The 65,345-nt window shown below is 36.7% G+C and overlaps 1 protein-coding gene and 2 long non-coding RNA genes across 3 annotated transcripts; all 3 read right to left on the bottom strand.

Moving 5' to 3' along the window:
- Nucleotides 1–5,121: 5,121 nt before the first annotated feature.
- On the bottom strand, nt 5,122–35,884 carry LOC139970431 (uncharacterized). The gene is made up of 11 exons (XM_071976090.1): nt 35,769–35,884; nt 34,762–34,812; nt 34,159–34,236; nt 33,786–33,821; nt 8,737–8,805; nt 8,556–8,606; nt 6,264–6,332; nt 5,980–6,027; nt 5,737–5,781; nt 5,515–5,553; nt 5,122–5,399 (listed from the first exon to the last, which is right to left on the bottom strand). Exons 1-11 carry the CDS (start codon nt 35,851–35,853, stop codon nt 5,329–5,331), a joined length of 642 nt encoding a protein of 213 aa, XP_071832191.1. The 5' UTR covers nt 35,854–35,884; the 3' UTR covers nt 5,122–5,328.
- Nucleotides 22,401–23,428, bottom strand: LOC139970946 (uncharacterized). The gene is made up of 5 exons (XR_011794260.1): nt 23,313–23,428; nt 23,074–23,112; nt 22,926–22,973; nt 22,584–22,637; nt 22,401–22,422 (listed from the first exon to the last, which is right to left on the bottom strand). It is a non-coding gene; the product is annotated as an uncharacterized lncRNA (long non-coding RNA).
- LOC139970432 (uncharacterized) lies at nt 23,563–24,517 on the bottom strand. The gene is made up of 3 exons (XR_011794148.1): nt 24,454–24,517; nt 23,827–23,895; nt 23,563–23,602 (listed from the first exon to the last, which is right to left on the bottom strand). It is a non-coding gene; the product is annotated as an uncharacterized lncRNA (long non-coding RNA).
- Nucleotides 35,885–65,345: the final 29,461 nt, after the last annotated feature.

Genomic DNA, 65,345 nt, shown 5'->3' with positions numbered 1-65,345 from the left:
ATCTCGCGGCTAATGCGAACCCTGGGCCTGCATAATAGATAGTAGTAGTAACAACTGAGTTAAAGGGATATTTTATGGTCTGATCCAATAGACGTGGAGAGCAAGCATAAGCAGCGGCGGCAGTGCGATGTTAACAACATTACTACTTATTTGTAGCATGGAGGTAAAACAGAGTAATGTTAATTATATTAAGTAATTAACAAGTTTATGACAGAAAAAAGCAAATAGAAATTATTGAGGAAGGTTTTATACCTTACCTTACACATACGTTTTTGAACATGAAAACATTGTCAGTAGAGAATATAATTCATTTATTATAGCATCCAATATGTAATTTCTTGAAAATCGTGATACACGAGGGTAAACAATTTTTTCCGGGTACCCGGATACCTGACGGGTAACGGCTCTCGGGTACCCGGTTCCCGATTTTTGGACCCGTGTAAACACTACATAACACGTTGTAGTGGAACTTATAAATGCATTTTCTCTCTGAAAATGACAGAAACATACAGCATTACAGGGTGAAGAACTTCGAAAGAAAGTGAAATAGGCACATGCACAACCAAAAACCAAAAAAGAAAATTAACTGCTATATGAATTCACAAACAAAAGAATACTGCCAAAATGCGTTGCAAACAGTGTTCGAAAATTCAGTGCAAGATTATCCATTGGGCAAAGTAGAGAACCAATGTTAACTTGTCACTGACTCGACCAACCTGTAATGTAGCCTACAGTGACTGTATCCAGAATAAGCAGGTGGGCCTATGTATATGGGTACACCGGATAAAATCACACAAGGGTAAAACTATACTTAGTACTAACCAGAGCCGACCAAGGGAGTACTTTTTTTTAATATAAGCTTATTTAGTTTTCAAGTATTATTATATGTACTGGGCATGAAGGTATTGCCAGTGCTGAAAACCACCAGTGACAGTTCTAGTCAGTAGTAAACTAATACTACCAGCATAGGCTTAGTATTGTGTAGTTGTACTATCACGACCCTACTACTAAGTGCTAAGTCCTCCAAAATTCAAGGCAACGACATTGTATTCGTAAACAATGTCTTGATGGCAAACATCATATTCATAAACACACCGTCCAGTAATATGAATACACTGCACTATAGAATACTTAAAACTACAACCCTAGGCTACACACTATGGTAACGTGCATATACATGTACATATGTAATTAACCACGATAGGATACGTTGATGCCCGTTCACAAGTGCAACCTTAAAAATGTCACTATAATTCAACCTAGAATGCTGGAAAAACTCCGAATTTAGCCTCAAATCATTGTTTAACTTGTTTTAAACAATCGACCGGACGATGGAGGTGGTACTTTCTTGAAAACGGAAAATGTGCATTTCGAAAGATGAAAGGATTTTACTTACGTTTCGTTTTTATTTTTCATGCCGAGGCAAAAAAAATTCCATTTCATCCACATTGTGAGTCCGACATCGTCGCAAAGAGATATTTAATGAATATTCAACTTCTTTTGTTCAAAGTTTTGCTAAAAGCAATTCGATTGCTGCTTTATGAATATGTATTAAAACGGATTTTCAGACGATATCCAAGCCGCAGTGTACTAAAATATAGTGATGGGCTTACCTCCCACAATGCATTTCACCGCTTTTGCGAAGTGTTTAACGGATATAAATCGGTGAAAATGTCATAGAATGAGATAAAATTCTCGAATAAAAAATAGTAACTTTTGTTGGCCTATATGATATATGCTTGCTCTGGGAATTCCAGAGAAAAAGAACTTTGTATGAAGACGCTGAAAATTTTTTAAGAGAAGAGAGAGTCCCACTCACTGTTACAATATCTCATTACATGTAATGTATTGAGATAAAAACATCAACCCTTAAAATTAATTTACAATATAATCTATAATTAATATAAAATAAAAATAAAAAACATCAACCGTTAAAATTAATTAACAATATTATCTATAATTAATTACACTATAATTAAAATTACTAAATAATTTACACTATAATCCATAATTATTACATTCTAATCATTTACAATATAATTATTTACACTATAATTAAAATTAATTTACAATTTAATCTACGACAAAACAGAATAAAACAGTTTCAATTGAGCACACACAAAACTTATGATGATGATGACTTCCCTCTCAAATGCAGGTATTGCTAAGAACTAAAAGAGCTCTATTGTTTTGAATTTCTGGTGGTGCCAGCTTTGAAGATTTTGGGGGACGGGGAAAATTGATTAGATGAAAATGGTCATCACTTATTCGTCTGACCTACCATGCTGGAGGTGGCCAGGTCATAAAAATGACAAACTTGTATATTACTTTGATAAGTTTGAATTGGTCATGTGTGATTTCAACAAACAAGAAAACCATGAGGTTTTGAGATTCCTTGACATCTAAAAATTAAGTTCATTATGTACAATTTTAAAGAATTTGCTTTAAACCCTACCACCCTTAATGTTCATCATGACATAGACACTAAAATGACATGCCAAGCATGACCTCAGCCCACCTTGACACTAATGAGAAAATGTGATTTTGAGCCATTAAGCGCAAAATTATAGGAAGAAGAAAATCTTTGGGAATCTCCTTGTGACCTAGCTATGCCACCCTCACATAGCACTGCCACTGCTGAATTGGTAATGTAGGCTAGCCTTGTCAGTTACTGTACATCAATAAAAATCAAAATATGAGCCCTGTTGAGGGCCTTGGGTCTGGTGGACCCACGAACAAATTTAATTCAAACACTGAACTCTGTGAAGTATATAGTTTTCTAGTCAGCAGGCAGCTGACCTAGTGTTACCAGTCAGCTATTGCTCCATGCACTAGTATAGTAGATGGAGCTTTCAGTGACCGCGCAATACTACGTCAAGGCACCTCACAGTTTCCTAAACAAGGACAACCACAAATAGTATTCTGCAGAGGCCAGAAAAGTACAGTTTTTCATGGTGTCCCAAAATAGGGGGAGGTGCACACCATGACACCGGCCCATATCCCTCAAGGGACTATTAGTTTGACAACAGCTGTAATATTTTTAATATACACAAAAATGAACTGGAGCACCAAATGGTGCATAAGATACCACACCCCACCAAAATAATTGCTTTAATTTGCATGTAATATGTACACAATCAATGACCTACATACTCAGCTCTGCTTGAATTGAAACAGCTCCAAGAACAAACATTGAATAACAAACTGTGAAGTTGAAAATCTTCATACACACACAATTGCAAATGTGCTGCATGTAGCAGCCATGACAACAGTACAGTATTCTTCTCGGCAGTATTTTCTACTATCGGTTGCTCTTTTCGTGCTCAACTCCCAGAGTGTTAGTGTGTAAAGTTTGTGATAATATGTAACTATGTCTTTCGACATAAAATTATGTCTGGAACTAGAAGTGTGGTTGGAGAAGAAGGTCTGGGGTAACTAAACATGTAAGCTAAATATCCTTATGATTTCCTGCATTGGTGGTTGGTCAAAGAAGCTATTTGAAACCAGATATGAATAAAAAGCTTAAAGGCCTAACCTCTTGTTACTGGTCCAACAATAATGTTACACATATGCCTACTACTAGAGTACTGGCCTTGGGCTATGATACAGTTCAGAGAACATAAACTAGTATAGCTGTCCTTTCACTGAACCAGCTATAATATAGATGATAAGCTGGTGTAACTTATCAGTCTTAAATTACTTTTTTGACCAATCAGAATGCAGGAATCAATTAATTATAGTTAATTATTTTAATTAATTATTTTGCAAGTAATAACAATAATTACTTGCTTTACTATTAGGCCTACACTAAGTAGAACTAGTTGAACTCAACAGTGTGCTGCAGTATTGTACATATTTCCACAGTCCACACAATATTAATGCCATGCCTATTGAAAAAAATGTTCAGTTTGACGAAGCACTTTGCTGCATCATTCAACTCCATATTTAGATGTTCAGAATAGTTCTCCCCCTGAAGAACAATAACCCTATCCATAGGCCCCCAGTGATCTTCAGTGTTTCTATTTTCTATTCTTACCAACATTTATTTGAAAGGGTGGCAGAAAAATGAAATCCCAGGGAAGATTTCAGCCTTTCCAACTCCAAGTATGAACCCTTAAAGTAGGCTATGGTACGGTACATATTATAACATATAGGCCTGGGCTCGGCCTAATGCATGATTTTTTTAAATACATTGGGCAGCGACTGCAGGGTGTGTGGGACCAGAGACCTGAACAAAGCAGTAAAGCCTACAGTAGTCACAAATCACTGACATTTAGTGCCTGCTCTGGTCTCTTGACCTGAAAACCACACAGTCACTACCTTGTGTAATAGGTAAAATCATGTACAGTATTACTATTTAGGCCTATGTACAGTACTGTAGCCCTTCGCAGGGTTTGTTGACAAGAAGAGCTGAAATCTTCCTTCAAATTGATTTTTCGGCCACCCTTTGAAATAAATCTTGTTTTTATTGTAAAAAAAAACATTGATGATCTCAAACTTGATGGGAGACTATTTTGAACACTAAAAAAGTTTGTCGAATGACGCAGCAAAGTGTTGCGCTAAACTGAAAAATTTTCTCAATTAGGCCGAGCATCGACTGTGTGTGCTCATTGACTAGCCTAGCCTAACGAAAAACCTGTTGATTGTCCCAACTTCCTCAAACAAGGGAGTGGGCAAACATTTTTTTAAAGCCTAGGTCTGTAGGCTAATTCAAAGTGACCAACAACATTCCTTAAGCCTAGGGCCCTAGTGCTAACGGTGTAGGTCCTAGGGTAAAACAATGACAGTTTCGGAATCCCACTTACTCTGTTATCATGCTTACATTGACTCATTATTTTTATCTATTTCAACGAAAAAAAGAAAATTCTGAAGAAAAATTGACAGAATAAGGCTTTATTTGAATAAAAAGGACGAAAATAACCTTCGATCTGAGGGGAGAAATGGAAGATAGACTAACACAGTAACATAGCGTCAAACGTAAACTTAGACCTAGCCTTAACTTATACTCGTAATTCGAACAGAAAAAAATTACCTTCGAATGTTTTGTGAAGTACATCCAAACCCCAATCTCCGAGTTTCTTTTTGACAAACGTTTCCATTTATTACTTACACAAATACGAGATAATTAGGCTTGAAGTTAAAAGATATCATATAGTAAAGTTATTATTCTTGTAGCCCAAACTTTGAGCGCTCGTAGTCGTGCGATCCGTCGGTACCGGTAAAAGTGATATATTGCATTCTGGGAAGTTTTCAAATGACCATATCTTCAGTCAAATCCCCACATATTGACCACACTGTGGTCCAAATCATAGTGACTATGAACTATGGTCAACTTTTTGACCATTGTGAATTTAGAGTGTAGTACATGAATTTGGTAGCTGTCTTGGTACCGGTTGGATCTGAAAGAAATATAAAGAAGCATTTTGAAGTTAGAACTTAAAAATTATGGGTTTGAATTTAAAATATAAATCAATCAAAACTCCTGTATGTAAACAAACAATTTATTGTTCTCACCTGTTAGAATTTCCTCGGTGTTTTGGATCTGATCAGGGCCTGAAAAGAGTGTCAAATTATGTTTTATTTGAAAGACTTTTATTACTTAAATCTCAGGTTGATTACCTTGAGTAGAAATTATAGAAAGAAATGAAGGATTAATAAATATTTGAATTTTTCAAATCAATTGAGTATTAACTTTTCTTGGGCACACAACGTAATTAAATTGCACTCAATACTCACCAGTTGAGCTTTTGAAGGTATACTGGTAGTTAATCAGGGTGTAACCTGAAAAGCGAACAAATATGACTTTTCTCATCAAAATGTGATAATAACAAGTAACTATTTGACACAGGAATGCAGAGACTTCCCCAAGTGACCGACCCTCACCCCCTCCCATGTGTGAGAAAAGTAGATACACCTAAATGCTTTAATATAATGTAACCTAATACTATAGCCTGCCGACTACAGAGAGTGTTACTTTACCTTCACATCTCGTTGTTGTGGTCTGTTGAGTGTGTTGGCCCTGAATATCTGCAGCGTGAATAAAATTGGCTAAAGTTTTTATAAACTTAAAAAAACATTTTTTGACAATGATAGTTGTATTTCTTCCCTTTTTCTTCGGTTTTACTCATTAACTATGTACTGTGAACCAAGAAGTTTCTCTCACAAGTTCCCTGCAATGCAGTACTGACTAAAAGCATACCGTTTATAATATACAAAAGTCGCGAAAATTAGGAAATACTGAGTGGGAATAAAATGTATCTTACCAGACCAAGTAGAGGTAGTATCATCATGTTGATGCACCTCGAAGGCAGCAGGGGTCGTGTACTGCTCGACTACAAAAAAATCAAACATTCAAGAAAATGTTTTGAAGCTTGTTTTAGAACTTAATCAGATAAGAAAGTGCCGCTAATATCTGTAAGGGGTACGGAAGGGGGGTTATGTCGCTACTCCTCTTATACCAGAAGGAACTTTGTCTACTCGATATGTCACTAAATAATTAGGCTCGTTTTTGAGGGTTATATTTTTAATACCATTAAATGGAAGAATTTGTGATATGAAAAGTTGAGACACTTTAAGGCCACTTAATGCTTTTGTAGAATCTGATGTAATACGTGGAAACTGTACACTGGTAACCATACGGAAAACTGAAGCTGCCATAAATAGTCAGCGTGTCAGTCACCCAGTAAAGACTAACATTTGTTCACCTTCTACACATCTCTGGAAATGATGATTTTAGTTTGTTATATCTACTAAGACCACTTCACACTTAATACATGCAAGTAATTTTAGTCACAGTGAAAGTGCTTCAACATTCTGTCGGAAGGGAAGTGGAGAGGGGAAAGGGAGTAACGGAAAGAGAAGAGCATGTCAGTGAAATGTGTGGAGAGGAGGTTAGGAAAGGTAAGAAAGAGCGTTGGATGAGGGGCTTGGGAGTATATAGAGAGGGTATGCGGATAATACCAAGACCCAGTAGTCAATTAGAATTCTATCAAATTTAGTAAAAAAAAAAACATATTAAATGAGATCTTGCTTTCAAACAATCAAACTCACTTCGAGGTAATGAAATGATTCCAAAGTCACAGGAATTTCAGGGGCGTATCCAGGATTTTCCACTAGGGGGGGGGGGCGTCAGGCATGAATGATCGCCGTCCTGGGGGATGGGTCTAAGGGGAGGGGTGTACAATTTTTGCTTTCGAAGAAGGGCTGAAATGCAAAATGGTGCCATATGCATGGGCGGCGTTCCGTACTTCCGAGTGGGGGATGTGACCTTGCTGACTATCTAAGCGTAGCGCCACCATGAGTTGGCGCGAAGCGTACAAGAAAATTTTGGGATTAACAAACCCTCTAGATGGCCGGAAACGGCACTTCCCGAGGTTTCAAAGCGGCATATACCCAACTTTAAAATAGGGATGTCATGTCCGAAATATCTCATAAGCAGGATCCAAAATACTTTTTTTTTAATTTCGGGTGTTATTTTGGGAAAATTGCCCCTGTCAATCTTGTTTCAGGCGCAACGTTAGAATGTTCGAGAGCTCTTTTATATTATTTGATGAAGAAAATGGGCTCATGCAGGCTATTATAGGCCTATACACACGCAATACACAATTACACATAGTTACATTCCTAGGTACCGATTGCTAGGGCATCCAGGTGAAACGTGTATTAAGCATTACCCTGGTAACATGAGATTCTCAGCTGTTCTAGGGAACATGTACGTGTGTAGGCCTACTATAGGGCCTATATGAATACTATGAGGGTGCATATATGTACTATATCAATACCGTGGGCCCAACAATACATTTTGTTGTTATAGGGCCAATGAAGCCTACAGTCAACTATTCTTGCTTTATAAAGACGCTTTATTTGAAAAGATCGCACTGCGTTTATGGTAGGCGAGAAATGAAGCTAAAAAAGAGCCGTACATTAACGATGATGCATAAATGTAGGCATGAAAATATTCTTATCCCTGGCATTTGGTGGGGGGGGGGGGGATATGGTGTATTACATCCCCTCCACCCATTTTCATGGGGGGATTTACCCCCCCCCCCAGGATCGCCCCCCATGGCCATATGTGATCCATTTTTCGACCTTAATAATAAGCAACATTTCCAGTAAATATGGACACAAAATGCACAATATGGCTGGCATGTCATTTAGTGTTTATAGTGATAATACAAACACAATTACCATCTATGTTTCTAAAACTATTATGCCGCCAAACTTCGCCAGAACCTTTCTTTGGCAAACAAAAAATAAAGCATACGGGAGGGGGGGGGGGGGGTTGAGCGATCACCGACATCTCACATAAAGGTCGTCATCAATTTTTTTTTTTTTGCTAAACTTTTTTTTTTTCTTTGGTGACGTCCAATAGGGGGGCGCGCGCCTGTTGCGCCCCCCTGGATACGCCCCTGAATTTGGAATTAAATAGATTCTTTCAGGATCTGAAAGTATAAATATTAAAATCAGTTTAACTGGTCGAACACGGATAGCATGTTTCATGAATAGTCTGGGCTGTCTTACATTCGATAATACTGATATATGTAAGCGTAACTTACCGTTCTTGTGATCGAGAGGAATACTTGAAGAAAGTCCGTGAAGGAGGCACTCTGGAGACCAAGAAATAATAATAATAACTCAACTAACTAACTAAAACTATCATACATTCTTTGAAATAGTCTATTATATATTATTATATGTGTATTTATTTCAATACCAGAAATCAAGTTTTTAACTCACCTTTAAGGTTTGCCAGTCCAAAGTCAGGGTAGAGTTTTAGCTGGTCTTGAAGCGTGAGATTAAGATAGCCTAAGTGTAGGAAAAGAGAATGTTAATAATAACATGGTTTATACTTAAGTTTGACTTTAATGTCTTTTTTGTTTTTTAATGAACGTATAAATTTTGGATATTCAGTATCCATCATGTGACCTCTTATTAGAAACATAGAAGGTAATTAATAGTAGTATTGTTTATATTAATGTTTGACTTATATAAGTATGCCGTCTTTCCATTTAATGAACAATTCAATGAGAAACGGTCTGTTATATTTTGATTTGTTCAAGCTATCACCTTTGTCTGTCAAAGAACTGTTACGTTGCTATTTCCCTGCAGGGTGGAATAAACATGTTCTCACTTTTTGGGGGTATGTCGTACATCTCTATCACATAGACACCTGATAATGGTTGGGTGTGCTTTTGCTACCTTAACTAAGACTCTTATAAGAAGGGTATGTACATATATTATTAGAGAATTATATTGTATACAAGCATTAACAGATGCCTGTAGCAGTGGCGAATTAGGTATAGGAGGCTGAAATTTTATGGAAAGAGCCAGATGCGAATGAAGGATCTTGTGAAGCAGGGGACATTCCCGCCCTCCCCTCCTTGCGCACGCCATTGGTTTTTAGTGCGGCTGCCTGATGATGGTACCGCTTGGAACCACACCGTTACAGGGTTTGCGTTACTTTACCAAACAAACGTCATACAAAAACATAACATGGATCTATCCACTAACATGAAACGAATTGTCAACGGATTTAATATATAGTCTCCTATTTTTCTCATTTGGAACCCATAAAAGGGGTTTTCTTATATAATCGTATATATTTTACAGCAAATGATAATAATGGATGCAAATGAGCCTCACATACGTACCTCAAGTAGGAGGATATTAATGTCATGTGCTTAATGTCTTTTGGTCGTTATATAGTCATTAATTGAATGCTTGATACGTGTTACCGGAACCTGGTTAAAACGCTAAACGTTCACTGTTAATTATGGACTGCTCACATAGCGTAAACATCTTGTCGTACAGAAGTTCAGTGATATATCTAGTGAGAGCAAACTGCACAACTTGAATGGCATTAATCTCTCTCTATTGTTATAAACTTGTTTTGAATAAGGAAGATGTGGTTCGTCAATGAGTATCGATAAAGTTCATTAGTGTGTTACGTGTTGGACATAACGGGGACTACTTGGTATTCCATTAATGGCAGTTTTCTTCATCTGTTCATTGTTCATCAGAATGTAGTCCATTGACTTGTAAAACAATTAGAACAAAGAACAGGGAATCGGGTAACATTATTCCGAGATCAAACTAGTTTTATCCAGAGACGTGTACAACGAACAGATAGACCGAAGAGTTGAAGACATCCCCGAAGATCACGTGGGTATCTGTTCCCTTTCGAGGGGAATGGTTATACACAGTCACAGTATCGATGCAAGGGGACTGGGGTTGAGGGCAGATCAGACGTTCGGTAGTTTGGTTTTCTTGCCCAGGTTCTTTCCTGGGTGACTTTTCTTAAAAAGCATCCCAGGTAATCAATCACGGGAGAATGATCGGCAACTACATTTTGCTGTAACTCGATAACTCACTTAAATAATTAAATAATAAATAAGGCAGAATTTGAGTCTTGATATGTTATAATAAAAAGAAAACAGACAACTTTGAGTCCAATAATGTTTCTGTAGCTATTCCATTATTTTTCAAGATATGTATCGTTAAATATACTTAATTTCTGGAATATTCGTTTAGGCTAAATACTTGATGGTGACGTCGGCTCCTCACTGCAGTTGTTATAGTTAATGTTAATCCGTTGTTTTTAGGTCAACCAGAATATGTTCGTTAAACTACATATACGCAACAGAGCACTCTTGGATGGCATTCAACATCATTTGTCCTTAACAAATTTGTAATAAATTATAAACATGTCATTTGAGACCATATCATCTTAATTTCTCCCATTGAGTTGTGTAGTGCAACCGACAGAGGAACTAGTCTGATTGGCTGTGTAATTAACTAACTAAATGGTGCAGTCACTTTAACTAGTGAACCTCAACTGTTTAAAGGGTCATTCAAAAGAACAAACAAACAAAATATAAGTAAACGTGCTATACAACCCTAGCTAGACCGAGAGCAGTGGTTTTTAACGGTCCACGGCATATCAAACTTAATATTGTTGCTAAAGTTATCAAAATACAAGCGGGGTATTTTTTTCTGTGTGAATCTCAAACAAAGTTCTTAAGAATCACTCAGTTTCCGAAACTACCTACTATCCGGTATGATAATTTGCTACATTAATAAATGAATGAAAAATAATGATAAATGAATATAATGCTTGTTTTGGTGTATGTTGTGTATATCTTTACCAACACGTTTATATCAAAAAATGAGCCTAATTAAGTTCCTGCAAACCCCTGTGAACCACAAGACTGTTTGAATGTTTTGCTTACCCTACCACAAATAACCCATGACAATAAAATTCATTCCACCTTCAGAGTGACAAGAAAAAAAAAACGGCTTTTAAGGAATTCGATGGCGCTAGTTTGAAACAGTTTTTTTTTTAAAATATAAAATAATTATATGGCGCTTAAAGGCATCCGTAGACTCTCTTTTAGGAGAATAGCGCCTCATCAGGCCACATATTCAGTGGACGGTGGCTGCAAGCATTCCGGTCGCAGAGATGTCACCACCTCTGGCCAAAGGCAAGGATTCACGCACGCCACCTAGTACGCTTCTGGTCGATTTGACCGACCTTCTGCGCATCCTCCCGGGTTCTTTTGCGACAACAAGGGAGACATGGTATGGGATCCTAGGCCACAAAAAAGCACCATGCCACACCCTGAGGTATTATCGCCAGAGGCCTGTCTTGAACCCTAGCCACGATTTACACGACCGACGAGGAATGATTCTTTCGTCACCCTCTACAGCATCGGCCACCACATCAGCTAGTAATTTATATGGTTGAATTAATATATCAAGACCCCAGCGTCGACTACTGAAATAAAAAAAGAAATATTAAACGTGTATAACCAACCATCGATGGAGTCGAACTCAGTTGATCAGGTTACCAGTCAACTGCGCTACCCACTGAACCATTTGATGAGTTAACTTTCTGCGAGCTTAAATTGATATTGTTGGTTGGATACAATCTATTGGTAACAGTGAACGACACTGCATTCAACGAAATCTCTATTCATCCTGTTTTACTCTCATTAGAACAACGGATCTGAAAACCTTTATTAACAAGAAGCTCACGCTCCAATTTTCGTGTTTACATTGCAATCAGCAAGAATATCGCTTCCTTTCAAGTCCTAAATGTACAAGGCTTATGCCCCGATATATCGATGACTTCGAAGCAAGCAGTAAAAGAAAAACTGATTCCGTGAAATCTTCTTATTCACAAAAGCTTTCTTAAGATTACGCTCGCAAGAGAGTTCTTGCTGTAAGTTGTCTCCCTTTACAACTATATTTTATGCAGACGATCATGAACTGGGATTAAGCCTGAAATTTCAACAAACTATACCTATTCACATTTCAAGACCTTTTTGAATGAGGAAGGGACAATACTTATTAAGTCAAACACGTTAACTACATGTGACTAATCTTATTTAGGTATCTGAATGGCTGGAAATAGTACATTAATTCGAAAACGGAGACAGAATTCAAAGGGTTTTGAGTTTATGCAAGTAGATTTGGGAAATACGGGGATCGGGAATTCGTCTAGTATACAAGTCTTTGTTTAGTCCGCAAGTGACTAGATGTGTTTATTGATCCTCTGAAACTGCGGTAGTTGAGTGTAAAGCCCCCCCCCCAACGTGTATTTATAGTTTAATACAAAATATTAGAATCATCTTTATAAGTATCAAATTTTGATCTATTATCAGCCAACGTTGTTTACAATTGTTGCATTTTGAAAGACTGAATGGTAATGAGGAAGGTACGGTGACGAGCACGGGGTTTGGGTGTTTTTATGGCTTTTATATGTGCAATACAAGTCAACACTCTGACATGCGGTCGACTCTATCAGCAGCTAAAATCTCTATAAAGCATAAGTTATAGGAGGCATTAGCAACCTTTTCAAGGTCGTAGTTACTCTCCCCTCACCGCCGCCTCTCCTTCTCATTTCATTTGCCGATAAGTTACGGAACCCTGAAAAATTGTACCTCAGATCAGATCTCTATAACAAAGAAATAAACAAGCGGAATAAAATTAAGTTTCCCCCTTCTATTGATTTGAAAAGAGGTATTTGCGTCACCTCTCATAGAGTGTTGGTTTGAAATAATTGACATAATTCATCCAGAACTCTATTAATAAGAATTTATTATTTAATAAGAATTAAATAAGAAATTAATAAGAATTTATTATTTGTCTTTCATCCAGAACTCTGTTTAACAAAATATGTTGTATCATTGAAATAGGCGTGACATGACAAAAATCAGGTTAAGCATGAAAGGTATAAACGAAGCTAGTTAAATTGGGTAACCTTAGTACGTACCCATGGTATCGTCTTGTATTAGGATCTGATATCGCCATTGGGTAACAAGCAGTTTTGTCACGCTCAATTCATACGGTTTGAGGCAAATATATCTTATCATCAAAAACATGCAAAATTGGATGGGACCATCATATTTAATTAGAATATGGGCCAACGGAGACCCCTCCCCCCTAACTAACTTGAAATTCATCACCTGACCCAAATTTATTCATGCAACAAATTTAATCTTTAAAAGAAAAGAACATCATGTTAGAAAGAATTGTAAGTGTTGTAAGTGTCAAAAGGAAGGAAGAACCAATGAGAATATGTGAACTATAGAAAAATTCTTTGTATTCCGTTTCAAGTCATGGAGGATTAGAGATTACATTGATCCCAAGAACTAACCGCCATGAAATGGAAGGAAAGCTAAAAGAGAAAGCATTCTTATAAGAAATTCCCTCTGAAAAAATACACTTTATACAATCATAACAGAGCTATATGCTGCTATATCCTTTCTATGGATTTAAAACTAACGACATTAGACATTAGAAAAGGGAATGATACAACCTTGGCACACCTGTTTTCAATCTTTCAATCACATGAACTACGATTGGTAGAGGTCAGGCGAAGTTTCCCTCCTCACTAGCAGGGGATTCTCCCTAGCAGGGGATTCTCCCTGCTTGCCTGCTGGATGTCCCTGCTCCCATTTTGCGTATGAGTGAGAGTATATAATTCTGTCTACAAGATCGATGAGTGGCTATGCCCAGGTTCTTTCCTGGGTGACTTTTCTTTAAAAAGTATCCCCGGTAATCAATCACGGGAGAATGATCGGCAGGTACATTTTGCTGTTACTTGATAACTCACTTAAATAATTAAATAATAAATAAGGCAGAATTTGAGTCTTGGTATGTTATAATACAAAGAAAACAGACAACTTTGAGTCCAATAATGTTTCTGTAGCTATTCCAGTATTTTTCAAGATATGTATCGTTAAATTTACTTAATTTCTGGAACATTCGTTTAGGCTAACAAGAAAAAAAAACTGCTTTTAAGGAAATCGATGGCGCTAGTTTGAAACAGGGTGTTTTTTAATATGAAATAATAATATGGCGCTTAAAGGCATCCGTAGATTCACTTTTAGGAGAATAGCGCCTCATCGGGCCACATATTCAGTGGACGGTGGCTGCAAGCATGCCGGTCGCAGAGAATGTCACCACCTCTGGCCAAAGGCAAGGATTCACGCACGCCACCTAGTACGCTTCTGGTCGATTTGACCGACCCTCTGCGCATCCCCCCGGGTTTTTTTGCGACAACAAGGGAGACATGGTACGGGATCCTAGGCCACAAAAAAGCACCATGCCACAGCCAGAGGTATTATCGCCAGAGGCCTGTCTTGAACCCTAGCCACGATTTACACGACCGACGAGGAATGTGTCTTTCGTCACCCTCTATAGCATCGGCCATCACATCAGCTAGTAAATTATAGGGTTGAATTAATATATCAAGACTTCAGCGTGGACTGCTGAAAGAGAAAAAGAATATTTAAACGTGTATAATCATTGATGGAGTCGAACTCAGTTCATCAGGTTACCAGTCCACTGCTCTACCCACTGAACCATTTGACGAGTTAACTTTCTACGATCTTAAATTGATATTGTTGGTTGGATACAATATATTGGTAACAGTGAACGACACTGCCTTCAACGAAATCTCTATTCATCCTGTTTTACTGTCATTAGAACAACGGATCTGAACATCTTTATTAACAAGAAGCCAAGGCTTGTCTCTGTTCACATTACAACAAGCAGCAAGAATGTCGCTTCCTTTCAAGACGTAAATGTACAATAGGCTTATGCCCCGATATATTGATGATTTCGAAGCAAGCAGTAAAAAGAAAAACTGATTCCGTGAAATCTTCCTATTCATATGCTGAGCTTGCTTAAGATTATGCTCGCAAGAGAGTTCTTGCTGTAAGTTGTCTCCCTTTACAACTATATTCTATGCAGACGATCAAGAACTGGGATTAAGCCTGAAATTTCAACAAACAATACCTATTCACATTTCAAGACCATTTTGAATGAGGGAGGGACAATACTTATTAAGTCAAACACGTTAACTACATGTGACTTTATGCAAGTAGATTTAACACGGGGATCGGGAATTCGTCTAGAATACAAGACTTTGTTTAGTCCGCAAGTGACTCGATGTGTTTATCGATCCTCTGAAACTGTGGTATTTGCGTGTATAGCCCCCCCCCCCCCCACTTACGAAGTCAGTATTAAGTTCAGTACGTCGTGTGCAGGGGCGGCGATTTGTTTCAAATATTGGGGGGGGGCATTTGCTTGGGTGCAGGCGCGTAGCAACCTTCATCTTCAAAATTGTTCGCGCGCTTCGTGATATTTAGTATATTACTATCTAAGCGGAGCGCCACAATCGGTTGGCGCGCAGCGTACAAGAAAATTTCTGGTTTGGGTAGCCCTCCAGATCACCGGAAATGGTACTTCTCGGGCTCGAAAATGACCAACCAGATCTACACTTTTGCCTGAAAACCAAGTTATTCCCAATAGTTTTTTTTCCATCCATAACCTTCTTCAAGATTGTCACCAGTCACACATCATGTTCGACCTCATCGCATCTCCTGTGGATCATTGCTTTTGTATGTAATACTACGTAATGGTCCACAATACCCGTCAGCCCCACTTTTCATGGTATTAAGTCCATTATTTGTTCAGAATTTGAATAATAAATTCCCTTCAAAACATGCCCATAATGTTGCACAAAATATCATCTATGGACAATCAATATAGAAAAAAAACCTTCAACCCCTAACAGACCGGTCAAAATTGCACGAGTAGAGGGAAGTATGGGAATGTTTATTCGTTAATTGTAGGCAATTAAGTAGTGACGTATTCTTTCATTTCAAAGGAGGGCAGAGCAGGCAAATCTTAATTTTCCCCTGCCCCGTTTGATTCAGGTAGAAACACCTTTACGGAAGGGTGTCATTTACTTGGAAAGTGGCATAAGTTTACTGGGACTTTCCGGCGATTGTACGTTTTAGAAAGAAAAGATGCAGCCAGAGTAAGACAATTTGACAACTTTATTGACCTCTCAAACCCAGTGTCCTTACATGGAGACTGGAACCACGTGATTATGGCGTCAAGTTCATTAATACCATTCTAATTCGAGAGAGGATTGATAGTCCAAAAGGTCTAGATATTAGGTTTAGACATTTAACGTGTTGATCTTAATCAATAGTCTGAGAAACTGGTAACTGTAAAATGACATTTTACCAACATTCCACCATCTGGTTAAATAAAGACTTAATTTAAATGATGTACTTTGAAGCTTCCTCCTTTCTTACAAACTGCTTAATCCGACATATATGAGTGGGTACGTTTCTGTTCTGTCTACAGTTGAAAAGTTCAATGATTTTAATGGAATTCCATCCATGCATATTTTGAGAGCGTAAGAGAAAGAGCATTTGTGATCTAAGTCTATAGCCTTGTGGTTTTAAACACTTTTGAGTCAAAATTGAACACTTTTAAAATCTCTCTAATAATACAACTTTGTGTTACAGCGATGTTTAACATACATCCCTGATAAAGTTCTTGCCATATTTTAGGTCCCTATTTTAAGGGGAGGAAGTGTCCCCCTCTCCTTTGGAAATATTTTGCATTTCCAGGTGGCCTCAGATGCAATTTGGTGCAATTTAGCATACTTCAACACCCACTCAATTTTGTAAATAATTTTTCATTTTCACCTGGCCTTTTATGCAATTTGGTGCTCCAAATGATTTTTTTTCATTTAGGAATGAAAAAGGGGTTTTCTGACTTGCGAAGCGAGGATGGGGGGTGGGCGGAATGATACTTCAGCCCCCATTAGTTCACTGGGGGCTGGCGCCCCCAGCCCACCTGGTTCCTACGCCCTTGATTATGCTGAATGACTTTCCGGGGAAGTCTTGCGTTTGCTATTATTGTTTTTTTATTTATGTAATAGTTCTGGCGTTTTCGCTACATTAGGCAGACTATAGAACGATTTTGTGTTAATATGTCATGCTTATTTGTGAAAAGGAGCAACCGAGTCCAACGCCAGTACTTGATTTTAAGCAGTATATATATATATATATATATATACATCATATATAAACTGTGAGCATAGATAAAGAAATGTACATTATGCGGTTGTGGTTTGATGTCCGAACGGAGAAGGATATAGTGCTTGCCTTCCCACCCTTGAGAAAACGTGTAACACAGTGTGATACGTATAGGGAAAAGGGACGATAGATAACTAAGTTTAGTTTTCTGTGCGTGATTCAGATTTAAGTCATTCAAATGAAATCCAGTAACATTTTCACGAGAGCACCACTGCGCAAAATCAGGATTCACTCTACAATTTCATAAACTATCCACGTTAGAGAGGTGAACGTCTTAATGTCATTTGTAATATTGACAGCCTGGTCTCAGTGTCACGGGTCGTTACCACGACAGACAGTCTAAACGCGGATCCTTGTTTCCCTCCGAGTAACTGAATGATAACGCTACTGAGTGACCACAATGACGTGTTTCTTACGTATCAACTACCATAAGAAATTTAGATTTATAAATGCAAGGTATCCTTTGTGAAACTGGACTGCCAAGGTTATCGGCTTTTTTATATTATAATCAAAACTATTAAATATGTATAAGTGAATTGTCAATGCTAATTGGGCTCTCGAATAAATGGACGCGGAGAACGACAATATACTGTATATGCCAGTCTGCACTTCGCTAGCGTAAACTTGTAACATAAGTAATAACAGTAAGGCTGTGACCCGAAATGTGATATGTTTATTATCCATTGCCATAGTTTACCTACGAGTCTAATGGAAGCCACTGCCCCGCCCCGTTTTACCTTATCCCTTGGTTATCTAACGTGTAAATAAACAGAAAATAACCGATGCTTTAATGTTACGGATACAAACGATATATTTGACGATTACAACGAAACAAACACATTGCGAAACAAAGCATAGCTGAATATATCAATATGAGTGATAGGAAGTTGATGACGTCATGGTTACCAAGGAATCACATCCGGCCAGTGATCTGATGTAGTATGGATGGACAGAGATCAAGCTTCTTCGACATCCAACCAGTGGATATGGGACTTTGTTACTCAACAGCACCCGACCCTTCACGTACCGCACTGGCTCACCCCACCCCTACCCCAAGGGGTAAAAGTCATCAGCACTGCAGGTAAAGGTGACGATCATCTGTAACGAAATAAAAACAAGAAGGATGACACCCAAAAAATAAATTGGGCAGAAGAAGTTCTTGTAACTATACGGTCCATGAATAATCAAATTATTACTTATATTAGTCTGGAATTTGAAACGAAGAAGTATTTACAGTTTAGGTCCGCATTAGGGACTCGTCCCTTATAACATAGCTGCCTTTGAAACTGAAGAAAAGTGATACAGTATATATAAGTGTTCTATAAAATGCTATGTTACGTATACCGCACAGTATTGTAAACGCGTGACGTATTCCATTCAGTGATAAAAATGTCACTAAATTGATATTTACTCATTTTAATTATCTAATAATGTATATTGATAATGTAAACATGTATCATACCATTAGTGAACACGTCGTCTCCTTTCCCTGCTGGGTAGGTTTGTTTGATGAAGAACAAACCGTCTGTTGGTAAATAAGAGGATGGTCATGTCAAGGTCAAAGGTCAATATGACTAGTTAAAATCTGTATTCGATAAAGAAACCTTGTTCAGACGTTATTGCTTTCATTAACTATAAGATATTTTAATGATGAAGGAAATATAATATAACTCAGTGGCTTGCCCGGAGTAGGGGGGGGTGGGGATGGCCCCTTCCTCCATAGTCAGTGGGAGGAAGCCTCAGTAAGGGGATATTCGGTCGGAAAAGAATAACACCACTCTTGTTGGCCCACTGACGTTCCGAGGTGTAGAACCAGGGGATATGGGGTGAACTTTTCAGACTCACTCAAAAATTCAAAAGTATTTATAAGCACAAAACTTGCGTTCGATCGAATTATAGACATAATATTTAGTCTAAATATACCACAGAAAGCATCATTTATTTTGTTGTCTGCAAATTTAATAGTTATTCGGGAGTCGGCTTCAAACACGTACCACATGGCAACACCCCTTCCTTTAAGAACACTTGATCTGCCTCTGTCCATTCTACGGTCATGTCCCTACGTAAATCAGTCTGGGCAAATATAGCAATGAACCCCCCCCCCCCCCCCCATATTTGAAATCATGTGCACGTCTGCTGATGTAGCTCAAGAAATAGCCATGGTAAACGTGTGTAAAATAATCATATATATGTAAAAGTCCAATCAATAGTTAAACTTTTGGTACAGAATAACGTACTTAATTTAAATAAATGAAATCTTTTGAAGTAAATATACAAACCTGATTGTCGTAGGTCTATCTCCTCAGCCTGGTATTCGTAACTTCCATCTGTAAAATAAATAAACAATTTAATAATTATTGCAAAGGACAGACTGTTACACCGAGTTGCTCCATAAACATTCATCAAACGGCTAAAATAAAGACGCATGCGTATACTTCTCATCGATAAATGTAAGAAAAATACTTCTAAGTATGATTGTATATAATTTTCATGTAATTCCTATATCTCGATAACCGATAGCATACTTCGCAGGGAATTTTAATATTTCGATCGAACGACTTAAGAAAATTCAATCTTCGTGATGTGTCTGTCAATATTTGTTACAATTGTTGTTTTGTGTAATATTGATAATATAAATGCTATGAATGGCTATACATGGCGTTACATATATCGCCCAATTAAAATGAGTAAATTATTACCATTCGTAGTCGTCTCCAACAAACTGTGGCTGTAGTAAGTATCATCTATGAACAAGAAAATACAAAATAAATTTATTTGTTTTCAATCGGCCTATAATTGAGAACAAAGGAAGGAAACATCGTGAGATATAAACACGATATTTAAATTGTCAGGACTTGGCCTTTAGAAAGGTTCTGCCTGCCCCTCTCCAAGAAATCCCCCCCTCCCCGAAATTTATACAATGAATGACTACAGGATTGCATTAGAATGTTTTTCTCGCTTTTTAGATGAACCCTTAACTTTAATAGAGATACAAACTCCTACAGAAGAGTACCGTTTACGTATATTTGCATAATCGATTCATAATTACCTGTGCGGGTCGATTGGTTTGATGACGTCACTACAGTGGATGAAACTCCATCTATATATAAGACAAGGATATGGTATTAGAAGGGCACTACTAAAAAGAAAATGAACAAAGCAACACCAACAACGTATAATATAGCCTACTGTGATATCCCCTTGACCATGATGGGATATATATCGGTACAAGCGCGAGGGTATCATAAATTTATTGATCTATGTTTATAAATATTGAGAGATTCACGATCCTCAGAGTAACTGAATATTTCGATATTAATTTATTATGATATGAATATTAACTGTAATATATCACTAAATGACTGAATCAATATTATTTCTGATAAACGTCACTCACCAGTTGAGATTCGCTGATCCTGATATACTGTAGTTGTGACGTCATCATCTGGAAGCAAATACAAAAGGTTTAGAAGTAATTATTATATTTTGATACCTGCAAGCCTCGGGACACAATCTTTAATACAAAATGTTTCTCACTTCAAGTGATTTACAATTTTTTTTTTTCATTTACCGTACCTGATACAGCAGGTACATAGCATTATGAAACAATAGAAACAAGAGTGTGAAAGGTTAAACTGTTTTTCTTGACATTTACTGCAAAATAAGACTATATTTTCGTCAATATTAGTTTACATAAAGATAGCTTAGACATGAAGGTTAACGGTTTTTACTAAATCATACCTGATACAGTTTCCTCCGAGCCACTCTGAGTTTGAGTCTGACATGATGTCCCGTCTGAGGATACAAGATTTAAAGCAATTTCATTACAAAGATTGCAATTTGTAAAACCTCTTTACTGCAATCCGGTTCATGTGTTCGTATATTTATCCTTTACAGAAAAACTGTTCATAGTACATATAGTGCATATATTTTCGGTCAGTGTAGCAAATTTAATACCAAACTATGGTAATTAAAGAACATTACAATAAATAAAGATAAAATAACTTTAAAATACGAGTTTTGAAGTAAAACTTGATTATTTATCTTTTGAAGTGCTTTTACTTTAAGAAGAGCAGATCGATAAATCAAGTTAATTACAAAACAACAATTTGTAAAACCTCTTTATTGTCATCCGGATCTTGTGTTCTTAGTTTGATCCTTTACATGCAAACTGTTTGTAGTACATATAGTGCATATATTTTCGGTCCGCAGCGATTTAATCCGAAACTATTGTAATATAACAACATAAAGAACAAAGAAAGATGAAGTAACTTCAATATACGAGAGAAGTCTTTTAGCTTTAAGAAAAGGAGATCGCGTTAGATTATGATTCATTTCATTCATATTTTATATAAATAAATCCAACTCACCACTACTACTGGTCTGTAAACTGAATTGTTTGTTTATTGTTGTTTGCTTTCCAGCTAAAATAAGAAGGGAACAAAATAATAAATTTGTGAATTATACTGGGTGGGTGGCGTTCCATAAACTATAACAGCCAACAATGATAAATTGACAAGAGGAAGGTTATATAAGTATTCACGACATTATCAAAGGAACGTATTTCTTTCTATCGCTGTGCGATCGTATAACAATGCATGTATATCAATGACGGAGATATATAGCTACTTACCTACTAGAGTGTTATCAGTGATGTGGCTTAGATCTTCCTTACCAATCCCAAAAACTGTGAACGAGGAGAGTAATTTACAACAAATTATGGATTATTTTATATTTACAAATGTAACCGTATCGATATTATACTGAAGCAGTGTGCGTTACAACTTCCACGATTATGTTTTGTACAGTGATGAAGAGTAGGGTGGTGGGCTGGTGGAAAGGTGAGGAAATTTGCTTAACACAATCTTTTGTCTAATTATATTTTATGATCGTTTCAAATAATAAATAAATTAGTAATTGCTAAAATAATAAATAATGATAAAATAATGGACAGTAGGTTACTCACCAGAGTAATCACACTGTTGAATGTCCTGTGTATGGGTGATAGTTTGTCCGTCTGTAAACACAGAATATATTACTTAACATCATAATATGACAGACTAATAGGCAATAAAAAGAATTATTAATGTATAAGAATACTTAATATATAAGATAAATTGTAATTTGATATTCATGGCTCCTTATTATTATTATTATTATATATTTGAAATAACAAACCTTCGGTTTGAGTTGTTATCTTATTCGCCTTCAGTTGGTATGAAGACACCCCATCTGTCAGAGAAAAGAAAGAGGAATCCATTAATATCGCTGAAACAATAAACTCACAGAAAAAGTCACAGTGTCGATGACGTTAAGGATATATGCTTACTTCTTGTAAGTCAATAATGTAATATAATATAAGTAATCCTTCCCACACCACTGTTTATCCCATTCTTTACCCCCAGATGATACAGTCTAAACTGAGCATAAGGTACCCCCACCTCCCCCCCCCCTCGCCAAATGAACATTCAAAGAGAAACACCCCAGCAAGAACATGTGATACAATATGACAACACTTACCAGTCCAATAGTACATGTATTTGGTAGCTGTCTTGTTACCGGTTGGATCTGAAAGGAATATGAAAAAAGCAGTTCGAAGTAATAATTTTTTTTTTCTCAAATCAATCAAAACTCTGTGATGTGTTAACAAACAATTTATATTTCTCACCTGTTAGAGTTTCCTCGGTGTTTTGCATCTGATCAGGGCCTGAAAGAGATTCAAATAATGTTATATTTTTAAACAGCCAAGAAGACTTTCAATGCATAAATCTCAGGTTTATTATCCCTTGAGTCGAAATTATTGACGAAGTGAAAGATTAATATTAATATTTTTTTATTCAAATCAGTTTAGTATTAACTTGTCTTTTCTTGCGCACAATACTTAATCCAATTTCACTCAATACTCACCAGTTGAACTTTTGAAGGTGTACTGGTAGTAAGTCAGGGTGTAACCTGAAAAGCGAAAATGTGACTTTTCTCGTCAAACTGTTTTATTTACTGATAAATATTTAATACGGTACTGCAGAGACTTCCACAAGTGACCGCCCCCCCCCCTTACATACAGTCTTGAAAAAGAAGATATACCTAAATGCTTCAATATAGTATAACCATATATTATAGCCTACCGACTACAGTGAGTGTTACTTTACCTTCATATCTCGTTGTTGTGGTCTGTTGAGTGTGTTGGCCCTGAATATCTGCAGCGTGAATAAAATTGGCTAAACTTTTAAATATAAAGATATAACCACTTTTTTGACAACGAGAGTTTGATTTCCTTCCCTTTTTGATTACTTATTGGCGATAAACTATAAACCAAATTATTTTACTGAAGTGCCATGCATCTCACTAAAAACATATCGTTTATAATATAACAAAGTCACGAAAATTATGAAGTACTGAATGGAACCAAAATATATCTTACCAGACCAGGTAGAGGTAGTATCATCTTGTTGATGCTTCTCGAAGGCAGCAGGGGTCGTGTACTGCTCGACTATTAAAAGTTTAAACATGCAAGAAAAATGTTGATGCTTATTTTGGAGCTTAATGAAGATACAACATTGCCGGTAATAATATGTAATGGGGTAAGGGGTGAGGGAGGGGGGATAAGGCCGCTACTCCTCTTACATCAGTAGGAACTTGTTCTTCTGGATATGTCACTAAATAAGACTCGTTTTCAGGGTCATAGGTTTAATTCTATTAAATGCAAGTTTATGTGAAATCACATTAAGAGTTTAATTGTTGCACCTACTAAGACCACTTCACACTTAATACATGCAAGTAATTTTAGTCACAGTGAAAGTGCTTCAACATTCAGTCAGAAGGGAAGTGTAGAGGGGAAAGGGAGTGACTGAAAGAGAAGAGCATGTCAGTGAAATGTGTGGAGAGGAGGTAAGGAAAGGTAAGAAAGAGCGTTGGATGAGGGGCTTGTGAGTATATAGAGAGGGTATGCGGATAATACAAAGACCCAGTAGTTAATTAGAATTCTATCAAATTTAGTAAAAAAAATGAACACATTCAATGAGATCTTGCTTAAAACAATCAAACTCACTTCGAGGTAAAGAAATGATCCCAAAGTCACAGGAATTTGCAATAAAATAGATTCTCGCAGGATCTGAAAGTATAAATATTAAATTCAGTTTAACTAGTTGAACACGGATAACATGTTTCATGAATAGTCTGATCTTTCTTACACTTGATAAAACTGATTTATGTAAGCGTAAATTACCGTTCTTGTGATCGAGAGGAATACTTGAAGAAAGTCTGTGAAGGAGGCACTCTGTGGACCAAGAAATAATAATAACTAAACTTAAGATAAATGAAAAGAAAACTAAAACTATCATACTGTCTTTGAAATAGTCTAACCACCTGTTCGTGTTCTAATAGTTAAATAATAATCATATGTGTATTTATTTCAATATAAGATCTCAAGTTCATAACTCACCTTCAAGGTTTGCCAGCCCAAAGTCAGGGTAGAGTTTTAGCTGGTCTTGAAGCGTGAGATCAAGTGTAATATTGTGACGAGCCCGGCTCCTCCGATAGTGATATTATATCGGGACTCGCGATAGAAAGGTACTGGGGTATCTTGATGCCGTATTTATGCTTCTTCAGGAGATGTCTCGAACGGAAGAAAACAATGAGTTCACAGAAAAACAATTTGACAAGATCGGATTTGAGTAATGATTCGGTATAATTTCTTCTCTGTCGATTCTCTTTACAAATAAAACTAAATTACAATGATTTGACTTGACTTGACTCCGTCAATTAAACAATTAGAAAGAGTGATGAAATGGTGACGAAGCAACGAACTGATCACGGAGCGCTGACGGAGTGATAAATTTCTGACCTCCTTTTTCTTTTATACCTTACTTCTATAAAAATCCCTCTGCGCATAATCAGTAGGCAGCCAATGACCTGACCATCCTGTATTAACTTAACGATATAAAAATAAGTGCACTGGCACTGATCTGCCCTGATTGGTTGGGAGTTTGGAAGTCCATCCCCTTTCTATGGAAACTTCCATACCACGTGAGAGAACCTTCTCGAATGTTCCACAGACATAATGGAATCTATTTTGGGAAAAGGCCCTGTACCAAGATTCAATAAGATAGTTAAAAAACTTCTCGTGGGAAAACTGAATCCATGACCTAGATAAATACATAAGAGGCCTGTAAGGTATCTCGATGGAGTTTTTCGGTAACATCAAAGAGATGGTATTACTATTTCATAACATCCCCCTCAATCTTTTAAAATTTTTGGATACTCCAAAATTTTAACATCATACCGCTTTAACTTATCATTATCTCAAGAAGGTAGAGTACTGTAAGCACATTCACTAATATTCATTGACTTCAATAAATGGTCTTCATATATCTCAAAGGTTAACATCTTGGTTACGAATTATTAAAATGATCATATGTTCTATACATTGACACTATCTCCATGAAATTTTTGTGTACCTCTTCAATATTGATGACATCATATGATGTAATCTAAAAAAAAATATATATATATATCATTAAGATATCTTAAAGTTACATGACACAGCAAAATATGCAGTATCTCTTTTAACAAAATACATTTATGCATTTCATACATCAATAATACATTTATATCAAAAGTGAAATCATGCCGTGATTTGGGGAGAGATCAGAGAAAACTTGACTTAGTTATCTTTTAACTGAACAGAACACCTCAGCGTTCCATGAAAAATTCGTACACAAAAAAAGAACCTTAAAATATTACAAACTCATTTACAAAACCTCCTCTTTAATGAAGGCATAGTTTCAAAACCGCTTTGAAACCTTGTGAATCATATACATCCACTTCAAGAAAATCAACAAAATGTGACTCGATAGCATGGTGACCCTAGGTATGCACTCCGAATGATAGTCTAGTAAAGTACCAAAGTACTAGATATTCGATACCATAAAAGAGACTCCATAGACTATGACATCAACAAATCTTTCTTCAAATTTACATAATACTTAACATCTTGACTTTTAAACTTCATGATGAAATTAAACTTTCGCATGAATATTTGAGGAAAAGAAAATATATACATAACTTCCTCAAAAGATCTATACTTTCATTTGCTTCGATAACTGTTGCTGTGAGCAAAAGTTGCATATCTTCAATGCTGTCTCTGAATAGCTTTCAATATAACATAAATAATGCAATGTAAATATCCTTAAAATATTTCTCAATATATGAAAACCCATGTTGCTAATATTCCGGATATGTTCTAATTGCCGGGTAAACGTTTGAACGAATTCATAAGGAGAAATAAGGTATACTCATTACACATTTGTTATAAAAGATGAAACTAGGTCACTTAGTGGCGTTTTTAAACAATAAAGCTTATACTGTTACACCATATAGTACAATGACTTCCACTTAATAGGTATGCAGGTAAATGCCATGATGCATTCCATTCATACAATCGTGGGTAAAACACCTGTTCATCTGAACTTAAAGCAATATGCAGTTATACTGTACTAACCATATAATGTTTGCAACATCCTGCTTGGACTGCCTGTAATGTTCAATCCCTTTTCATGGAGAAAATTTATTATTTCCCCTGTGTTGGAATATTTTCCTACATTCCACCAAAAATCATGACTCTTAAAGCCTGTTGGAAAACATGGTGTCTGATAGGTGACCAGAACCTGTAATTCACCCAATTTGTATCTAGCACGTTGGACCTTCATGTCTCCTTGTGGAGCATTTGCAAAAACTTTCTTTTGCCTTAATATGCTATCTCTGATGGAAGGATATGGAAGTGCTAATCCTTCATTATGTGCTCTATTCTCTAAAAAGGATGCAACATTCATTGGCTTAGTGGTCACAAGACACATGATGTGATCTGAAGTTACCCCTGGCAAAATGTTACCAAACTCATCATGAAACTCAATATGTGCATCTTGCATGACATTAACATTTTCTGCATTAGAAGTGTTACTACTCAAAACATTTCGCATTCGTGCAACCTTTTCACTTGATGAACCCTTTGTTTTCAAGACATTTCGCAATTTCTGAATGTTGGTGATATTCTTAGTTTCAGAAGATGCTCTTACAAAACATGGTTTAAGCCTGTTATAATTGAATACATCACTAAGAATTTCTCCTTTGAGAGTGGCCAACAAATAATGAGTCCTATCCAAAACTTGATGTATCACTAGTGGTCCACACCATTCTGCAGCAATTTTGCGAGAGTTTGCAGTCAAGGAGGAAGACGTTGGCTTATACAGATAAACTAATTGACCCGTTGAATAAATTGCACCTTTGTCCAGTTTTGCACTTATCTTAACATTCTGAGCATCTTGTTGCTTCTTTTGTAAGACCAACATTACCCTTGACAAATGATCAAATCGTTTCTTTAACAATGCAGCATATTCTCCATGAGATTGTGATAATCCTGCCATTGGATTGAATGATAAATTTGTAAGATTTGGCGGCTTACGTCCAAATGCAAGTTCAAATGGGCTATAGCTACCTAACTGAGGAGAGGAAAATGTGTTATATGCATAGGCTGATGTTGGGACAAATCGTACCCAATCCGTACCAAACTGATTTAAGTTCACTTTGAGGAAATTTGAAAGAGTCTGAATGTGTCTTTCAACCTGTAAGCTTCCATGATTGCTTACACTGATGAACTTTTGTTCAATGCCTAAAGCTTTACTTAAGAGCTCCACTAATTTTCCTGTAAGAGAAGCTGCCGCATCACTTATGATACAAGACGGTGGACCAAAGGTTGTAACTACCCTCTGCAATAATGCTTCACATATTGTCTCAGCATCAAGCGTCTTAAGAGAAACACATACAACAAATCTAGTGATCTCATCACAAACAACCATCAAATGTTTAAATCCTGTAGCCGTTGTGGGCATAGTCTTGAAATCCAAACTAAGTCTGTCAAAAGGACGATAAGAATCAGGAATGCGAGCATGATATTGTCTCAATTTGTCCGGTTTCTTACGGAATTCTTGACAACGGAGACATGCCTGAATATAATTACTGATGCGTTGAAACATATTGCGCAGATAGAAATGCTGTCTAATGGTCAAATATGTACGCATTACACCCTGATGATTACTTAACAAGTCATCATGATATCGAGATATTATTGGTTCTACCATAGTCTCAGGTACGACTAACTGAAGAGTCATCTTAGCATCATTAGTCTCATGCAAAAATATCCTGAATAACAAACTATTACATAACAAATAATCCTCTGCTTGAGAACGAACAGTTCTAGCATGCTTAACATTACTTGGAATAATGTCGTGTGCAAGAAAATCATAAATTGGTTTGTAGTAAGGACAAGTTTGTTGTTGAATTTGCAACTCCTTTACATCAAATGGCAGATCATAGTTTTTGATCAGCTTTCCTTGAATTGCCTTCATGACTTTATTCAATTCCTTTTGTTTTGGGATGTGCCCTGTAACCAAATGATCAATGTTTGTTATGACTGGCTTTGGCTGAACAAATAATTCTGGTGGTGGTTCTCTGATTACCTCTTGCACTCTATGTCTATTCTGATCCACTAATCTTGGCTCTGAAGGTTGAGAAACACTTGTAAAATTTGGCACAACTAATACATCAGGACTAAATGTATGTCTATTTTCAATCGGCATAGTAATAGTAGGCCTTTGAATATTTGTTTCTCTCTTGTCAGTAGAAATTACTGGTGTAGTCATCTTTTGTGACTCAGGTTGTGGTCTCTGTGTAACATGATCACTAGAATGTGTTGCCTTAGGAACGGATGTCCTTTCAACTCTATTTGTTGATTCTTTGGCTGGGGAATCCTGCTTAGACTCCTTAGTGACTCTATTCGGAAATAAATCTGGAACTTTGACTCCCATTGACCTTGCCTTTGACCTTGTCATGATTGGATTAAATGTCTCCTTAGGTGGAGTTGAAAAATCCTCATAAGAACTGACCTCTTGAGCAACCTGATCTATTTCAGAGTGGAATTCCTGTGGTGCTCTTGACAAATAATCCGCCAAAACCAATTCTGAGCCTTTCTTATAACCAACCTGAAATGTATATTCTGACAATTTGAACAGAAGTTTACGTAAGCGTGTAGTTGCTGGTTCTTGTTTTGACTTAAACAATTCAACAATGGCTGAGTGATCAACATATGCCTCAAATTCTACATTTTGCAATAAATGTTTGAATGCTGTCACATTAATAAATAGACCCATCATTTCTAATTCAGTGACACTATACCTCTGACATGCTGGTGGTAATATCTTAGAGTAATATGCAATAATATTCTCTTTGCCATTAACTCTTTGTGTCAGGTATGATCCTGTTGCTACTCGTGATGTGTCGCTATATAATACAAAACGACCATATTTCTGTGGCATATGCAATATAGGTGGATTACACAACAACTCTTTAATACTTTGAAATGCACTCTGATGTTCCTCTGTCCATTTAAATTCCTTTCTTTTACGACTCAAATGATGTAATGGTCTCAATAGTGCTTGAATATTTGGGAAAAATGAAGCCACATAATTAACTGCACCTACAAATCGTCTTACTGACTTAACATTGTGTGGTTTCGGTGTGTTCCTGATCGCTGCACATCTATCATGTAAAGGTTGGATACAAGCCTCACCTTTTGGGGTTATTGAGAGCAAATGTCCCATATATCGGACTGAATTTTGAAAAATGCTACACTTTTTCGGAGAGATTTTCAATCCATTGTCCATTAAAACCTTAAAAATTGCCTGTAGGTGTTGTTTGTGAGATTGTTTGTCTGCACTGTACACAATAATATCGTCATGATGAGCAATACAGAACTTATTTGAATTTGGGATCGTTGCCAAAATATCATTAATTTGCGACTGAAAGATCGCTGGAGATAAATTCAATCCCTGTGGTAAGCGTTTATAATAATAATGCTTTCCTCCATGAAATGAAGCAATACCTGTATATTGTTGTGCATGAACACTAAGTGGCAGACAGAAGAATGCAGACTTCAAATCAAGAACACCTAAAATTTTGGCTCCAGAGTACCCTATGGTACGGATAGTCTCGTTCAGTAATGGAAATGGGTGATTGAGACGTTTTATTCTACTGTTCAAGTAGCGAAAATCTGTGACAACCCTTTTGTCTTTTGTTCCCTTCTTTGGAATGAGGAAAACCGGGGAGGTATAAGACTGATGTCCTACCGCTAAGATTCCTAATCGCACTAATTTGTCTAGCTCACTGGCGACAATGACTTTGTCCTCATCTGAAAGTCTATAGGGACGTATGTAAAATGGCTCGTCATTAGTAAGAGTAATATCAGCCTCATAATTTGGACAGTGAGATAATTCACCATAAAGAGAAAATGCATCTCTATGTGAGTCTAGAAATTCATATATGCTTTCTGTTTCTGAAGCATTTAGAATACTTTGTTCCAAATTAATGTTTTCTCTCATGATTTCCTGTTCGGATTTGGAAACCAGGGGATCATCGGCTGTCAAATGTGGATAACGATGTAAATTATATCGTGTAATTTCATCACGATTCTCTTTAGAGTTAGAATTGGTTTGAAAAAGAGACGGTTTTTCGATGTCTCTCATAACATTCAGAAAATCTAGAGAATCAGTAGGTATGTCTTCTGTGACCGTAATGATATCTGCTAAATCTAAATGAGCCACTGTGCGAGAAGGATGCAGAAAAAATTTCCGATTACCCATGTTCCTTAGTAGAATCTTTGTTCTACCTTTATGCATTTTCACTAACATTCGTGAAGGACACATACGAGATATTAGAGGAAACGGTTTAATAACCATATCTGCATTTCGTGCATATAGTGGAAGACGTCCCTGTACAGTAATGTATCTTTGCTGACCTGGGTAAATAACAAATCTCTGCACTGGCCTAAGGAAAACTTTGGCTTGTTTAATTCTAAAACAGTTTGTGGTAAAGTCCAAAGATCCATTCAATTCCTTCAGAGTTTGACTACCTAATATTAAGTCAATACCTGTCAGGTTTGCAGCAATTAAAGCAGAAAGCTGAAATTCATGACCTTGAATTTTGACCTGAAATGTTATCGTGCTATACGCATGAATAAACTGACCATTACCCAACTTTAGGTTTACTACATCAACCGAGACTGGTTGTATAGAGGATAAATACTTTGAATTTTGCACTGTAGAAGAAGAAATGATAGAGCATGTTGCTCCACTATCAAACAACAGTGAAATTCCTTTACCATCATGTAAAGTACCTCTTACAAAATTACGTGTGTCCAGTTGAATATCCACAATACGGTCGTTCCCTGTATATCTAGAACTAGGAATATTACTATTCTTCCAAATATTATTTGCTTTACGTTTCGATCTTCCCTTACTTGGTACATTGTCTGGAGTCACTGTATGATGAGTGCAATCATAAGTGCTCCCTACTGAAAATTCTGTGTTGGTACTCTGTTTACCTTAGCCTCCATTTCATGGCTTAGGCGAATTTGACAATATTGTGCAAAATGACCTCGATTTTGGCAGTAGTAACATGTGATTGAAGGATTAAAATATGGTAACCTTCTCCTGTTATTATTCTGACCTGTCCTAGGACCACGAGAATCACGAGAACTATATCTTTGCCTCATCTCTTTTGGATTATCTTGCGATTCTGACCTACGTGACTGATCAAACTTGGTCTCTAGTTCCTGTTCACTGACGGACATGATGCCACATACAATCCTAGGCTAGTTACGAGTATACAACATGAGCCTCTACTCAATTGAACACACTATCGACCGTTATTAAATACAAATAACAAATATGCAATACATGGACACGATTAAAATAACTTATCGTTACACTCTGATCTCAAATAGGGGTTGGGATACAAATTGGCATGATTTCACTCACCCCTATGTTTAACTAAGAACTGGTAGTGGAACTGCAAACGATGATGGAAGTCCCTCGGTTAGCAGTAGTAATAGTAGTAGCAGCAGGTAGTAGCAGGTAGGTAGTAGCAGGTAGGCCTACATATCGTAAGAACTTCAGATTCGTTCGCCGTTAACATCGGGTCGAGTCTAGGCTTAGATCGCGAAAATGTTCAGTTCTGATGTTTAGAGCTGTAGTATTCTACGTATTGGTTGCGCGAATGTTCAAACGCGAACTGCATGCTGGGTTGATTAACGTTAGCGTACAGATCAGTGGTTCCGGCATCCGGTGTACAGGCTTAGGCTAGTATAGGCCGTCTTCCCTCGTAGAGTGTTTAGGTTAGGCTAGGTCGTGAACATGCGTTGTGTTCCTCGTTAGGTCTTCGGGCCAAAACAAAAATCTCCTGTTCGTTATTGATCGTAACGAACGAAAGTTGTGAAAAGTTCCATTTCCGTTTTGTTCCTGAAGAAAGCAACCGACCTCCACCATGTAATATTGTGACGAGCCCGGCTCCTCCGATAGTGATATTATATCGGGACTCGCGATAGAAAGGTACTGGGGTATCTTGATGCCGTATTTATGCTTCTTCAGGAGATGTCTCGAACGGAAGAAAACAATGAGTTCACAGAAAAACAATTTGACAAGATCGGATTTGAGTAATGATTCGGTATAATTTCTTCTCTGTCGATTCTCTTTACAAATAAAACTAAATTACAATGATTTGACTTGACTTGACTCCGTCAATTAAACAATTAGAAAGAGTGATGAAATGGTGACGAAGCAACGAACTGATCACGGAGCGCTGACGGAGTGATAAATTTCTGACCTCCTTTTTCTTTTATACCTTACTTCTATAAAAATCCCTCTGCGCATAATCAGTAGGCAGCCAATGACCTGACCATCCTGTATTAACTTAACGATATAAAAATAAGTGCACTGGCACTGATCTGCCCTGATTGGTTGGGAGTTTGGAAGTCCATCCCCTTTCTATGGAAACTTCCATACCACGTGAGAGAACCTTCTCGAATGTTCCACAGACATAATGGAATCTATTTTGGGAAAAGGCCCTGTACCAAGATTCAATAAGATAGTTAAAAAACTTCTCGTGGGAAAACTGAATCCATGACCTAGATAAATACATAAGAGGCCTGTAAGGTATCTCGATGGAGTTTTTCGGTAACATCAAAGAGATGGTATTACTATTTCATAACACAAGATAGCCTAAGTGTAGGAAAAGAGAATGTTAATAATAACATGGTTTATACTAAATTTTGACTTTAATAAGTTTACATGTTTTCTTGGTTTTTAATGAACGCACAAAGTTTTGATATTCAGTATCCATCAAGACAACCTCTTATTAGGAACAGAACGTGACTAATAATAGTATTGTTAACATTAATGTTTAACTTATATAAGTATGTCATCTTTTTTTAATGAACGTTTATAGTATGAATATTGATGAAGTATTAAAGGAATGAAAAGTTGATAAGCTTACTGTTAAGAAGATCTTCACGCATGCGCATGGTTTGCTCTACAACAAAACAGAGAATGTAGCGACATTATCTGAGAAATAATGTAGTTTACCATATAAATGATTCGACAAACGCACACACAGATTCAAACACACACAAGAGAGCAAGTAAGGAAAGCATTAAGAAAACGACCAACCAAACAAAATTAAGAAGAGAAACGAGACACTGAATGGACGACGAAGAGTTTATAAATGACTATGGTCCGGGTCTTGTAAAATAGAGGGCAGTAGCAATTCACAGCCTATGGTCACAGAAGTTTATTACGAAGTGTAATTATACAATTCAATTCAGAAGGTATGAACTGTTGCCAAATTGCAGACTGAATTTCGAAAATACCTGATGGAAAGCAAAGGAGCGAAGAAATATTTTCTTCGGTCACGGGAAATTCCCGATTGAAGGGTTTCCGTTGTAGATCTATATAGAAATAATAAAAAGTGTTACAATTACAAAATGTTTGTTAATAAAAGTATGTCTGTAAAAAAAGTATGTAAATAAATCATAAAGTAATCATAAAGTATGTAAATCTTTGCTTGGAGACAGGAATAAAGATCTTTTATCAATAATTTCAATATATTACGTGGTGGGGAGGGGGGGGGGTGGAGAGGGCGGGTTGGTAGTGCTATGTGAGTGGACGGTCGTCCTATCGTTTCCTTAATTACCCACCGGGGAAGGAAAAATTATAAAAGGAATCACACCGGGAGAATGCTTAACTATATAACCCGATTCTCAAAGCTCGGTCCCTCTCCCTATCCTCCAAGCCTTGACCTAGTTAAGTACGCTCTTACCACTTCTGCCCACATCTCATTTTCCCTTCCAGTAAAACACCATTTACTTAATACACTTGCCAATGTATTATTCCTCTACTTGGATATATTATTCATGTGATATAAATGCTCAACCAAAATTGGATGACGTAATTTTGTTTGACCTACACCTTACCTTGAAACGGAGGACGATACCCGTAACATCCTTCTGGGAGGATGTATTGAGCTGAGGAAAAAGGAAAATATATCGGACTAACTATGAAGATGAATTCAGTTTGTTTTAATGACTTGCCTTATACTTTGGTTAGTATATGAAATCAGAAACATTGTATGCAGAGACCTGATATAAGTCTTGTTAGGCGTCACTATGGACGGGTGTGTGTCACTGGGCTAGCTTTTTATTTTGGTTGGCATGTAAAGAAGAAACACTGTTGACTGAGATCAGCAAGTCATTTTCAATGACATATTGGACTCCTCAAGAGTAAGGATAGCGTGGGATGGGAGATGGACAACTTGAATTGAAAGGAACGAACTGAATATAGGGAACTTTTATGAACGCTTTATAAAGCATTAAAATACAAATTATGATCGCTGGACAATCTTCTCTCAGTAATCGGCCTTCCTAATATTGACAATCGATGTTACATTCACCTAGTACTATAAAACACGTAGTTAATGAAATACGTCACGTACACAGTAACGATGGCCTGGCCATCCAGGCCCCAACAGCACCTCACCCTTATCCCACCCTACACACCGTACCAAATTGTATGTTGATATTGACCTATTAAGTGATGTCATGTTTTATCTGATTGGATTGTTTATGAAGCAAACATAATATCTGAAAATCCCGTTATATAGGTATTACGCTTTATTCGGACTTACAGTTACCGTATAAAAATATGGTAACAATAAAATCGTACACAAAGTTAATGTTATTGGCGTACGTAATATCTTGTAGGAATTGTACTCACAATAGGGTTCATCAAATCAAACAAACTTAAACTGATGTTTAACATGTGAGATGATGTCTATATTGAACTAATTGTCCTATAAAGTTAGTATCATATCTTAATACGAGAAATTCCAAATAACTCGAGGACATCCCTTTGTATAGCGTTCCACATAAAATGACGACTCAAAATGGAACAAATAAACATATATTTGTTGGTCATAACTTACCTCGCCCATAGGCCAGGAATTTGGTGAACTTCCTAGCCATGTAAGAGGAAGCATAGTAGCTTGCCAGTGAAAATGTAAAGAACATCTTGAAAAATCGCACAATAGACTTATCTTCAACGAAGAGCAATTGCAATATAAACATTACATTACATATATAGCTTATAATGTTTATTGTCGTTGTTCATGTCATTTCTGTGTGACGTCACATGTACAGTAACGCTCGCGCAATGATCACTCAGTGCGTTTCAACCACTGATCTACACTAATGTAGATAAGGGGTTTCAACGAGTTACGCTCCAAGATCTGTTGTTGCGCTTCGGCCCATAAAAATACAACTTACAGAGAACTGTTATAGCGCATCGGTAAGCGAATGCGCGCACGTGTACGCGTAAGTTGGCTCCATCGCTAAGTGTGCATGGACGCACTGCAAGAAATCATACAGTAACAAACGTATGTATCCTCGTGCGTGTACTGACTTTACTGTTTGTGAAAGGTATGAGAGTAATGGATCTAGCGCATCTTTGACACTATACCGTTGTAGGCTACGCTGAAGGCGACCTATATGTCCTACGCTTTCGCAATGATCATGCAGTGTCCTTCGTGAGTTTTCCATATCCACTATCTGTTCCCGGTTCAAATTCACTACAGGAACCATATTCTTTTGACCTATTCAGAATTGCTTTGTAGAGTTGTTGAGCGGAGTCTTCCGTAGAATTGAATATTTGCGAGTTGTGAAATATATGCATGACACAGCACTTAGCTAACAGAGGCGGATAAAGGACGTGATAGGGGCCTTGAGAAGCCAACTTCCTGAAAGAGGATACGGGGGACCCCGCTCACCCTCCCCTCTCCTCCCCTCCCCTACCCTCCACTTCCTCTCTCCCTCTACCTCCCCTAAACAAATATTCGACGTGAAATGATGCATTCTGAGGCATTACTCAAGTCTATAATTAGTTTGGTCTAAGTTTATTTTTTTTTCAAGCAGAAAACGATCAATAGGTAAATTTATTGCACACCAACTACACTATTGACTTGTAAAACAATTATAATAAAGAACAGGGAATCGGGTAACATTCTTCCGAGATAAAACTACTTTTATCCAGAGACGTGTACAACGAACAGATAGACCGAAGAGTTGAAGACATCCCCGAAGATCATGTGTAGTATCTGTTCCCTTACGAGGGGAATGGTTATACACAGTCTCGATGCAAGGGGACTGGGGTTGAGAGCAGATCAGACGTTCCGTAGTTTGGTTTTCTTGCGCAGGTTCTTTCCTGGGTGACTTTTCTTAAAAAGCATCCCCGGTAATCAATCACGGGAGAATGATCGGCAACTACATTTTGCTGTAACTCGATAACTCACTTAAATAATTAAATAATAAATAAGGCAGCATTTGAGTCTTGATATGTTATAATACAAAGAAAACAGACAACTTTGAGTCCAATAATGTTTCTGTAGCTATTCCATTATTTTTCAAGATATGTATCGTTAAATATACTTAATTTCTGGAATATTCGTTTAGGCTAACTTGATGGTGACGTCGGCTCCTCACTGCAGTTGTTATAGTTAATGTTTATCCGTTGTTTTTAGGTCAACCAGAATATGTTCGTTAAACTTCATATACGCAACAGAGCACCCTTGGATGGCATTCGACATCATTTGTCCTTAACAAATTTGTAATAAATTATAAACATGTCATTTGAGACCATATCATCTTAATTTCTCCCAATGAGTTGTGTAGTGCAACCAACAGAGGAACTAGTCTGATTGGCTGTGTAATTAACTAATTAAATGGTCCAGTCACTTTAACTAGTGAACCTCAACTGTTTAAAGGGTCATTCAAAAGAACAAACAAAAAAATAAGTAAATGTGCTATACAACCCTAGCTAGACCGAGAGCAGTAGTTTTTAACGGTCCACGGCATATCAAACTTAATTTTGTTGCTGAAGTTATCAAAACACAATACGGGGTATTTATGTTTTGTTTTTGTGAATCTCAAACAAAGTTCTTAAGAATCACTCAGTTTCCGAAACTACCTACTATCCGGTATGATAATTTGTTACATTAACATTGTTGCTTATAATGGGACCATATTGAAACTAGTATACTTTGGTTTTCTTGCAAAAGTGATATAGATTGACTTCTATATATATTAAAATTTTATCTCATGGTCTTGTCGGCTTGTATGTCTCTTGTATTGCAACGAATATAATGCTTGTTTTGGTGTAGGTTGTGTAAATCATTACCAACAAATTATATCAAACAATGAGCCTAATTAAGTTCCTGCAAACCCCTGTGAACCGCATGACTGTTTGAATGTGTTGCTTGGCCTACCACAAATAACCTATTACAATAAAATCCATTCCACCTTCAGAGTGACAAGAAAAAAAAACGGCTTTTAAGGAATCCGATGGCGCTAGTTTGAAACAGGGTGTTTTTTTTAATATAAAATAACTATATGGCTCTTAAAGGCATCCGTAGACTCTCTTTTAGGAGAATAGCGCCTCATCAGGCCACATATTCAGTGGACGGTGGCTGCAAGCATGCCGGTCGCAGAGATGTCACCACCGCTGGCCAAAGGCAAGGATTCACGCACGCCACCTAGTACGCTTCTGGTCGATTTGACCGACCTTCTGCGCATCCTCCCGGGTTCTTTTGCGACAACAAGGGAGACATGGTACGGGATCCTAGGCCACAAAAAAGCACCATGCCACAGCCTGAGGTATTATCGCCAGAGGCCTGTCTTGAACCCTAGCCACGATTTACACGACCGACAAGGAATGAGTCTTTCGTCACCCTCTTAACAGCATCGGCCACCACATCAGCTAGTAATTTATATGGTTGAATTAATATATCAAGACTTCAGCGTCGACTACTGAAATAGAAAAAGAAATTTTAAACGTGTAGAACCAACCATCGATGGAGTCGAACTCAGTTGATTAGGTTACCAGTCCACTGCGCTATCCACTGAACCATTTGATGAGTTAACTTTCTACGAGTTTAAATTGATATTGTTGGTTGGATACAATCTATTGGTAACAGTGAACGACACCGCTTTCAACGAAATCTCTATTCATCCGGTTTTACTCTCATTAGAACAACGGATCTGAAAATCTTTATTAACAAGAAACTCACGCTCCAATGTTTTTGTTTACATTGCAAGCAGCAAGAATGTCGCTTCCTTTCAAGACTTAAATGTACAATAGGCTTATGCCCCGATATATCGATGACTTCGAAGCAAGCAGTAAAAGAAAAACGGATTCCGTGAAATCTTCTTATCCACAAAAGGTTTCGTAAGATTATGCTCGCAAGAGAGTTCTTGCTGTATGTTGTCTCCCTTTACAACTATATTTCATGCAGACGATCATGAACTTGGATTAAGCCTGAAATTTCAACAAACAATACTTATTCACATTTCAAGACCTTTTTGAATAAGGAATGGACAATACTTATTAAGTCAAACACGTTAACTACATGTGACTAATCTTATTTATGTATCTGAATGGCTGGAAATAGCACCGTAATTCGAAACCCGAGACAGAATTCATAGGGTTTTGAATTTATGCAAGTAGATTTGGGAAATACGGGGATCGGGAATTCGTCTAGAATACAAGTCTTTGTTTAGTCCGCAAGTGACTAGATGTGTTTATTGATCTTCTGAAACTGCGGTAGTTGCATGTAAAGCCCCCCCCCCCCCAAGTGTGTATTTATAGTTTAATACAAAATGTTAGAATCATCTTTATAAACATCAAATTTTGATCTATTAATAGCCAACGTTGTTTACAATTGTTGCATTTTGAAAGACTGAATGGTAATGAGGAAGGGACGGTGACGAGCACGGGGTTTGGATGTTTTTATAGCTTTTATATGTGCAACACAAGTCAACACTCTGACATGGTCGACTCTATCAGCAGCTAAAATCTCTATAAAGCATAAGTTATAGGAGGCAATACCAACCTTTTCAAGGTCGTAGCTACTCTACCCTCACCGCCGCCCCTCCTTCTCATTTCAGTTTGCCGATAAGTTACTGAAGCATGAAAATTGTATCTCAGATCAGATCTCTATAACAAAGAAATAAACAAGCGGAACGCAGCTAGTTAAATTGGGTAACCTTAGTACGTAACCATGGTATCGTCTTGTATTAGGATCTGATATTGCCATTGGGTAACAAGCAGTTTTGTCACGCTCAATTCATACGGTTTGAGGCAAATATATCTTATCATCAAAAACATGCAACATTGGGTGGGACCATCATATTTAATTAGACTATGGGCCAACGAAGACCCCCCCCCCCCCCCCTAACTAACTTTAAATTCATCGCCTGACCCAAATTTATTTATGCAACAAATTTATTCTTTAAAAAAAGAACATCATAGTAGTAAGTATTGTAAGTGTTGTAAGTGTCAAAAGGAAGGAAGAACCAATGAGAACATGTGAACTATAGAAACATTCTTTGTATTCCGTTTCAAGTCATGGATGATTAGAGATTACGTTGATCCCAAGAACTAACCGCCATGAAATGGAGGGAAAGCTAAAAGGGAAAGCGTTCTTATATGAAATTCCCTCTGAAAAAAAATACACTTATAAAATACACTATATACAATCATAACAGAGCTATATGCTGCTATATCCTTTCTATGGATTTAAAACTATAACGACATTAGACATTAGAAAAGGGAATGATACAACCTTGGCACACCTGTTTTCAATCTTTCAATCACATGAACTACGATTGGCAGAGGTCAGGCGAAGTTTCCCTCCTCACTATTAGGGGATTCTCCCTAGCAGGGGATTCTCCCTGCTTGCCCGCTGGATGTCCCTGCTCTCATTTTGCGTTTGAGTGAGAGGATATAATTCTGTCTACAAGATCGATGAGTGGCTATATGCAAAATATTGTAAAGTCAAGTCCATTATTTACATGTTATTTACCATTGATTCAAATTTACTTTCTTTTATGTTTGTTCCCATTTATTTGTGTTTTGTATACTCTCTTGTAGTGGAATGTAACAAATCAGAAGCATATCAGTTGACACAGCTGAATTAAATCATGAGAACTGTAAGATATATGCTTTAAGTATAGTACACCCATATTGAGCCTGGGGAAAACACAAAAGATGTTGTGCCAGTGAAAAAGGCGTGACATGACAAATATCAGGTTTAAGCGAAAATTGGTATATGTCGATTTAAATCGGTATAGGTTAATTTAAGCTGCTGGAAACTGGTATAAGTCGAAGGAAATTGGTATATGTCGATTTAAATCGGTATAAGTCGATTGCCCATGATTTGAGACTGATGGCCCGCCATACGAGTAACTGAATCATAACGCTACGGAGTGACCACAATGACGTGTTCCTTATGTATAAACTACTATAAGCAATTTAGAGTAAACTGCAAGGTATCCTTTGTGAAGCTGGACTGGAAAGGTTATCATATTTTTTTAAATTAATCAAAATGATTAAATATGTATAAGTGAATTGTAAATGCCAACTGGGCTCTAGAATTAATGGACGCGGAGAACGACAATATTCTGTATATACCAGTCTGCACTTCGCTAGCGTAAACTTGTAATAGAAGTAATAACAGTAAGGCTGTGGGGCGAAATGTGATATGTTTACTACCATTGCAATAGTTTACCTACGATTCTTAGGGAAGCCAATACCAGCCCCCCCCCCCCACGCCGTTATTTCCTTATCCCTTGGTTATCTAACGTGTAAATAAACAGAAAAGAACAGATGCTTTAATGTGCGGTAATGAGCTGTGCTTCACTATGCCAAACGCACCTTTGTTCTTTTGATTTCGTCTTTAATTTTTGATTGAATTTTGCCTATAACACTTTGTTATGTTTATTTATTGTTATTATTTTTTAGATGGAGCGGGGGGGGGGGGGATCGGGCCACAAGGAGATAGGGGGGAGGTGTATGGGTAGAGACGTGCCCTGTAGTCACCATCTTCTTGGTAACGCAAAAATCCAGGAAAATCCCCAAAATTTCGTTCACTTCGTGCGATGTCTAATATCAACATGACATTGAAGTCACAGAACACCTTGTGTGGTTCCTTTTTAAACTTGAACACAAAGTAAAGTGTAGCCATCCAATGAATGTTATGGGAGAATGTTGTGGTATTCACACAGAAAGATTTCTTGTGATTGTACATATGTGTGTTTAATATGCCTAGATTCCACCCTTGTCATAAAACACACAACGTAATAGAAAGAAACGAAAGGAACGAGTTACGGATACAAACGATATATTTGACGATTAAAACGAAACAAACACATCGCGAAACAAAGCATAGCTGAATATATCAACATGAGTGATAGGAAGTTAATGACGTCATGGTTACCAAGGAATCACATCCGGCCAGTGATCTGATGTAGTATGGATGGACACAGAAACAAGCTTCTTCGCCATCCAACCAGTGGATATGAGACTTTATACCGTTACTCAACACCAACCGACCCTTCACGTACCCGTGTCTCACCCCACCCCTACCCCAGGGGTAAAAGTCATCAGCACTGCAGGTAAAGGTGACGATCATCTGTTATAAAATGTAAAGAAAAGAAGAATGGCACCTAAAAAATAAATTGGACAGAAGAAGTTCGTGCAACTATACGGTCCATGAATAGTTCAGATTATTACTTATACTAGTTTGGAAAGCTGTCTTTGCAATTGACGAAAAGTAACGAAAAAAAAAACTGTTAGGAAACTACTTAAACACTAAAGAACATGTGTAAGAAAATGTGTCAAAGTAAAAGGCCCCGACGTTTCGATCCTAGCGAAAATTTACTAACATCGCAGAGAGAAGTATACAGTTTATATACATGTTCTATAAAATACACTCTTACGTATACCGGTCAGTATTGTAAACGGTTAATGTATTCCATTTAGTGAGGAAATGTCTCTTAATTGATATTTACTCATTTTAATTATCTAATAATGTATATTGATCATGTAAACATGTATCATACCATTAGTGAACACGTCGTCTCCTTTCCCTGCTGGGTAGGTTTGTTTGATGAAGAAAAAACCGTCTGTTGGTAAATAAGAGGATCGTCAATGTCAATATTAAAGTGGCTGTGAAAATGTAATCTCAGAAAGGTCAAAGGTCAATATGACTAGTTAAAATCATTATTCGTTTAAGAGACATTGTTTCTGATGTTATTGGTAACTTTATTACAAAATATTTTATGGATAAAGAAAAAAATATAAAATCAGAGGCTTTCCCGAGTGGGGGTGGCCCATTCCTCTATAGTCAGTGGGAGGAAGAGAATAACACCACTCCTCTGGGCTCACTGACGTCCTGAGGTGTAGAACCAGGGGTATGGGGTGAACGGGCCGCTTTTCAGACTCACTCTGAAATTCAAAACTATTTTAAAGCCCAAACATTGCGTTAGATCGAATTATAGACATAATTTATAGTCAGGCTTAATATACCCCAGAATGCATCATTTATTTTGATGTCTGCACATTGTATGCTTATTCGGGAGACGGCTTAAAAGACCACAGTGCCACACCCCTTCCTATAAGCACCCTTGATCCGCATCTGTACATTCTACGGTCATGCCCCTACGTAAATCAGTCTGGGCAAATTTAGCAATTAATCACCCCCCCCCCCCCATCTTTGAAATCCTGTGCACGTCTGATAATGTAACTCAAGAAATAGCCATGGCCAAACGTGTGTGTAATAATCCTTTATGTTATGTCCAGTCCTTGGTTAAACTTTGTTACAGAATAACGTACTTATTTTAAATAAATGGAATCTTTTGAAGTAAATATGCAAACCTGATTGTCGTAGGTCTATCTCCTCAGCCTGGTATTCGTAACTTCCATCTGTAAAATAAATATACAATTTGGTAATTGTTTCAAAAGACAGACTGTTACCCCGAGTTGCGCCATAAACATGAAATCAAACGGCGAATATAAAGACGCATCCGTTTAACTTCTCATCGATACATGTGAGAAAATACTCCCAAGTATGATTGTATAAAATTTTCATATAATTCTTATATCTCGATACTCGATAGATACTTCGTAAGGAATTTTAATACTTCGATCGAACGACTTAAGAAAATTCAATCTTCGTGATGTGTCTGTCAAATGTTTGTTACAATTATTGTTTTGTGTAATATTGATAATATATTATGACAGGCTATACATGTATCGCTAAATTGAGATGAGTAAATTATTACCATTCGTAGTCGTCTCCAGCAAACTGTGGCTGTAGTAAGTATCATCTATAAACAAGAAAATACAAAATAAATTTATTTGTCTTCAATCGGCCTATGATGGAGAACAAAGGAAGGAAACATCGTGAGATATATATACTTGGCCTTTAGAAAGGCTCTGCCTGCCCCTCCCGGAGAAAGTCATTGTCCCCCCCCCCCCTTCACGAAAATATGCAATGAATGACTACATGGATTGTATTAGAAATTGCTCTTTTTTTCGCTTTTTAGATGAATCCTTTAACGGTAATAGAGATACAAACTCTCATGTATACATTTGCATAATCGATTCATAATTACCTGTGCGGGTCGATTGGCTTGATGACGTCACTACACTGGATGAAACTCCATATATATATAAGACAAAGATATGGTATAAGAAGGGCACTACTAAAAAGCAAAAAAAAAAAACAAAGCAACACCAACAACGTATAATATAGCCTACTGTGATATCCCCTTGACCATGATAGGATATAAATCGGTACAAGCGCGAAGGTATCATAAATTATTGATCTATATTTATTAATATTAAGAAATTCACGATCCTCAGAGTAACATCATTTCTCGATATTAATTAATTATGATACGAATATTTACTGTAATATATCACTAAATGACTGAATCAATATTATTTCTGATTAAAATCACTCACCAGTTGAGATTCGCTGATCCTGATATACTGTAGTTGTGACGTCATCATCTGGAAGTAAATACAAAGGTTTAGAAGTAATTATTATATTTTGATACCTGCAAGCCTCGGGACACAATCTTTAATACAAAATGTTTGTTACTTCAAGTGGTCTACATTTTTTAATTTACCATACTTGATACAGTAGGTACATAACAATATAAAATAATATAGAAACAAGAGTGTGAAAGGTTAAACTAGTTTTCTTGACATTTACTTTATTACTTTCGTAAATATTAGTTTACACAAGATAGCTTAGAAATGAAGGTTAATGGTCTTTACTTAACCATACCTGATACAGTTTCCTCCGAGCCACTCTGAGTTTGACTCTGGCATGATGTCCCGTCTGAGGATACAATATGTAAATCAAGTTAATTACAAAACTGCAACTTGTTATAAAAACTTTACTGTCATCCGGTTCATGTGTTCTTATTTTTATCCTTTACATGACAACTGTTTGTAGCAGCAATTTAATTCCAAACTATGGTAATATAACAACATAAAGAACAAAGAAAGATAAAATAAGTTTAATATACGAGTTTCGCAGAGAAACTTGATTATTTATCTTTTGAAGTCTTTTAACTTTATGAAGAGCAGATCGTGTTAGGTTAAGAATCATTTCATTCATATTTTATATAAATAAATCCAACTCACCACTAACACTGGTCTGAAAACTGAATTGTTTGTTTATTGTTGTTTGCTTTCCAGCTAAAATAAAAAGCGAACAAAAAAAAATTAATTTGTAAATTATACTGGTGGGTGGCGTTCCATAAACAATAAAAGCCAACAATGATGAACTGACAAGAGGAAGGTTATATAAGTATTCACGACATTATCAAAGGTATGGATTTCTTTCTATCGCTGTGCGATCGTATATCAATGCATGTATATCAATGACAGAGGTATATAGCTACTAACCTACTACAGTGTTATCAGTGATGTGGCTAAGCTCTTCCTTGCCAATCCCAAAAACTGAGAACGAGGAGAGTAATTTACAACAAATTATGGATTATTTAATAATTACAAATGTAACCGTATCGATATTATACTGAAGCATTGTGAGTTAAAACTTCCTCGATTATGTTTTGTACAGTGATGAAGAGTAGGGTGGGTGGACTGGTTGAAAGATGAGGAAATTTGCTAAACACATCATTAAGTTGATGAGAAGCTAATTATGTCTTATGACTGTTTCAAATAATAAATAAATTAATAATTGGTTAAAATAATAAATTATAACAAAATAATGAACAGTAGGTTACTCACCAGAGTAATCACACTGTTGAATGTCCTGTGTATGGGTGATAGTTTGTCCGTCTGTAAACAGAGAATATATTACGTCACATCATAATATGACAGAATAATAGGCCATCAAAGGTATTATAATCTATAAGAATACTTAATATATAAGATAAATTGTAATTTGATATTCATGATTCCTTATCATTATTATTATTATTATTATTATTATTATTATTATTATTATTAAATATTTGAAATTACAAACCTTCGGTTTGAGTTGTTATCTTATTCGCCTTCAGTTGGTATGAAGACACCCCATCTGTCAGAGAAAGGAAAGAGGAATCCATTAATATCGCTGAAACAATAAACTCACAAAAAAAGTCACAGTGTCCATTACGTTAAGGCTATAGGTTTACTTGTTGTTATAGTCAGGAGCCGTAATAGCTCTATGAAGAAATCCTTCCCACACCACTGTTTGTCCCCTTCTATACCTCCAGATGATACCGTATATATTGAGCGTAAGTTACGCCCACACCCCCCCCCCCCCACCCGCCAAATGAACATCCGAAGAGAAACACCTTTGCAATGACATGTGACACAATATAGCGACACTTACCAGTCCAATAGTACATGTATTTGATGGCTGTCTTGGTACCGGTCGGATCTGAAAGAAATATGAAGAAGCATTTTGAAGTAATAATTTCCAAAGTACGTGTTAGAATTTAAAAGAAAAATCAATCAAAACCTCCTTGGTGTAAACAAACAATCTATTTTTCTCACCTGTTAAAGTTTCCTCGGTGTTTTGGATCTGATCAGGGCCTGCAAAGATTGTCAAATTATGTTATATTTTGAAAACAGTCAAGAAGACTTTTATTACACAAATCTCAGATTTATTACCTTGAGTAGAAATTACAGAAAGAAATGAAAGATTAATATTTAATTTTTCATATCAATTGAGTTTTAACTTTTCTTGCGCACAATACGTAATTCATTTTCACTTAATACTCACCAGTTGAACTTTTGAAGGTATACTGGTAGTAAGTCATGGTGTAACCTGAAAAGCGAAAAATGTGACTTATCTCGTCAAAATGTTTTACCAACTGATAAATAGTTAATACGGGACTGCAGAGACTTCCCCAAGTGACCCCCACCACCACACAGTGTTTAAAAAGAAGATACACCTAGATGCTTTAATATAATGTAACCATATCTTATAGCCTACCGACTACAGTGAGTGTTACTTTACCTTCATATCTCGTTGTTGTGGTCTGTTGAGTGTGTTGGCCCTGAATATCTGCAGCGTGAATAAAATTGGGGAAAATTTTATAAAATAAAGTTAAACATGTATGACATCGATAGTTTGTTTTCTTCCCTTTCTCTTAGGCTTTACTTATTGGCGATCTACTGTGCACCAAGTTCCATATCGTTTATGGTATTAAAAAGTCACGAAAATGATGAAATACTGAATGGAAACAAAATATATCTTACCAGACCAGGTAGAGGTAGTATCATCTTGTTGATGCTTCTCGAAGGCAGCAGGGGTCGTGTACTGCTCGACTACAAAAACATATATATATAATCAAGTGCTGGTCTGACGAAAAATATTAAATTGAAAATGGGTTTTATATTCGGTATCTTTAGTATACTAATCACAAAAGAATTTCACAGGCAATTCAAACAGTCCAAATAATTTAAGTCTGTAGAGATATTTTAGTCTGTAGAGATATGTTAGTCTGAGAGATAATACAGTGAATCGAGGCAATAACTCGACTGACGATGACTCTCCGATTTTATGATGGAATGACTCGTGATACAGATCTCGAATGTACCGTAAGTAACCATATTTAGATCACGAATGTAAGTAACAATATACGGATCACGAATGTAAGTAACCATAATACAGATCACGAATGTAAATAACCATATTCAGAACACGAATGTAAGTAACCATATTCAGAACACGAATGTAAGTAACCGTAAACAGATCATGAATGTAAGTAACCTTATTTAGATCAGGAATGTAACTAAACATATTCAGAACACGAATGTAAGTAACCATATTCAGAACACGAATGTTAGTAACCATATTCAGAACACGAATGTAAGTAACCACATTCAGAACACGAATGTTAGTAACCATATTCAGAACACGAATGTAAGTAACCGTAAACAGATCACGAATGTAAGTAACCATATTCAGAACACGAATGTAAGTAACCACATTCAGAACACATGTCATTAAGGGTGTAGCAAGAGTGGATGAGGTGAGAGGCACGGTAACGAGAAGAGAGAGACCGTGTGTGTGTGTGTGTTCTGATACTACATTGGCAATAATTATACAGTTTTACGGGATTCAGTAAAGATAACAACAATGGGACCTTTCTTTAAAAAGCAACTCACCTTGAGGTAAATTAATGATCCCAAAGTAACCGCTTGGAGTCAGTAACATTCTCTCAGGATCTGTAAGGAATGGTGAAGTACAAATAATGAAATTATGAAATGATAAAAAACGGGTAGTATGCCCAAAAGTGTTTAATGAGTACAATCGTACAGTCTTGTTCGTCTTCAATATTTTGGGTATACTGTACTACGTATAAAGTTCAACTTACCGTTCTTGTGATCGAGAGGATCACATGAAGGAAGGCCTTGAATGAGGCGTTCTGCTGCAGTAAAGAAAGAAAGAAAGAACCAACTTATATAAGCAACAATTAACAACTATTTCAAACCGTCATCATAAACAAGTTAAATGGTCTTGTGTTCATTTAATTAAAGTATATTGTACCCATATTTCTTTCAATACAAGAAGTCATAGTAACTCACCTTCAAGGTTTGCCAGCATGATATCAGGAAAAAGTCTTAGCTGGTCTTGCATCGTAAGATCAAGATAGCCTGAATGGGAGTAAAATGCTAATTAACACAGTATAGTTTAATGTAAGGTTTGAATTTAATTTGTATGTAATCTTGTTTTATGAATGGTCAGCGAACAAAACTATTTTTTTTAATAAATGAGATACTTGACTATGTGCCCTAACGTGAAAATTAGTATTCATAATGTACAGGAAGAAATGATTACACTTACTGTTAAAAAGATCTTCACGCATGCGCAGGGTTTGCTCTATCAAAAAAAAAAGAGTTTTCCATATATATATGTGAAAGTGACATCATCTAAGCATTACTGGCATTAAGTGACACACGTTTCACACAAAAAATAAAGCAAGTACGGAAGAAGTTAAAACATCCATGGAAATTTAAAATTATTTATGAAGTTCTAGCCCGATCAACCGTGAAAGGGCGATGAATGGTTCGGAACTTTGTAATTAGAGGGCGGTAGCAAAATGAACAGCCGGGCGGTCATGGAATTGTATCTGAATGCTAAGTTATTGTAAGGTACTGTAGAAACTAGAAAAATAAACTTTGAGAAATACCTGATGGAAAGCAAAGAAGCGAAGAAACATTTTCTTCGGTGACGGGAAATTCCCGAGAGAAGGTTTTCCGTTTTTGATCTATGTAGATGAAAACAGTAATAAGAACGATGTTTAAACTACATAGCTTCACTTAGAATCGAAATACAGGACTATCACGTCACCAAGTACTTTGGAGGGGTGGGGTGGCGGTGGAGGGAGATTATGAGAGTGTATATGGTCGTCTCATCGTTACCTTACTCAACTTGGAAGGAAAAGCAAACCACAGAATCATACCAGGAGAATGAATAACTATATATACATACCTCGATTCTGATAGTTTTACTCTCCTTACCATGTAAGCTACCATAGGAACCCCCCTCCCCCATTCAACCCTTCCAATCCAAATTATTATTGAAGACACTGTTCAATATATTATATTCTATTCCTCTATATAATGGATCTATTAATCACGTGATATAAATGCTCCACCATAATTGGATAACGTAATTTGAGTTTGACCTACACCTTACCTTGAAACGGAGGACGGTACCCGTAACATCCTTCTGGGAGGATGTATTGAGCTGAGGATAAAGGAAAATATATCTGACTAACTATGAAGATGAATTCAGTTTCATTTAATGACTTGCCTTATATTTTGGTTAGTATATGAAATCAGAAACATTGTATGCAGAGATCTGATATAAGTCTTGTTAGGCGTCACGATGGACGGGTGTGTGCTGGGCTAGCTTTTTATAAGGGTTATTATATTAAATAAATTTTTTTGACTGAGATCAGTAATTCATGTTACCAAGAAATATTGGACTCCTCAATGGTAAGGAAGGGTCAGGGTGGGGTGGGGAGATGGAAAGAGACCCAACCTACCTCCATGTTGAATGAACTGAATATAGGGAACTTTTACGAACGCTTTATAGAGCATTGAAAATGCAAATTATGATCGTTGGACAATCTTCTCTCAGTTATCTGCCTTCCCAATATTGACAATCGATGTTACATTCACCTACTATAAAACACGTAGTTAAAGAAATGCGTCACGCATAGTAACGGTGGCCTGGCCATCCAGGTCCCCACAGCACCTCACCCTTACCCCACCCCCTACACACCGTACCAAATTATGTGTTGAGATTGGCCTATTAAGTGATGTCATGTTTTATCTGATTGGATTGTTTATGAAGCAAACATAATATTTGACAATCCCGTTATATACGCTTTATTCAGATTTACAGTTACCGTAAGAAAAAGGTAACAATAAAATCGTGCACAAAATTAATATTATTGGCGTACGGAATATCATGTAGGAATTATATACATGTAGGAATGATATTTAACATGTGAGATGATGTCTAAATTGAACTAATTGTCCTAACAGTCCTATAAAGTTAGTATCATTTCGCAATACGAGAAATTCCAAATAACTCGAGGACATCATCCCTTTGTATAGCGTTCCACATAAAATGACGACTCAAAATGGAACAAATAAACATATATTTGTTGGTCATAACTTACCTCGCCCATAGGCCAGGAATTTGGTGAACTTCCTAGCCATGTAAGAGGAAGCATAGTAGCTTGCCAGTGAAAATGTAAAGAACATCTTGAGAAATCGCACAATAGACTTATCTTCAACGAAGAGCAATTGCAATATAAACATTACATAACATATATATACGTTACCTTATAATGTTTATCGTCGTTGTCCGTGTCATTTCTGTGTGACGTCACATGTACTGTAACGCTCGCGCAATGATCACTCAGTGCGTTTCAACGAGTTACGCTCCGAGATCTGTTGTTGTGCTTCGAAACATATATATACTATACAGAGACCTTTTATAGCGCATCGGTAACCGAATATGCGCACGTGTACGCGTAAGTGGGCTCCATCGCTAAGTGTGTATACGGACGCACTGCAAGAAATCATACAGTAACAAACGTATGTATCCTCGTGCGTGTACTGACTTCACTGTTTGTGAAAGGCATGAGAGGAATGGATCTAGCGCATCTTTGACACTATACCGTTGTAGGCTACGCTGAAGGCGACCTATATGTCCTACGCTTTCGCAATGATCTTACAGTGTCCTTCGCGAGTTTTCCATTTCCACTATCTGTTCCCGGTTCAAATTCACCACAGGAACCAGATTCTTTTGACCTATTCAGAATTGCTTTGTAGAGTTGTTGAGCGGAGTCTTCCGTGGAATTGAATATTTGCAAATTGTGAAATATATGCATGACACAGCACTGAGCTAACAGAGGCGGATAAAGGACGTGATGGGGGCCTTGAGAAGCCAACTTCCTGAAAGAGGATACGGGGGACCCGCTCACCCTCCTCTCTCCTCCCCCTCCCCCACCCTCCACTTCCTCTCTCCCCTCTACCTCCCCTAAACAAATATTCGACGTGAAATGATGCATTCTGAGGCATTAATTAAGTCTATGATTAGTTTGGTCTTAGTTTAATTTTTTTCAAGCAGAAAACGATCAGTAGGTAAATTTATTGCACACCAACTACCGATGATGACCTGGCATCGCAGAAATGACATTATTAAGGCCTAAGATGTATTATCTTAGATGGTAGAATTGTAATTAATTTCATAATCTTACCTCATTGTACATATACTCGTGAAGTAACAATTCCTTCCCGAATAACCCAGCCACCATCATTCTACCCGACATCCTTGGGTGGATCAGTACCCGGAAGAGATGTTTCACACAAATTTCAGGATTTTTCATAAGAAACCGCAACATTTTCCGGGTTTCTGTCGATCTGACCCGACGTAAAATCATATATGGGGAGTGCTAACCACTCCCCACCCATCCACCATAGGTTTGCCAGCCCAAAGTCAGGGTAGAGTTTTAGCTGGTCTTGAAGCGTGAGATCAAGATAAACTAAGTATGGGAAAAGAGAACTATATATGTTTTTTTTTGGTTTGTAACGAACGTAAAAAGTTTGGATATTCAGTATCCATCAAGATAGCATCTAATTAGGAACAGAGAAGGTAATTAATAATATTATTGTTTACACCAGAGTTTGACTTATATAATATGTCATCTCTTTATTTATGAGCTGTTATTCAGTACTGCTGCCAGATAATGGTACCGCTTGGAACCACATCGTGACCGGGTTTGCGTCACTTTACCAAACAAACGTCATACAAAAACATAACTGGATCTATTCACTAACAAGTAACGATTTGTCAACGGATTGAATATATAGTCTTCTAATTTTCTCATTTGAAACCCATAGAAGGGGTTTTCTTATATAATCGTATATATTTTACAGCAAATGATAATAATGGATGCAAATGCGCCTCACATGCGCCTCACATACGTACCTCAAGTAGGAGGATAATAATGTCATGTGCATGCTTAATGTCTCTTCGTCGTTATATAGTCATTAATTGAATGCTAGATACGTGTTACCGGAAGCTGGTTAAAACGCTAAACGTTCACTGTTAATTATGGACTGCTCACATAGCGTAAACATCTTGTCGTACAGGCTTCAGTAATATGAAAGCAAACTGCACCACTTGAATGGCATTAAGCTCTCTCTATTGTTATAAACTTGTTTTGAATAAGGAAGATGTGGTTCGTCAATGAGCATCGATAAAGTTCATTAGTGTGTTACGTGTTGGACATAACCGGGACTACTTGGTATTCCATTAATGGCAGTTTTCTTCATCTATTCATTGTTCATCAGAATGTAGTCCATTGACTTGTAAAACAATTAGAATGAAAGAACAGGGAATCGGGTAACATTCTTCCGAGATGAAACTAGTTTTATCCTGAGACGTGTACAACGAACAGATAGACCGAAGAGTTGAAGACATCCCCGAAGATCATGTGTAGTATATGTTCCCTTCCGAGGGGAATGGTTATACAAACCTGACGATGATCACACAGTCACAGTCTCGATGCAAGGGGACTGGGGTTGAGAGCAGATCAGACGTTCGGTAGTTTGGTTTTCTTGACCAGGTTCTTTCCTGGGTGACTTTTCTTAAAAAGCATCCCCGGTAATCAATCACGGGAGAATGATCGGCAACTACATTTTGTTGTAACTCGATAACTCACTTAAATAATTAAATAATAAATAAGGCAGAATTTGAGTCTTGATATGTTATAATACAAAGAAAACAGACAACTTTGAGTCCAATAACTTTATTTTACAAGATATGTATCGTTAAATATACTTAATTTCTTGAATATTCGTTTAGGCTAAATACTTGATGGTGACGTCGGCTCCTCACTGCAGTTCTTATAGTTAATGTTAATCCGTTGTTTTTTAGGTCAGCCAGAATATGTTCGTTAAACTTCATGTAAGCAACAGAGTACCCTTGGATGGCATTCGACATCATTTGTCCTTAACAAATTAGTAATACATTATAAACATGTCATTTGAAACCATATCATCTTAATTTCTCCCATTGAGTTGTGTAGTGCAACCGACGGAGGAACTAGTCTGATGGGCTGTGTAATTAACTAATTAAATGGTCCAGTCACTTTAACTAGTGAACCTCAACTGTTTAAAGGGTCATTCAAAAGAACAAAAAAAAAATAAGTAAATGTGCTATACAACCCTAGCTAGACCGAGAGCAGTGGTTTTTAACGTTCCACGACATATCAAAGTTAATTTTGTTGCTGAAGTTATCAAAACACAATACGGGGTATTTTTTTTGTGTGAATCTCAAACAAAGTTCTTAAGAATCACTCAGTTTCCGAAACTACCTACTATCCGGTATGAGAATTTGCTACAACACTGTTGCTTATAATGGGACCATATTGAAACTGGTATACTTTGATTTTCTTGCAAAAGTGATATAGACTGAATTCTATATATATTAAATATTTGGTCTCATGGCCTTGCCGGCTTGTATGTCTCTAGTATTGCAACGAATATAATGCTTGTTTTGGTGTAGGTTGTGTAAATCTATGTCAAACAATGAGTTTAATTAAGTTTCTGCAAACCCTTGTGAACCGCATGACTGTTTGAATGTTTTGCTTGGCTTACCAAAATTAACCCATTACAATAAAATACATTCCACCTTCAGAGTGACAAGAAAAAAAAACGGCTTTTAAGGAATTCCATGGCGCTAGTTTGAAACAGGGTGTTTTTTAATATAAAATAATTATATGGCGCTTAAAGGCATCCGTAGATTTACTTTTAGGAGAATAGCGCCTCATCGGGCCACGTATTCAGTGGACGGTGGCTGCAAGCATGCCGGTCGCAGAGATGTCACCACCTCTGGCCAAAGGCAAGGATTCACGCACGCCACCTAGTACGCTTCTGGTCGATTTGACCGACCTTCTGCGCATCCTCCCGGGTTCTTTTGCGACAACAAGGGAGACATGGTACGGGATCCTAGGCCACAAAAAAGCACCATGCCACAGCCTGAGGTATTATCGCCAGAGGCCTGTCTTGAACCCTAGCCACGATTTACACGACCGACGAGGAATGAGTCTTTCGTCACCCTCTTAACAGCATCGGCCACCACATCAGCTAGTAATTTATATGGTTGAATTAATATATCAAGACTTCAGCGTCGACTACTGAAATAGAAAAAGAAATTTTAAACGTGTATAACCAGCCATCGATGGAGTCGAACTCAGTTCATCAGGTTACCAGTCCACTGCTCTACCCACTGAACCATTTGACGAGTTAACTTTCAACGAGCTTAAATTGGTGTTGTTGGTTGGATACAATCTATTGGTAACAGTGAACGACACTGCCTTCAACGAAATCTCTATTCATCCTGTTTTACTCTCATTAGAACAACGGATCTGAATATCTTTATTAACAAGAAGCTCACGCTCCAGTGTTTTTGTTTACATTGCAGCATGAATGTCGCTTCCTTTCAAGACTTAAATGTACAATAGGCTTATGCCCGATATACCGATGACTTCGAAGCAAGCAGTAAAAGAAAAACGGATTCCGTGAAATCTTCTTATTCACAAAAGGTTGCTTAAGATTATGCTCGCAAGATAGTTCTTGCTGTAAGTTGTCTCCCTTTACAACTATATGTTATGCAGACGATCATGAACTTGGATTAAGCCTGAAATTTCAACAAACAATACCTATTCACATTTCAAGACCTTCTTGAATGAGGAAGGGACAATACTTATTAAGTCAAACACGTTAACTACATGTGACTAATCTTATTTAGGGATCTTCTGAATGTCTGGAAATAGCACATGTGTAATTCGAAACCCGAGACAGAATTCAAAGGGTTTTGAGTTTATGCAAGTAGATTTGGGAAGCACGGGGATCGGGAATTTGTCAACTACAAGACTTTGTTTAGTCCGCAAGTGACTAGATGTGTTTATTGATCCTCTGAAACTGCGGTATTTGCGTGCATAGCGCCCCCCCCCACATACGAAGTGTTTATTTAGTTTAATACAAAATATTAGAATCATCTTTATAAATATCAAATTTTGATCTATTATCAGACAACGTTGTTTACAATTGTTGCATTTTGAAAGACTGGGGGGACGGTAACGAGGACGGGGTTTGGATGTTTTTACAGCTTCTTATATGTGCAATACAAGTCAACACTCTGACATGGTCGACTCTATCAGCAGCTAAATCTCTATAACGTATACGTTATAGGAGGCAATAGCATCCCTTTCAAGGTCGTAGCTACTCACCCTTCACCGCCGCCCCTCCTTCTCATTTCATTTGCCGATACGTTATACTGAAGCATGAAAATTGTATCAGATCTCTATAACAAAGAAATAAACGAACGGAATGAAAATTAAGTTTCCTCCTCCTATTGTTTTGAAAAGAGGTATTTGCGTCACCTCTCATAGAGTGTGGGTTTGAAATAATTGACATCATTCATCCAGAACTCTGCTATAATTTATTATTTGTCTTTCATCCAGAACTCTGTTTTACTGTGTTTAACAAAAGATGTTGTATCATTGAAAAAGGCGTAACATGACAAAAATCAGGTTTAAGCATGAAAGGTATAAACTTAGCTCGGTATATTGGGTAACCTTATGTACGCAACCATAGTATCGTCTTGTATTAGGATCTGATATTGCCAATGAGTAACAAGCAAATGTGTCACGCTCACTTCATACGGTTTGAGGCAAATATATCTTATCATCAAAAACATGCAAAATTGGGTGGGACCATTATATTTAATTAGACTATGGGCCAACGGAGACCCCCTACCCCCCCCCCCTAACTAACTTTAACTTCATCACCTGACCCAAATTTATTCATGCAACAAATTTAATCTTGAAAAAAAAGAACATCATGCTACAAAGTATTGTAAGTGTTGTAAGTGTCAAAAGGAAGTAAGAACCAATGAGAACATGTGAACTATAGAAACATTCTTTGTATTCCGTTTCAAGTCATGTTGGAGGATTAGAGATTACGTTCATCCCAAGAACTAACCGCCATGAAATGGAAGGAAAGTTAAAAGGGAAAGCATTCTTATAAGAAATTCCCTCTGAAAAAATACACTTTATACAATTATAACAGAGCTATATGCTGCTATGTCCTTTTTACGGATTTAAAACTAACGACATTAGACATTAGAAAAGGGAATGATACAACCTTGGCACACATGTTTTCAATCTTTCAATCACATGAACTACGATTGGCAGAGGTCAGGCGAAGTTTCCCTCCTAACTAGTAGGGGATTCTCCCTAGCAGGGTATTCTCCCTGCTTGCCTGCTGGATGTCCCTGCTCCCATTTTGCGTATGAGTGAGAGGATATAATTCTGTCTACAAGATCGATGAGTGGCTATATGCACATGCTTTCATGTGCGGTAATGAGCTGTGCTTTACTATGCCAAACGCACTACCTTTGTTCTTTTGATTTCGTCTTTAATTTTTGATTGAATTTGCCTATAACACTTTGTTATATTTATTTATTGTTATTAAAAAATTTAGGTGGAGCGGGAGGAGGGATCGGGCCAGAAAGAGATGACGGAGGAGGTGTATGGGTAGAGACGTGCCCTGTGGTATTCATCTACTGTTAACGCAAAGGTCCAGGGAAATACCCCAAATGTCATTCACTTCTTGCGATGAAAAATGACAATATGAAATTGAAGTAACAGAACAACTTGTGTGGTTCCTTTTTAAACTTGAACACAAAATAAAGTATAGTCATTAATGAATGTTATGGGAGAATGTTGTCGTATTCACACAGGGAAGATTACTTGTGATTGTATATGTATGTGTTTAATATGCCTAGATTCCACCCTTATCACAAAACGCACAACGTAATAGAAAGAAGCGAAAGGAACGAGTTACGGATACAAACGATATATTTGACGATTACAACGAAACAAACACATCGCGAAACAAAGCATAGCTGAATATATCAATATGAGTGATAGGAAGTTGATGACGTCATGGTTACCAAGGTATCACATCCGGCCAGTGATCTGATGTAGTATGGATGGACACAGATCAAGCTTATTCGACATCCAATCAGTGTATATGAGACTTTATACCGTTACTCAACACCTCCCGACCCTTCACGTATCAGAGTCTCACCCCACCCCTACCCCGGGGGTAAAAGTCATCAGCACTGCAGGTAAAGGTGACGATCATCTGTTATGAAATGAAGAAAAGAAGAATGACACCTCAAAAATAAATTGGGCAGAAGAAGTTCGTGTAACTATAAGGTCCATGAATAGTTCGGGTTATTACTTATACTAGTTTGGAAAGCTGTCTTTGCAATTGACGAAAAGTAACGAAAAAAAAAACTGTTAGGAAACTACTTAAACACTAAAGAACATGTGTAAGAAAATGTGTCAAAGTAAAAAGCCCCGACGTTTCGATCCTAGCGAAAATTTACTAACATCGCAGCGAGAAGTATACAGTAAATATACATGTTCTATAAAATACACTCTTACGTATACCGCACAGTATTGTAAACGTGTGATGTATTCCATTCAGTGATGAAATGTCTCTAAATTGATATTTACTCATTTTAACGATCTAATAATGTATATTGATAATGTCAACATGTATCATACCATTAGTGAACACGTCGTCTCCTTTCCCTGCTGGGTAGGTTTGTTTGATGAAGAAAAAACCGTCTGTTGGTAAATAAGAGGATCGTCAATGTCAATATTAAAGTGGCTGTGAAAACGTAATCTCAGAAAGGTCAAAGGTCAATATGACTAGTTAAAATCATTATTCGTTTAAGAGACATTGTTTCTGATGTTAGTGGTAACTTTACTACAAAATATTTTATGGATAAAGAAAAAGTATAAAATCAGAGGCTTTCCCGAGTGGGGGTGGCGCTTTTCTCTATAGTCAGTGGGAGGAAGAGAATAATACCACTCCTCTGGGCCCACTGACGTCCTGAGGTGTAGAACCAGGGGGTATGGAGTGAATTCAGACTCACTCAGAAATTCAAAAGTATTTATAAGCACAAAACTTGCGTTAGATCGAATTATAGACATAATTTCTAGTCTAAATATACCCCAGAATGCATCATTTATTTTGATGTCTGCACATTTTATGCTTATTCGGGAGTCGGCTTAAAATACCACAGTGCCACACCCTTCCTATAAGAACCCTTGATCCGCCTCTGTACATTTTACGGTCATGCCCCTACGTAAATCAGTCTGGGCAAATTTAGAAATTAATCCCCCCCCCTTCCCCACCCCATCTTTGAAATCCTGTGCACGTCTGCTGATGTAGCTCAAGAAAAAGCCATGGTAAACGTGTGTAACATAATCATATCTATGTTATATTCAAGTCAATAGTTAAACCTTTGGTACAGAATAACGTACTTATTTTAAATAAATGGAATCTTTTGAAGTAAATATACAAACCTGATTGTCGTAGGTCTATCTCCTCAGCCTGGTATTCGTAACTTCCAACTGTAAAATAAATAAACAATTTGATATTAATTGCAAAGGATAGACTGTTACCCCGAGTTGCTCTATAAACATTCATCAAACGGCGAAAATAAAGACGCATGCGTATACTTCTCATCGATAAATGTAAGAAAATACTTCCAAGTATGATTTTATAAAAGTTTCATATAATTCTTATATCTCGATACTCGATAGCATACTTCGTAGGGAATTTTAATACTTTGATCGAATGACTTAAGAAAATTCAATCTTGGTGATGTTTCTGTCAATGTTTGTTACAATTATTGTTTTGTACAAAAAAAATACAAAATAAATTGTTTTGTCTTCAATCGGCCTGTGATGGAGAACAAAGGAAGGAAACATCGTGAGATATATACACGATATTTAAATTGTCAGGACTTGGCCTTTAGAAAGGCTCTGCCTGCCACTCCCATAGAACGCATCCCCCCCCCCCCCTCGAAACTATACAATGAATGACTATAGGATTGCATTAGAATTTTTTTCTTTTTTCTTTTTAGATGAATCCGTTAACGGCAATAAAGATACAAACTCCTATTTAAGAGAGAAGAGTACCGTTTACGTACGTTTGCATAATCGATTCATAATTACCTGTGCGGGTCGATTGGCTTGATGACGTCACTACACTGGATGAAACTCCATCTACATATAAGACAAGGATATGGTATTAGAAGGGCACTACTAAAAAGCAAATGAACAGAGCAACACCAACAACGTATAATGTAGCCTACTGCAGTGATATCCCCTTGACCATGATGGGATCTATATCGGTACAAGCGCGTAGGTATCATAAATTTACTGATCTATATTTATTAATATTTAAAGATTAACGATCATCCTAACAGCAGTTTTCGATCTTTATTAACTATGATATGAATATTAACTGAAATATATCACTAAATGACTGAATCAATATTATTTCTGATAAAAATCACTCACCAGTTGAGATTCGCTGATCGTGATATTCTGTAGTTGTGACGTCATCATCTGGAAGTAAATACAAAGGTTTAGAAGTAATTATTATATTTTGATACCTGTAAGCCTCGGGACACAATCCTTCATACAAAATGTTTGTCACTTGAAGTTATTTACATTTTTTTATTTACCATACCTGATACAGTAGGTTAATATTAGAAACAATAGTGTGAAAGGTTAAATTGTTTTTCTTGACTTTTGAAGCAAAATATGACTATTACTTTTGCCAATATTAGTTTATACAAAGATAGCTTAGACATTAAGGTTAACGGTCTTTACTAAACCATACCTGATACAGTTTCCTCCGAGCCCCTCTGAGTTTGAGTCTGACAGGATGTCCCGTCTGAGGATAAAAGATTTAAATCAAGTTCATTTCAAAACTTGTAACACCTCTTTATTGTCATTCGGTTCATGTGTTCGTATTTTTATCCTACTTTACAGAAAAACTGTTTATAGTACATATAATGCATATATATCGGTCAGTGTAGCAAATTTAATACCAAAATACGGAAACATAAGAACATAAAAACAAATAAAATAAATTTAATATACGAGTTTCGAATAGAACTTGATTATTTATCTTCAACTTGTAGAAGAGCAGATCTTGTTATGTAAAGATTAATTTCATTCATATTTGATATAATTAAATCCAACTCACCACTAACACTGGTCTGCAAACTGAATTGTTTGTTTGTTGTTGTTTGCTTTCCAGCTAAACAAGAAGGAAAGCAAATTACAAATGTTTAAACTTTACTGTTTGGCGTTCCATAAACTCTAACAGTTAACAATGATGGATTGACAAGAGGAAGGTTATATATGTATTCACGACATTATTAAAGGTATGGATTTATTTCTATCGCTGTGCGATCGTATATCAATGCATGTATATCAATGACAGAGGTATATAGCTACTTACCTACTACAGTGTTATCAGTGATGTGGCTTAGCTCTTCCTTGCCAATCCCAAAAACTGTGAACGAGGAGAGTAATTTACTACAAATTATGGATTATTTAATAATTACAAATGTAACTGTATCGATATAATACTGAAGCAGTGTGCGTTACAACTTCCTCGATTATGTTTTGTGCAGTGATGAAGAGTAGGGTGAATGGACTGGTGGAAAGATGGGGAAATTTGCTAAACACATTATTATGTTGATGAGAAGCTAATTATGTCTCATGATTGTTTCAGATTATAAATTGATTAGTAATTGGGTTGAATAATTCATAAAAAATAAGATAACGGACAGCATGTTACTCACCAGAGTAATCAGACTGTTGAATGTCCTGTGTATGGGTGATAGTTTGTCCGTCTGTAAACAGAGAATATATTACGTCACATCATAATATGACAGACTAATAGGAAAACAAAGGTATTATTAATGCATCAGAATATATGATGTATAAGATAAGTCGTCATTTAATATTCATGGTTCCTTATCATTATTATTATCATTATTATTAAAATATGTTTGAAATTACAAACCTTCGGTTTGAGTTGTTATCTTATTCGCCTTCAGTTGATATGAAGACACCCCATCTGTCAGAGAAAAGAGAACAGAGGAATCCATTAATATCGCTGAAACAATATACTCACAGTGTTGACTTTAAGGCTATATAATATGTGTACTTGTTGTCATAGTCAAGGAGTCGAATCCTTTCCAAACCACTGTTTATCCCCTTCTTAACCTCCAGATGATACAGTATATATTGGGCATAATGTACCCCCACCCCCCCCCCCCCCCGCCAAATGAATCTCCAAAGAGAAACACCTTGACACGGACATGTAACACAATATGACAACACTTACCAGTCCAATAGTACATGTATTTGGTAGCTGTCTTGTTACCGGTTGGATCTGAAAGAAATATGAAGAAGCATTTTGAAGTAATAATTTAAAAAGTGTGGGTTAGAATTTAAAATAAAACTCAATCAAAACTCCTTGATGTAAACAAACAATCTAATTTTCTCACCTGTTAAAGTTTCCTCGGTGTTTTGGATCTGATCAGGGCCTGCAAAGATTGTCAAATTATGTTATATTTGAAAACAGTCAAGAAGACTTTTATTACATAAATCTCAGGTTTATTACCTTGAGTAGAAATTATGGAAAGATTAATATTTAATTTTTTTCAAATCAATTGAGTATTAACCTTTCTTGCGCACAATATGTAATTCATTTTCACTCAATACTCACCAGTTGAACTTTTGAAGGTATACTGGTAGTAAGTCAGGGTGTAACCTGAAAAAAGAAAAATGTGACTTTTCTCGTCAAAATGTTTTACCTACTGATAAATATTAAGTACGGGACTGCAGAGACTTCCACAAGTGACCCCCACCACCACACAGTCTTGAAAAAGAAGATACACTTAGTAAATGCTTTAATATAATGTAACCATATATTATAGCCTATCGACTACAGTGAGTGTTACTTTACCTTCACATCTCGTTGTTGTGGTCTGTTGAGTGTGTTGGCCCAGAATATCTGCAGCGTGAATAAAAATGGCTAAACTTTTAAAAATAAAGTAAAAACCATTTTTTTTTTGACAACGATAGTATGTTTTCTTTCCTTTTTCCTAGGTTTTACTTATTGGCGATGTAATGTGCATCAAGTTCTTTTCATCAAGTTCCATGCAATGCAGTAATGACTAAAAGCATATCGTTTATAATATACAAAAGTCACGAATATGATGAAGTACTGAATGGAAACAAAATGTATCTTACCAGACCAGGTAGAGGTAGTATCATCTTGTTGATGCTTCTCGAAGGCAGCAGGGGTCGTGTACTGCTCGACTACAAAATAAAATATATAATCAAGTGATGGTCTGACGAAAAATATTAAATTGTAAATGGGTTTTATATTCAACATCTTTAGTTATGTATTAACAGAATTTTAGGGACAAATACTCTAATGGTCAAAATTGGCAAAACCATTGATCCATTGTGCACTTTTTGTGGGGTGGCAGATGAGAGTTTAATTCATTTATTTTGGGAATGCAGCTTCACTCAGAAAGTATGGAGGGATTTTCAAATCTGGGTTCAAATTAAATTGAACATCAATATTATAGTTAATAAAGAGCTTGTTCTGTTTGGAAATTATTTGTACAAAGACTTTGTGTTTAATAACATCCTTCTGGTTCTGAAATTTTGTGTTTACAAAAGTAGGGTTAAAAATGAGAAACCTTCCTTTAACTATGGTAAAATTGATTTAAAGAATATTTATTTAAAAGAAAAGTTTATGTATCAAACTAGTTGTAAGCAAAATGCTTTTGATATCAGATGGCATAAGTGGAAATCTTTATTTGAAGTTTAATGATTTATTTGTTGTGGTCATTAATATTGACTATTGGTCATAAAGTATATGTTATTATGAATTGTACATTGTTTGGACTCTTGTTGGAATGATAATAAAAAAAGAGAGAATAAAAAACATCTTTAGTATACTAATCACAAAAGAATTTCACAGGAAATTGAAACAGTCCAAAATATTTTAGTCTGTAGAGATATTTTTTCTGTAGTGATATTTTAGTCTGAGAGATAATACGGTGAATCGAGGCAATAACTCGACTCACGATGACTTGCCGATTTTATGATGGAATGACTCGTGATACAGATCACGAATGTAAGTAACCATATTCAGATCACGAATGTAAGTAACCATATACAGATCACGAATGTAAGTAACCATATACAGATCACGAATGTAAGTAACCATATACAGATCACGAATGTAAGTAACCATATACAGATCACGAATGTAAGTAACCATATCAGATTGCGAGGTCTGCATTCTGATATTTTCTATTCGGCAGTGAAGTGATAGAAGGGGGAATGGGTGGATGTCATGTAGGGTGTAGCAAGAGTGGATGAGGTGAGAGGGACGGTAACGAGGAGAGAGAGACTGTGAGTGTGTGTATGTGTGTTCTGATACTACAGGCATTCAGTAAAGATAACAACAATGAAACCTTTCTTTAAAAGAAAAACTCACCTCGAGGTAAATTAATGATCCCAAAGTAACCGCTTGGAATCAGTAACATTCTCTCAGGATCTAAAGGAAAGATTAAGTACAAATTATAAAATATCGAATGATAAAAAAAAACGGGTAGTATGCCCAAAAGTATTTAATGAGTTTTACGTACAATCTCGTTCGTCTTCAATATTTTGGGTATACTGTACTACGTATAAAGTTCAACTTACCGTTCTTGTGATCGAGAGGAACACATGAAGGAAGGCCTTGAATGAGGCGTTCTGCTGCAGTAAAGAAAGAAAAGAACCAACTTATATAAGCAAGAATTAACAACTATTTCAAACCGTCATCATAAAACCAGTTAAATGGTTTTGTGTTCATTTAATTAAAGTATATTGTACCCATATTTCTTTCAATACAAAAAGTCATAGTAACTCACCTTCAAATTTTGCCAGCATAAAATCTGGATAAAGTCTTAGCTGGTCTTGCATCGCAAGATCAAGATAGCCTGAATGGGAGTAAAATGCTAATTAACAACATTATAGTTTAATGTAAAGTTTGTATTAATATGTATGTGATCTTGTTTTATGAATGGTCAGCGAACAATTTCTTTATATAAATGAGTCACTTCACTATGTGCTTTAACGTGAAAATTAGTATTCATTACGTAAAGGAAGAGATGATTACGCTTACTGTTAAAAAGATCTTCACGCATGCGCAGGGTTTGCTCTGAAAAAAAGAAGAGAGTTTCCATATATATGTGAAAGTGACATCATCTGAGCATTAATGTTATTAAGTGACACACACACGCATACACACAAAAAAAGTAAAGCAAGCACAGAAGTTGTTAAAAACATTCATGGAAACTTAAAATTATTTATGAAGTTCTGAAGGACGATGCATGGTTCGGATGTTTGTAATTAGAGGGCGGTAGCAAAATTAACAGCCGTCGGTCATGGAATTGTATATGAATGCTAAGTTAATGTAAAGAGTACTGTAGAAACTAGAAAAATAAACTTGGTGAAATACCTGATGGAAAGCAAAGAAGCGAAGAAACATTTTCTTCGGTGACGGGAAATTCCCGAGTGAAGGGTTTCCGTTTTAGATCTATGTAGATGAAAACAGTAATAAGAACGATGTTTAAACTACATAGCTTGACTTAGAATCGGAATGCAAGACTATCACGTCGCCATGTACCTTGGAGGGGTTGGGTGGGTGG

The sequence above is a fragment of the Apostichopus japonicus genome, chromosome 8 (assembly GCF_037975245.1).
Source record: "Apostichopus japonicus isolate 1M-3 chromosome 8, ASM3797524v1, whole genome shotgun sequence".
Lineage (NCBI taxonomy): Eukaryota > Metazoa > Echinodermata > Holothuroidea > Aspidochirotida > Stichopodidae > Apostichopus > Apostichopus japonicus.
Note: the sequence above shows the minus strand (reverse complement) of the source record. Positions and strands in the feature narration are given on the sequence as shown.

Bases quoted from the DNA above. Each gene is read 5' to 3' on its own strand.
- LOC139970431 (XM_071976090.1), bottom strand. From the start codon at position 35,853: ATGTTCTTTACATTTTCACTGGCAAGCTACTATGCTTCCTCTTACATG. The intron at 5,554-5,736 runs GTGAGTATTGAG...CACTCTTTTCAG, and splicing joins TACCTTCAAAAGCTCAACTG to GCCCTGATCAGATCCAAAAC. The intron at 5,400-5,514 runs GTGAGAACAATA...TATTTCTTTCAG, and splicing joins CACCGAGGAAATTCTAACAG to ATCCAACCGGTACCAAGACA.